The sequence below is a fragment of the Mauremys mutica genome, chromosome 6, assembly GCF_020497125.1.
Source record: "Mauremys mutica isolate MM-2020 ecotype Southern chromosome 6, ASM2049712v1, whole genome shotgun sequence".
In the NCBI taxonomy this organism is placed as follows: domain Eukaryota; kingdom Metazoa; phylum Chordata; order Testudines; family Geoemydidae; genus Mauremys; species Mauremys mutica.
Window position 1 is genome coordinate 111,569,199 of NC_059077.1, and position 72,089 is coordinate 111,641,287.

Below are 72,089 nucleotides of genomic sequence, written 5' to 3' on the forward strand. Positions count from 1 at the left end.
TTTCACACACTATGAAAATCAAAATGAATTGGTTCCTAAATTTTCACTGTATCACATTAAAATGTACAGTATTATTCATAACTACAGGTTACCATTATGAATTTAGAGTTTACAGATAGCTATCTGGCACTGATAATCTTCTCCAATACTTTGTATTTCATCACCTCCCCTTCCTACTGCACAGGAAAACATTTCCACCTAGAGCCCTTTTATAGAATGTCTAAGAAAAAAATGCAGCACAATATCTGCTATCATATCAAAACACACAGCTCACATGTGGCCCTATCACACATTGCTATGTCTTCGTGTTTGTTAGTCTTAACGAGTGACCAGATCTCAAAGAAGTTAAATATAGTGTTCAGTTTCCTCTGTTCATTTCATATTAGAGACATAACAGACCTGCACAGTTTAGCCAATTTCAGAATGTTTAGCTTTTAAATAAGTAAGAAGTTGAGATGGTTGAGAATCATTTCTGAATTAATATTTAACGACCAGTAAGAATCAGAACATTCATAGACATATCACCTACACATACTGTCTATCAGAGTAGACCATGCAGCAGCCACTCATTGCCAGGGATGCCCATTCCTGGAATGGGTGTTGTCTCTAATACAATCCTGTGTTTTGATTTTGGGGAGCAGTCAGTTCCTTTTAAATTGTCTAAATTTATTGGCATATGATAGCTTTGCAAAATATTTACTTCTTTCTGCTCCAACTTTGCTATGGTGTTTTTTGTATGTGCATGACCATTGAGTACCACCACATCTAGTGTACATATAGTGCACATAACATAGTTACCACATAACGGTTACCCTGTTAAAAATATTTCACACTGTGGTTCTCTCCATCTGCGGAGCACAGTTGTACAAAGCAGGGTGAGGCTTAAGCACTACAGTATATATGTGCTGTACAAGTCCTGGTTTACTTTTCTCAATGACTAAGTGATTTTCATGTTTGTAGCTTGGTATTGTAGTTTTAACGTAATGAATCATGCACAGCTTTTTAGTTTTCGTGTCAAAGCCACAAACCTCTACTGTACCTCCCTCCCCCCAATTTACAATTGTATGTATTTTTAAAAGATTTGACCTTTTACTTTTAAAAAAAATAAAATAAAAAGGGTTGTCTTATTTTTGACATGACAATGATTTGGAATAGTATGGCAAATATGACAGTCACATATGATAATGGTGAGAGCACACGGATTCCTCTGTCCTGTCCTATAGAAAGCTAGGGAAAGAAATGTTTAAGACCATTTGATGTGTATTATTACTCCAGACAGTATTTCCCAAATGTTGACATTTAAACTTTGCACTCAGCAAGACTAATAGATGGTATAATGGCTCCTGGGTTGGTTATTTGCTTGTCTTATTAACATCCTGTTTCATGCAAGATCTCGGCTCCAGCACTTCTATTTGGAGAGGTCCTCCTTAAAATACCACACAGGCAAAATCTGCAGTGTTGTGTCAGATCACCACAGGCTCTCAGAAGTAATTAAACATGCAGACTCCGAGAGGCACATTTCCCATCATACTTGGCACAGGTGTGGCAGTTACAAAAGAAATTAACAAACCAAAACACACCTGTATCAGATCAAAGTCCAAGCAGGGGGCTGGCTCCTGCTCCCATTGAAATAGGAGCGGGATCCAGCTCCATTTGCCTTAGTTATTCCTACAGTTAAAGGAATCCTTTAATTCCTTTCCGCCTCCCCACAATGGGTGGGGGTTACCCGTTCACATTTCTTTCAACCTGCACCACCCACTAGCCTCCAGGATGGAGTGCCTAGGTGGTTTTGGGCAATAATACCTGGCAATGGAGGTTTCCTCAGGCCCAGGTTACAACCGACGACCCCATCTCCCCTTCCTCACCTCCAGACACCTGCATCCCGTCAGGCAAAGGGCAGGGCTCCCTCCTCCTCATTACAGCACAGGACGATCCCAGCTATGGGCCACACAGAAGCTCAGACTAGGGGAATGTCTGAAGGGGGCGAGGAGGGACAGGATAGGAAGGAGAATAGAACTGGGGGGGGAGCAGGGAACGAAGCCTCAGCCCTGGCTATGCTGTCCTGGAGGCAGAGCAGAGGGTTGAGACGCTCCCCCGGGCAGCGCCAGGTTCCCAAGTGCGGAGCGGGGCGGGACGCAGCGTCTCCGCGGTCCCAGCGGGCGCGGACCCCGCGGCACAGCTGTGTGTGGCCGCACGGCGGGAGATGGGAACCCGGCCGCGCCTTCCCCGCCCCAGCAGCAGGTGCCGGTGGCTGGCGACCCCGGGGCGCTCCGCAGCGTCTCGGTCTGTTCATTCTCCCCTCGGCCACAGCGCTCCCCAGGAGCCTCTAGCGGCAGCAAGGAGCAGAGCAACCCGGCGAGCTCCGGAGCTGAATCCCTCCGGACGGCTCTCGCGGCGCTGGCTGCCGGGTGGATGGGTGCAGGTGCACCCACTCTGCTCTGTGGGTTCTCCCCTGCCCTTTGCAGGGCTGCTCGGCGCGCATTGCAAGGACAGGGGGCCTCCATGCCAGCCACACATGCCGAGAGCCCAATACACAGCAGTGGGAGGGGTGGGGCAGGGGCAATCCTGGTATTAAGATTCCACTGTTGTCATTAAGCACCCAAAAGTGCAACGACAAGACCCTTCCCCGTCCCTCGTCGCCACCTGCAACATCCTTTCTAATTAGAATGACAATAACTTTGATTGCAGGAGCAGAGAGGAATCTGCCAACAGCCGGAGAGTGGATGAGAGCGGGGAGGGGCGATTTCATTTGATTGCGTTTATTTCTCCCCCCCCCCCCGCAAGTTATTTCTTCTCTAAATGACAAAAAAGGACCCCCCCCCTCCTTCGCTTACCTTGAGGCTGTCCTAATTATCCTTAATGTCCGTAAAACGCACGAGGTGGGAACCAGCGCCAGCGAGACCGCAGACTTGCTTCTGAGTCCACAGTTCCCCTCTCTAGGTGAAAGAAACCAGGACCCAACCCAGCTGAGAAATCTTGGCAGGTCCGAGCGCTCCCAGGGCTGCGCCAACCCACAGCACCGACGGGTCCCTCTCGCCTCCTTCACAACTTGCCTTGCATTTAAAATTCCCGTCTCTCCCTTCGCAGAAAATCAAGAGCAACTGCCTAGATCAGACAGGACGGAATAGAGTGGTGGGGGGGGGACCACCCCCAGCCTTGCCTTCTCCTCTCCTTTAATTGAGAAATTCTCTCTCCCTGCCTCTCCGCCCAGCCCCGGTGGGGCGAGGGGCTCACCCAATGCCCTTCCACGGGAGCCCTTCCACGGGGGAAACTTTCCGGCGCTGCTGAAGCCGGAGCAGCAATAGCAGAGGCAGCGCCAGCCCGGGGTGAGGCTGGGAGGGGGGGTGAGAGGGAGAGCTGCTCCTTCCAGGGATGTAACGCGCACACCGGCAAGTCCCGCAGCAGCAAAGGGGGCGGGGGGGAAATAAATGAAAAATAAAATAAACGCGCGGCAAAAAAAAAAGCCAGCGAGCAACCAAGGACTCCTCGGGAATTAGCAGACTCTGCAACGAGGCACCCGAAGTCCTTCCCCCGCGAGCCCCGCCGGCTTCTCTCAGACTGCTGCCTGGGCTGGCAATTACCGCCCGCTACACTGGAGGAAGGCAGGCAGCTATTAACCCCTTCCGCCCCACCCTACCCACTTCTGCGGGAAGGAACCGCGGCGCCGGCTGCGGCCGCTGCTGCTCCTCCCGCGGCGGGTGCAGTTTGCATTGGAGTCCAAGGCAACCCCGCATCCCTTAGAATAGCGGCGCCAAGGCATCCCCAGCTCGGCCTCCCGCAGGTTCTCCCCGTTTAAAGGCAGCCGGGACACATCTGCCTCTGCCTTCGCCCGCCGTGCCGTGTACAGTCGGTTGGGATTGGCCTGTGGCAAGCCGCCTGCATGTGCCTAACATTTTTTCGCAGGCGGTTCTATAGCGGGTTAGACGGTAGCAGGTGGACGGCTCAGCTGGCAAAGAGGAGGGCTGAGGCGAGGGAAAGACCCGGCCACTTTAGCAGCCATTTCCAAGCCGGGCACGGGGCAGAGCTGCCGGGCGCAGGGGAGCTCGCGGCTGGCACCTCCCTGAGTTCAGCCTCCCCGTCCCCCCGCCCCGGGCGCTGCGGCCGGGAGGAGGGGAGCGGTTGAGCCAGCCCGGGGCCGGAGGAGGCAGAGGGGCGATTGCCAAGTAGCACCGCACACAGCTCCTTTGCCTCCCCGGGCCGGAGCGGGGGTGCGGTCCCGTTGCCCCGGCGTAGAGTCTCTCAGGGAATGGGGGGGTCCCCCCCCGCCCCCGAGTGAAGGCTGCAAGGTTCGGCGGGCAGTGATTAGGGTAAAACTTCTGGTGACTATGGCACAGGGAGAGAGGGGCGTGTGCGTGTGCGTGGACAGCGCGTGTCCTTGCAATGTGACGGCCCTAGCGCTGGCAGCCGAATGGAGTGACTAGCTTTAGCCAGGAGGCCCACCCGCCAGGCTCCCCGCTGCCCCCCTTCCTTCCCTGGGAGCCGGGAGGGCACCCCCAGCCCCATCGCGGTCAGGTGCCCTGCAGGGAGCTGACAGCGCCGCTGGCCGGAGGGATAGGAGAGGCGGATCGCGCTGCCCTCTCGCCCTCCTGTGTCTAACTCCGCCAGGAAGTCAGAGGAAGTGGGGCTGCTTTGGAAGCAAGAGGAGGAGGATAAAGAACCTCGTCCTTGCTCAGGTGGGAATGAACGTGCCAAGGGAAGCCGCCAGGCAGAGGAGCTGCAGCCGGGGGAGCGGGAGAAAAGCTGCTCTCCGAGGTGCTTGGCTCGCACGTGGGGGGAAGGATGCTGTCACGGGCATGGAGCCAAGCCCGCCACGAGGGGCAAGGTGGGTGGGCAAGACGAACAAGCGGTGCTAGCAGGAAGCGCAATTGATGCCGACTGCATTAGTTCCCTGTCTGAGTTCCTATGAGCAGCGCAGGCAGGGAATTGTGTGCGCAAGATATGACGCCAGCGTCTGTCTCTTTCCAACCTCATCCGGAACATTTTGGACAAAGACCCGAGCAAGCCCTTGATGAGTGAATGCTGTCAGAGACAGCCTCCAACGAGCGAAATCTGAAACTCTCTCAGGCGCAGCTGAGAAAGTAGGAAGTAAGCATCAAGTTTCTTTGCGGCTTCTTAAAATCCTGGATAGCTGCTCGTGAAGAACTCGAGTGAAAACATTTGGAAGGTGATTTTTTCCAAGGTCCAGCACTGGACTGGGATCATTCTACCAACAGAGGGTTCATAAGAGTATCCTTAACCTGGGTCTGGTCATTTTTAACAGCCCTGCCCCATCTCCATTTTGAATAGGGAAATGCTTACAAAATATTTTTAATGTTAATAAGTTGTATGCAAATCACAACCTAAAAAACTGTAGATAAGATAATATTTTATTTATCAACACCCAGAGGACCATTGTGAGCCCTGGGAACGGTTATTCTTCCTTGGGGAGTGAACAGGGACATCACATATATCATCAAGATCCAGCAGGGACCACTTCCTCCTCTGACACTTGTGACAAAATAAGAGGCACTCCCCGTGGAATTCTCATTTGCAAAACTGTTTAACTTTTTGTTTGAGTTGCAAGACTAGAATACTGTGTTTTTGCCACTTCCTCTTGTGCAGATTCTAACATAATACTTACAATCTACATTTACATAAACATTTCTCTAAAGCGAACTAGAGCAATAATGTTATTCCTTCATGAGAATAACTAAACAACTGCTCTTCTTGGAAGTGAACACTTAAAATTATATGCTGAATGATTAGGACTGCATATCTAGCACTTTTACAGCTATTTCTAGGAAAGATTCTTCAACCATTAGTGAAAGGGACAGGTTTCCCTTTGACACCGGGGTACTTTACTCACAAAGTGAAAGGACCACAGACATTGGCAGACGCTATCTTTAGGGAAAAGAGGTACATTTCAGGAGTTTTCTACTCAGTAACAGGAACACTGAGTGTACTGTATATCCTTTACACACACATATGTCAAGTAGTTGAGTAATAAAGGTCAACTGCTCTCTCCTTTACTCTGGAGTCTTTTTTTTTTTTAAAGAAGCAGCAGCTCTCCCCCTTCCGCCCCCCAAACCATTCATGACACATCATGGGCCCTTCGATATAATAGTGCCTACAGCTCTGAAAGTTGGATGGAGGGTGCATCTGTGTCTTTCAACACAACACACCAGTACAATAGGCTTCTCTGAAAAGCAACACTTATGCATTTTTATACATTATATAAATTCGTTTAGTTAAAGCAGTGAAAGTGATGTATGACAGTTAAGGCAGTTTACAATGGTTTATATCTCCTTAGCCAATTATACAAGTTAAAAAGGAAGCTGTCAGGAGAAAAATGTTTATTGCTGTTCAGAAGCCAAATGGCTGTTTTAGTGAAAAAAAGCAACAATACAATTGTGAGCTATAGTTTCCTTCACCAGCAGAGGTAAAGAGTACTTCTTTCTTCTTGTAGTGAAAAGTTTTTGCAAGGTAAGTAGTAATTATCAATTACTAATAAGGGCAACTTCAGTGACAAGAAACCACATTTCCTTTCCTTTCCTTGCAACAGAAGTTCCTCCTTCACCTGCTATAGTCAACACTACTGACAGTACTATATCTGATGTCTCCTCTCTCAACCTTTGGGTGTGAGTGACACATATTATACCTTGGGGGAGCGGCTGGTAACCCCCATATTTCTCATCTGTATATAATTGTGATATTGCATATAAAGCATGCCATGTGAGGTATCGGGAAAAAGGTTATGATCACCTGACAAATCTCTGCTCTATCTAAATATACATCTTTAGTGCATATGAAGTTGAGATAGTAACAACCATACAACACAAAAATATGCTACAAGTTGAGGAATCAGCCAGATATTAGCTTCCCAGAAGCAACAGGAATGAAAGTAACCAATGCTCAGGTAGGGTGTCAAACAACGCATCAACAGCCATTGGCCAGCAAGGGAGCTACAATTCAATAACTCACCCCCATGAGGCAACACCAGGGAAATTGCTCAAGCTTGCCTGGAGACTAAGCAATGCTCCCCAGATATGCCTGGACTTTTGTTCCCCAAGCACATGGGACTGAGGGTATAAAACAGAACAGAGCAGGCCCATGCTTTGCCTTTCTCCTGCCCCCACCCAGGCTGCAAGCAACAAGGACACTGAGAAGACTTAAAGCAGAGGAGACTGGCGCAATTTCCACAGTGAAATCTTTGTACTATGAACTGCAATAACCACTCATGAGAAAAACTGCTTAGCCTAGTTGTTGCCCAGTCTAATAGGGTTGAGAGTTTAGACTGCATGCTTATATTTTCTCTCTTTTGGTAACTGACTTTTTCCCTATCACTTAGTCACTTAAAAATCTATCTTTTGTAGTCAATAAATGTGTTTTACTGCTTATCTTTTCCAGTGAGTTTGAATGAAGTATGGGGTCAATCTGCTCAGGTTTTGCAAAGGCTGGTGTATATCCACTTCTCACTGATGAAGTGGTGAACCAATTAATAAATCTGGATTGCTCCTCTTGAGCAGTGCAAGGTGACATATTCCTGAGGTGCAAGGCTAGGAGCTGGGGGGATTGGGCTGGTGCCTTTCTCTGTGTGATTCATGAGTGGCTCTGGGAGCATTCATGCAATTTAGCTGGGTGTGGGAAGCCCACATGTTGTGCTGAGTGATAACAGCCCCTGGAGGGGTTTGCTGCTGGTCATGAGCAAGGCATTCTGAGAGAGAGAGCCCGGCCTGGAGAGAGTTCAGGGGGCACAATGTTCCCATAGTCCCAGGCTGCAGCCTGAGGATCCTGTCACAGTGAGGCCACAGACTAAGGTTTCCAACACAACCAACAATCGTTGGCATGTGATAAACAAGTAGCCAAAGGCCGGGCTTTGACTCTGGCTCCAGCTGTCTGTGCTTTCTTTTATAGATTACAGCAAAACTAATCCCAAAAGCAAATGTCTATACAATTTGTTCACATAGAAGAACAAAGCTTTTAAATGGTTTGGAAGTTGAGAACACAATGGGACTACACATTTATAATAAAAACCCTGAAGACTTATGTGGCAAACTCTGCAAAAGAAAAAAAGCCATGAATTCTACCAACATTTAATGGTGGCTGGTAGAATATTACTTGCAAAAAGGAAGGTTTTACTTGGCCTCCTACATCTTGTGGGCCTACATTTACAAGAGTGACTTGTAAATTTAGGTACCACAATTTTTGGCTGCCCCATTTGAGATACTTTAATGGGCCCTGATGTTCAAAGAGTGCTAAACATGCATCTTCTGAAATTATGGCCCCTTTCAAGGTATATCAAGTTGGGCACCTAAAATCATTAGTTAATTTTGAAAATTATGGGCACAGTTCCTAAGTTTATAATTTCTAGTTAAAGGAAATGCCTTAAAAAAAAAGTTGCTGCAGTTTTAGTCCAGTCCTGATAACAGAGATTACTGTTCTAAAGGACTGCACTGATGTTTTCAGACTGGCTGGAAATTGAGTACTGGATATGGGGGTGTGTACAATTTGCCAGTAAAATAATTTTTCTGAAGCTTTACAAACAGCAAGACAAAGTACTCCTCCTACTCCAAGAAGTACACTGACAACAAGATAAATGGAAGCCTCTTCTAGAGGCTGCCACCTCATGAATGTTCCTCTAAGCGGGAGATAAAGCAACATAACAATAGATAGACTGAGTTACCCAGTGCTAAAACAGAAATAGCAGAGTTATAACTAAGGCTATCATTTTGCCCAACGGGGTTTATTCTGTAAAGGAAACAAGTGGTACAATTGAGATTTTAAAAATAAATCTTTAAACTTCGCATTCACGTAGAGATTTCAAACCAAACCAAACCAGAAGTTGAAGGGTTAACCAAAGAAAACTGAATAATTTGTCTTATAAAGGAGTAGAAAAGCTGAAGCTTTACAGCTCTATTACATCTGATTAGCCAACACCTATAGATAAATCAGATTTTTATGTTTTTATATATATTCCACAGATCACAGGATGCATTATATATATTCCACAGATCACGAGAGAAGTTTTTGCAGTGCGGTACTACATGTCAAAACTTGAAATGTTTGGATTTCTTTATAAGTAGATGTTTGGCTTTCAAAGGAGGTGGGGCATTTGAAGAACAGCTGGTGTATGATCACTGCTCAATTTAATCATGTGGGTCTTGATGTAAAATCCATTAAAGTCAATGGGATTCTTTCCATTCACTTCATGGGGCTTCGGATCAGCCCTTCTGACACTCTTTTGAAAGGGCCCATCAGGCCCATTAGTGGAGGAGTTTCATTGCACCAATACACACATTAAAAGTAAAGTCCATTATGAGGAAACCCCCCTATACAGAGTTTCAATTCAAACTACGGAAGTATAGCTCCTTATAGAAATATAAGAAGCCCTATTTTGCATTTATCATTAAAAGCATACAAACCAATTTTCCCCTGGGGTCAGACTGGCAGAGACCCTGGGGATTTTTGCCTTCCCCTGCAGTATTGGTCACTTGCAGGGTTTAAGTAATGTGAATGGTGGATTCTCTGTAACTTGATGTCTTTACATCATGATTTGAGGACTTCAGTAACTCAGTCATAAGTTATGGATCTATTACAGGAATGGGTGAGGTTCTGTGGCCTGCAATGTGCAGGATATCAGACTAGATGAACATCATGGTCCCCACTTCTGGCCTTTAAATCTGAGTCAAACACAGGAAGTTAGGAAGTGATCCTTAAAACGCCATTCAATTACAAAGAAACTTTCATTTAGTGTATTCGAAGCACATTTACATTTGATATACTTATTTTCCCCATCTGTCTCTTATGGGTACCTTCCCCTTCACTCTCCATTCCAGCAGAGTGAGGCTATCCATACAGGTACTCAGAATTTTCATTTCTATTCTCCCCCACCTCCTTCAATACAAATCCTTTGAATTTCTACAATGCATAGTTTTATGTGACCTTTAAGGCACAGGCTGCACGCACAGTTCCTTTGTTTGCTTTCCACCAAACTGTCTGGGGGACAATATACATTTTTTTTGGTAGCTAGGAAGTATCAACATTAAACTGAACCACAATCTGAAAACTTAGAATTTTAGCATTCATTTTGCATGTAGCTGTTTAAAAAAATAAATTAATTAAAAAGCCACCAAATGACCAGAAGTTAAAAATGTATGTAGTATATACACAATAGAGGGGATTTTAAAAGTTATGGTTTTGGGGGAAAAAAAAAATTCAACTTGTCAATACATTTTGGCCAGCTATAGAAGTTGATTGAAAAAAAATGTCAACTTAACAAACCCCTCTTAAAATTTATGAAAAATGTGCCAAGAATTTAAAAAAAAATGTGCATCAATTCTAGACTATAGAACTATTTCTTGCCAGATATATTAACTGAAATAGAAGTTGGAGATCAGGGCTCATTTGGCCAGATAGTATTTTTTGACACTACTACTAATTTAGATTAGGAGTCCAATCTTCTCTTTACTCTTGGGTCACTATTTGAGTCATGCACTAAACCAACCAGATTAATTGGAAAGGGATTGGGAAGCAAGCAAAGGGCAGCACCTGTGACTTGTGTTTGAGTTAAGATAGTCAGTACTTTCTCTCAGATGAAGTCTATTCAATTTGGGTGAAAATCCACTCCACCCACATAGATCCCCACTATTATGCAAATAGACTCCTCAAACCCAGGGCCATGATGCAGCACAGACTGGAATAGCCATTATAAATAAGAGCTTGTCCTCCCTACCAGAGATGAAGCCCTGCATCAGCGGATGGTCTAATCAATATAAGGTGAAGGGGCACAAACAGTAAACAGTGTGGCTGCTGGCATATTTGCTGTAGAAACAGGGTGTGTGAAAGCATGCACACACAGACACTCACTTGAATGGCAGCAAGATAAATGTTATTTACCTCAGACCACTACATTAGATCATGATGCTCAGCAAGGAAGTCATCATACTACACTATGTATGGTTATGCAGATTCTGAAAATCACCAATAAGAAATAGGAGTAAGTCTATTAGTTGGAATCATATGTTTAAGTGGAACAGTTAAACACTGAAAACTGCCATTATAAAGGGAATGGAAAGGTAGATTTCATGAAAAGAAGAAAAAAAAAAAGCCATCCAACTCCCTATTACTGAACTCAAGAAAAGGTATTTGTTTATATGATCTAACATGTGAACCTTACAACACACTTCATTTGGATCACCTCCGAGTTAAAACAGAAGTATATCCGTCATTTTCTTTAGTGCAAAAATAAAGTTTTGTTTGTCTGCTTGTTTTGGTTATGTTTGATTTTAACTGGAAACAAATGAAATGATTCTTTCCTAGAATTTTAAACAATTGCCTAGAAAGAAGAGCTAATGAAAGAACTTCTGTTCATGTATTAATCAATTTGAATTTATTATATAGAAGGATTAATCCAGTTACCTAGGTTTTCAAAGCATCTCTTGATGCACATCCTTTTTTCTTTTAAAAAGACAAAGGTCTATCTTTTACATGCAGTTGGTTCACCAGCTATTTGAATAAGTCATCTTCTCTGCTTGTTTAATTACTTAGGTGTTTATTTCTAGCCCTCTCTTTGATTGACACCCAAATATCCCTACAAACCTCTTATGGCTTTGTCTAGAATATTCAAAATACTGACCATAGTTTATTATTTCATTCCCACAGGCCACATGGGTAAGAATCAATAAAAATCTGGACATAGGTGAAAAATATCTTCAGAGGACAAACAAATGTGTGGCTTAAGGTCATTATCTACATTCATTCCACTGGAGGTGCAAACATAGATGGTAGAATATGGTCCTCTAGAGAGCACTCAGTTACTATAAGTGACAGATACAGTCATGAAATTTAGCTGTAAGAAAGTGAACCTAATATTTTTAAATTAGCATTTTCAGGGCTTGACTCACCACTGCATTTCTCCAAATATATGCAGAATAACTCCACTGAAATCAATAGAGTCACTCCAGTGTAAAAATGGAATAAGTTGCAAGTCACGCCTTAAGTTTTTCCAATTACCATTTTCTCCCCTATGATTACAGATTGTTTGCACTATCCTAAATCACAGTATGTAAATCACTACAGTGATTCAAAAGTTGATATAGTTTACAGCTAATTTTGGAACAAAATGTTATTAAACTTCTTATAGTGCATCTAAAACAATTATTATTTTTACAGATTAAGGGAACAGCAAGTTTATTCCCCACAAGTAATATAACCACTCTTCAAAATAATGGGTAAGGCTAAGAAACAGTATGACAGATATCGGAAGGAAGATAGGATGGAGGTTTGAGATGGGCACTGGGAGTCAAAATTTGGAGTGTTTCCATTGGGAGTCAATACTTGTATTCCCATTCTCTACTAACTTGCTACATGACCTTGGGGAAAAAAATAATGGTTTAGCTTCTCTGTGCCTTGGTTTACCAACCTGTAAAATGGGAAGAATCCCAACTATCTCACAAGTAAGGGAAACATGAAGCTTAATTATACACTTGCAGCCTTCTTATGAACACTGATTTATAGTCAGAAGAAATAAATTTCAGTAATTAGAAAACGCCATGACAAAAAACCCCAATTAACTGATCTTCACTGATGGCTTACTACCTGAACTTATATTCAATTATTTAAGATATTCCAGAGAACTGTAAACTAAGACATGATCTAGACAATATACTCTTTCCAACTTAGAGTGTAGTCTATTGAAATTCATAACATAGGCTTTGTGCTGAACTATTCATATGAAAGCATCTGCATCAAGGTCTTCCACAGAGATACAAAAGAGTTGTGAAGTATGTTGAAGGCCAAAATTACGCATCACGTGGCAATGGAAGACAATATATGGATTTCACCGAATATATCAGGGTGGCAACATCCCAAAACTACAAAAACTACTTGAGTTAGAGAATCCCCATCCTGTGAATCCCCTTGATGTGATAGAATCATTAACCAAATTTGACAAGTCACTCTGTGTTTCTACCAGGAGATAAGAGAAATTAGTTTTGTTTTTGCAGTTCCTTAAGTAGAAGCCAGAAGGTGTTACTAAGGCTGATAAAAGATGAATGACAACATATCCCTGCCCCTATTCTGCTTCCATATTTCCAGCTATTGCTCTGGAAGTGAAAGCCCATCTGTTCACATACTACCCACCATATACAGTACAGTTTTTTGGACACAAGTTTGATGAAAAACAGCAGCTGAAAATTGTATCAAACGTGCATCTGACAACAGTGATAAACACAACAATACACTTAGACAATGAGAGTTTGTAGTGCCAAATGTCAATGGCCACGCTGAACACCTGAAATAAAGCCATACAAAAAGCTCCACATGATTATTACTGATCTGCTGCAGCCAGGTTAATTGTGGGTGATCATGTAGCCACCAGCAGTCCATGGTGAGGTAGTGTCCCCTCCTGACATCAAGTCCAATCTTCAGGGCTTGATATGCAGGGACTTTATCTCCAAAGTGGGCTATGTGACCAGAAAGCCAGTCAGTGACCATGATAACTTCACTCCTCGAGGCCAGTTTTCAATAATACATCCCTATTAGGGCTGTTGAATAATGTCAGTTTAAAGGTGATTAATGTTTTGAGTTAATCACCTTTAATCACACTGCTAAACAATAGAATACCAATTGAAATTTATTATTATGTATTTTGGATGTTTTTCTAGATTTTAAAATATATTGATTTCAATTACACAGAATACAATGTGTACAGTACTCTATATTGTTATTTTTATGACAAAGAGAGTATTTCAGTTCACCTAACACAAGTACTTTACTGCAATCTCTGTCGTGAAAGTTGACCTTACAAATGTAGAATTATGTACAAAAATAACTGCACTCAAAAACAAAACAATGTAAAATGTTAGTACCTACCAGTCCACTCAGTCCTACTTCTCGTTCAGCCAATTGCTAAGAGAAACAAGTTTGTTTATATTTCCGGGAGAGAATGCTGCCCGCTTCTTATTTACAATGTCACAAGAAAGTGAGAACAGGCATTTATATGGCACTGTTGTAGCTGGCACTGCAAGATATTTATGTGCGAGATGCGCTAAACGTTCATATGCCCCTTTATGCTTTGGCCACTATTCCAGAGGACATGCTTCTATGCTGATACTTGTTAAAAATATATATAATGTGTTAATGAACTGTGACTGAATTCCTTGGGGAAGAACTGTATGTCCCCTGCTCTGTTTTACCCACATTCTGCCATATATTTCATGTAATAGCAGTCTCAGATGATGACACAGCACATGCTCATTTTAAGAACACTTTCATTGCAGATTTCACAAAATGCAAAGAAGGTACCAATGTGAGATTTCTAAAGATAGCTACAGCACTCGATCCATGATTTAAGAATCTGAAGTGCCTTCCAAAATTCTGAGATGGACAAGGTGTGGGGCATGCTTTCAGAAGCCTTAGAAGAGCAACTCTCTGATGCGGAAACTACAGAACCTGAACCGCCAAAAATGAAAATCAACCTTCTGCTGGCAGCATCTGACTCAGATGATGAAAATGAACATACATCCGTCTGCTCTGCTTTGGATTGTTGTCGAACAGAAATCATCAGCAGCATGGACGCGTGTCCTCTGGAATGAAGGTTGATGCATGAAGGGACATATAAATCTTTAGCACATCTGGCACGTAAATATCTTGCAATCCTGGCTACAACAGTGCCATGTGAATGCCTGTTCCTCACTTTCAGGTGACATTATGAACAAGAAGCAGGCAGCATTATCTCCTGCCAATATAAAGAAACTTGTTCAGCCAATCACTCAAACAAAAGGTAGGACTGAGTGGACTTGTAGGTGCTAACAATTTATATTGTTTTGTTTTTGAGTGCAGTTATTTTTGTACATAATTCTACATTTGTAAGTTCAACTTTCATGACAGATTGCACTACAGTACTTGTATTAGGTGAACTGAAAAAAAACACTTTAAAGTGCTCACTTTTTTATTCTAGAAATTTGAACTGTACACTTGGTATTCTGTGTTGTAATTGAATTCAGTATATTTGCAAATGTAGAAAACATCCAAAAATATGTATCTAAATAGTATCCTATTATTGTTTAGCGGCACAATTAAATTGATAAGTTTTTTTTAATCGCTTGACAGCCCTAATCCCGATCACTCATGTAAAAAAACAAAAAACAAAAAAAACCAGAAGTATGCCTCTAGCCTCCACATGTCTTGTTTAAACAATGTCTATATTTCAAACCTGTATTAGAAGATTTCAGACAGATTAGAAGTACACAGGTCTGATACATCTGTACTTTGGTATCTATTTCACCTTCTTTTGGTTCCAAAGTATGCAGGTTCTTCATGGCTAAGGCTGCTAAACCAATTCTCTTTAGTAATTGTCATCCAATAGGTGCAGCTAGCCCGACAAACCATCTAGATAGATAAATCATCTACTACCGCCTTGGTTTGTCCAGCAGCACAGATGTCTTGTACCATCATTTTTTGCGCCAAACACTTTGTATTTGTTTTTGCCCAAGAAACTGTAGCCCAAGGGCAGCTGTCACATGCTGGAAGCTCCCTGGTGAGTCTATAATGTCATTTGCATCCCAGCTGAAGAGGATGAAATCATCCACATAATCCAGGTTGGTGAAAAGTTGGACCGATACTTTTACCAGTATTTGAGGCGATAGGACCTTATTTAGGGTTAGTACATTCCAGAAGGCAAAACTGGTGAATTCTCACAAATCAGTAATGGATGCCATTGGGACTATGGCATTCAGCCTAAAGAGTGTACCCTGTTTTATTGGATGACCCTTGATGCATGCTATCTCATTGGGACAGGGGAGATGTAGCGTGTTCATTTGTTTTGGGGACATCAGCCCTTTTCCCAGAATCACTTCTGCATAAAGCAAATGGTTCAGAGATTGTAGCTCATCCATCACCATTTGGAGAATATTTTTCCTTCTCCACTAAGTCCCCCATTGGCCTTCACTTATAGCCCTGGCCCCACAGAACATGTGCATGCCCAATCTTACTAATGAGCTAATCACATTTAAAACCCATGAGTTTTATCCCGCTTTTTGGATCTTACCGACATTAAATAACTTTCGAAGTCATATTATTCAGAAGTAACGTGTCTGAGCTCTGGTTGATGAAAAATAAAACTGCTAGAGCAATTTTGGGAATGAGCACACCATCATGCCTTCAGATAAATGTAATACATTACAATACTATAGAGTGCAGTGTGATGATTTATTTCCAACCCAAATGTCTTCCAAGATGCCTCATATAAAACTGATTTGACCTTCAATTTGAACAAAAACAGAACACACATTTCTGAATTATCCCAGTTCAAAGAAAAGATCTGAAAGATCTCTTATCTGGTACAAGTATTATTTTGAATTTAAATTGATTTCTAAATATATAAATCACAAATGGAAGCCACCATTTTGTGGTTAGATCACTTATTGTCAAGACTTTGTGTCCAACTTTCTAAGAAAATTTACCTTTGGGAGCTGACTGCACAAGGAAGTAAAAATTATCCTCACACATAATTACAGTCTACCTTGAACTTCCCCCATGAGAAGCACACTGGTTCTATAGATACTGTATACCATACACACCCTCTCATTTCTCTGTTATCTCTTGTTCTGTATAGATTAATGGATGATTTCTCAGCTAGATCATAAGACTGGCATTTACTATATACGTTGGGACTTGAAATAGTTAGCGTTCAATAAGACATAATAGGTAACCTGCGGTGGATAGGGTCAATTTCATGTTTCATAAGGTAATAAAGCACTCTCAAAGAATTATGAAAGGCAATCAATAATACAGTATGTGGACTACTAAAGATCAGTTTTTAGGTTTACATCTGTAAGTTAAATCCTATTTTCAAATGTAAGTGCTTTTGAAAACATTACCCTAAGTGACTTGCCCAGCACTCTACAGGAACCTTTTGAGCAGGAAATTGAACCCGGATCTCCTGAGTCTCATGGAAGCACACTAGTCACCGGACCATCCTCCCTCCAGGCTGAACAGGAAAGGAAAGGAAAATTTCTTTGTACGTGTCATTAGGTAAATGTTGAAATCTGCCAGGGGGGGAAATGAAAAGCTGGTATAAAACAGCACAAGGACACCTACATTAAATACAAGTTTAAGTTAACAAATTTTGCTGTATAACAGGAAGAGAGACAGAGAGATTATTTGTTCTGTCAACAATTAAAGCTAATAGACAATCCAGGAATAAACAGAAAAAGAATGAGAGAGGGAGAAAGATAGAGTTCTGTAGTAGTGTCTCTGTTCACAATTCTTTCATTTTGTAACCATTATACACATTATATTCTGTCAGTAGAAGCTGCTGTTATTTAAGGTACTTGAAACTGGATATGGAAACTTTAAAGCAGGGTTAAATAGGGTTGAGAGACTTGCAAAGAAGGAACCTAATTCTCAACTCAAAAGCACAGTCAGAAGTGGAGTAACAGCTTGGGCCACCAATTTACAGCCAAAGAAAATGCAAGTTCATCCCCCAGGAGTAATGCTTCAGACAGACTGGAAAAGGCCAACAGGGGTAGAACCATTGATCAGAAGAGGACTAAGTTTGATTACAGATGTCCATTAGTTAGGACTAACTTTCAATTACAATTTAAACAAATACTAGTACTGAGAGACACAAGGAGATCTTAGCACTACAGTGATAGCAAGTCCATAGGGCCTAAGCATTATTAAAGAATCAAGCCTTATCATTATCAGAGGACCATGCAGCCTGAACTACAATACAGGAGTCAATTTCACTTACAGTAGGATATTAAAACAGCAAGCCAGTCTCTGTCTTCAGTAGTAGATTACTGTGACATGATACCCCAAAACACCCTGGCACCCCAATATTTACCATGGTGATATGATTAGGATATGTTTTGGACAAAGTATGCCTTGTGAGGTATCATTCTAAAAGTCTTGATCTGTTGAACATTAACATCCTGTTGGATTGTATATGTTGTCATTGTATGGGAAGTTATGAAGTTTGCTCTGTGTGTTACTGAAATATGTTGTGAGGTTGGGAACACCCACAACCAGCCTTTCAAGTATGACAATGGTCTATTAAAGGGAATACACCCCCACCCCACACTGGAACTGTATACAATGGAGACTTCTCAGGGAGCGCACACAGACAATGGAGACTGCTTGACTCACATCATAGCAAGAGACCTTTCAGCAAGCTGGAAGAACCTATGAAGGAGGGGAAGTAACATCATTTGTCCACACTCCCCTCAACTTAACACCTGGAAACATGTCTGGAGAACAAAGACTTGGAACAGGGGAGGTAGTCCAGGCTGAAAAGAGGAATCCCAGCCTATGTATGAAGGAACCAAACCACCAGGGTAAGACACTGCTTGATTCAAATCCTGTCTAGTTTATAGAACTCAGATTGCAATTTTACTTTTATTTCTTAGTTAACCAGCTTTGATCTGTACACTTACTACTTATAATCACTTAAAAATCTACCTTTCTGTAGCTGATAAATCTGAAACAGATTTTACCTAAAAACCATGCGTCTTGCTTGAAGTGCTTGGGGAATCTGCTCAGGAACGACAGCTGGTGCATGTCCTCTCCACATTGAGGGAGGAGTGGACTGGGTAATAACCATTGTCAGGTTTCTGATCAGGGCAGACAACTCTGGGGTCCTAGGCAGGGAAACGGTGGGGAATTGGCTGGAGCCTCTCTATTGTTGGTTCATGAGTGGCTGGCAAAAGCATTCATGTAATTCAGTTGGGTGTTCCCATGCCTGTGGAAGTCTGTACAAGTGCAGTACCTGGAGCAGTTTGCAGCTTGCCACAGCATCACAGTACGAGAGGGAGCCCAGGTTGCTAAGACAGAGGGCGCAGCAGTACCCCAGTTCCAGGTTGCACCCCAGGGAACCCGTCACCATTACCACATTCGTTATGCTCACTTTTCCTGGATTTAAACAATTTTCAGTTTTAGCTAGGTACTGGAGACTGGCCATGTGGATTTGAGAGAAACATATCTGAAAGGTGGGTGCAGGTAATGATCTGTTTGTCCTTTGCCAGACCTGTAGAAAGAGGGACAGTCCAGTGGGAATCCAGTTATCCATGTAAAGGATTGAAGGGTACTGTACTGAGATGATAATTGAATGTTTAACACTGGTGGAGAGAACTAGGATCCAGATCTTCAAAGATATTTAGATACTTAACTGCCATTGAACTCCATGATAGGGCCCTAAATATCTTTGAGGATCTGGCCCTCTGTGCTCCTAATGTGGACTCCATACTTCATCTATGCCCAGTGCTCTAGAAAAAGAGACTCTCCTTCTTCCTCCAAGGTCACACCAGTGTTGTACTGCTATTGGAGGCCAGGATGTTCCTGTGACTCAGGACATTGTGGAATCACCACCCTTGTGACATCCACAGAGGTTTTGAAATGATCCTCACATATGATGCTTGCATCAAGTCTGGCAATTACACTATTTGCTACAAAGCACACAGGCCATGAAAGACATGTCATCTAATAGACTGCAACTCACCCACTCACCAAGCACTTTGTTTCACAGGAATGAAACAGTGCAGGGCTGCGTCAGCATCAATAATGTTAACAGACAGAAATGACACACATGCATTCATATTGATAAGTCCATGGTTAGGGCAAAGGAAGACTCATTTTCCCCAAATGAATTACCACTCAGTGACACTGACTAATGTAATCTAATGAGTCTGTTAGTACTCATTTTTCAATTACTCATACTTCCCAGTCTCAATAGGATATGGTTGCAAGTCCTTATGAATGATGTCAGCAGAAAGCAAGCCACAATTTTTTTTGACACCTACATTGTGCTTGTTTACAAAGAAGCTCACCTCCATCAAACAAATATGGTTTTTTCAGAGCCCCCTTGGGGGAAAAAATGGTGTGTCTTAGATCAGTACATTTTGTGCCTTTGATCTCATTTCCAGCATAATGTGGTCAAGTGATATTTGTGACAGATCTACAAGTTCATCATGATCAGGTATTTGAATTTCAATATCTGACAGTCAGTCATAGGTTGGATAGAATAATGGTAAACGGACAGATGAGATAAGCTAGAGTATTCAAGCTATTGATACTTCTAAAGAATAGGAGTGTACATAATGGAAAAAAGCATTTTTGGTCATACAATTTACATTAATCAGGAAACTCAGGTGTCAGTAAAAAGACTAAAGAACAAGTATAAAGATTGAGAAACACTAATATTGCTGCTGAGGCAAAAAGAACGAGTTATGGAGAAAATGTGATTATTTCCGCATATTTAGTAGTCTTTACATGGATGACATTTTTAAATGGTCTAGTATTTGAGCCCAAACTATTTTCTGATACTGTCTTACTAGAACTGCAAAATACAAATGGTATTAAACATGGGATTGGACTTCATTCAAGATCTATTCCTGAGAAATCATTGAACACAGCATTGTTAGTGATACACAGCAGAAGAAAATCTATTAACACATTGAAGAGAACAATGGTGAATGGATTCTACTAATTGACGAGTCATAGTTAAGGTAAAGAATGAAAGCTGTTTATCACTTCAATCAGTCTCATTATCAAAACAGAAAGCCTTCTACCGTATACATTTTTAGATCTAATTAAAGTTGAGAGAGAAGTAAATCAATACTTCAACAACTACTTGAGTACTCCAGCGTTATGTATTTCATGACCCATACATGAAAGAAAATCATGTCCTATTCATGAATAATATAGCTAACGTTATGCTCCATTACACTTGGCTGAACAAAACAGGTATTAGTCAGTGTCTATAGATGTACCCAAACATAATTTGTACTTTCTAAATCAAAGTTAGCAGTTGATGAATTAATATTGAAAACAATTGTAGTCAAATTACTTTTATGGATGAAATTGTAGTTGATTTACAATCGATCTCTGCTAAATCTACACCAGTTCTGGATGTGCACTGAAAAAAACTCAGAGGAATTGACGATATTTTACACCCATGATGGATGCAACGAGCAACAACAACAGATGATAATTTCATAGGGCACTGTACAGTGGATTCTTAAAACAATTGTTAAAGCAATTTCTGCTGGACCTTGCAGCTATGTACACCACTTTGTAAGCCAACGTTAAGTTCAGAAATGCTTCAGTGAAAAGCTACAGTTATCGTTTGTGTTGACAACTCATTCATCACTTTCACATTTATTGAGAAAATGTGAGAGTGGCCTGGAAAAAACCACACACAAAAAAAACCCCACACATGAGCAGTGAAGTTACTTCACCACTCATGAGTACTGCAGCCTTCTGAAACTCAAAAAGCATAAAGTTCAACAGAACAACGTACCACTCCACCAGGTATTCTCTTTTACATATATATGGATTCATTTTTCAAAAAAAGGACTAATAATTTGAGGCTCCTCAATTTTGGAGGATGGCCTTGAGACACCCTTAAGACACCTTATTTACACTAACTGAACTCCAGGCCTCTGAAAACAATATGTCCTGTTGAAAGTTGTCTTTTGGGCACCCAACTTGAGACAAGTCACCCAAGATCATAGCCAATTTTCAAACATTGACCACACATGTTATATGTGGTGGGAATTGTGTCACAGGAAATACATGGCATGGAACACAAGTTTTATCATCTCAATAGTCACACCACATACAGGTGTCAGCATTGTGAGTTATACAAAATCATCCCAAATACACGATGCTGAAGTCTCAATTTCACACCACATCATTAGGCATTCTATAAATGTCATGTATGTTGCAGGAAAAATAAACTACTGGGGAATTTAAGAATTTCATCTAGACTATTTCTTGTCTCTACCTGTAAAACCAGTTTTACAAGGAAGAATGATTAGAACTATACTTAAAAATGAAGCTGAAATTAACCTTTACTTATCTACTTGTTCTAAATTATGAGGGGCAGGATAGAAGCACTAATCACAAGGGACCCACCAACTGGTTCTACCACACTGGAAAAAAAACCCAAAACAGCCTGTTGTGATCCAACTGTGGCCCTGCTTTGAGCAGGGGGTTGGACTAGATGACCTCCTGAAGTCTCTTCCAACCCTAATCTTCTATGGTTCTAAGACAAACGTAGGCATGACTATAACCATCCCTGAGAATAATAAGCAAAAACCTAACTATCTACAGCAATGGAGACAAAAAAAATAAGGATCAGTTAATAGATTTAAAAAAAAAACATTTCTGCATGACAATATTCATGTTTTAATCAAATCAGATCGCATGTCAGTCCATGTTTATTCTATTTAAAAAAAACTCATTTACTATAAATTGCCACTAGATCACCAATATATGGACACTATTTCTGGGGTGTGGACAGTGTTACAGTCCCCTCTCACCTCCAATAGTTGAGGCTTATTCCTAGTAACAAAATCAAAAGTTGAAAATATGGTTCTTTGCTGTGGTGCAGAGCATGGAATTATTGACGTCTGCTGGGTAAGAACGGGTTTCTGGTACATGGATTTTCCCATGGGGGCTACTGAAATAATCTGTCTCATGACTCTGGCTTGAAGATTTCTCAGGAAAGACACACTGAATGATAGAAGGCAGCCCTAGTTATTCCTGTGCTGTAAATCTATTGGAGGGAGGCAATCATAGGATGGAAGAGGATGTGCCACCTTAAACAGCCTGGCATGGCCCCACCCACATGCTGACCCCCACCAACTCCCTCCTGCAGTTCCCCACGCTTTGCCCTAGCCCAGGCTGACTGGGAGTGGCCAACCTGCCACAAGGACTCAAGGCGGCTGGCACTGGGGCCATGGTGCAGGACTGGCACTTAGACCGCACCTCCAAGCTGCCTGGCGCTATGGAGCTGCTGCGACCAAGCCACTCAGTGCACCATGGCTGGGGCCCACAATGGGGGTGCTCTGCACTCCTGCAAAGGATGAGGGGCAGAAGGGGAGGAGCTGGGGGGATGGATAGCCTCTCCCAACGGCCGGGTCATCCGCCACCCATGGAGACAACACTAGTACACTCAAGTGGGAATTATGAATACAAGGTATCATTTAGGCTGTTTCTCAATTAAAAAGGTGGGAGGAAAGAGACAGCAAAACCACTGCTTAATTGTTCACTAAAGAGCATCAGTAGGAGAAAGGGAGATTAATTAGATCATGGCAAAGGAGATTCAGCCCTCTTCCATACATACCCACTGTGCAACTATATTTTATAAAAAAATAAGATGAACTCAAGTGTAATTGTGTCACCTGCAGTCTCACTTTATGAGAGATGGAAAATCGTGTAAAAATTCACAAGCAGTTCAATATTTAACAGGAACTGAGAATGCAGTTAATTTAGCCAATTAAAACAGTTTTGGATCACGATCCATAGGCTTAAGAAATAAGTTCCACCCCCCCCCACACACACAGCTTCAATTCAGCTTGCTGACTTACTCTTACAAAGCCTGACCATTTTACAGTGTAATTGTACAGAATCCTATTGTCCTTAGTCTTTACACTAACTTCCCACTGAACTTTAATAAGAGTTCTGCCTGAGTAAAGATTGCAGGATCTGGCCCTCATAAAACCTCACCAGTTTTCAAGAAAACTCATTAAGACCCCAGTCCTACAAAATGATCTACCTGGCAAATAGACTCAGTGACTAATGCATCCGAAGAAGTGAGCTGCAGCTCACGAAAGCTCATGCTAAAATAAATTTGTTAGTCTTTAAGGTGCCACAAGTACTCCTGTTCTTTTTGCGGATACAGACTAACATGGCTGCTACTCTGAAACCTGTCATAATTGACGTCAGTGAGACTTTGCATTGATATGAAGGAATAGACAGGCAGACCCCTTTGCAGTATCAGATCCCTAAAGACATCCCTATTTCAGATCAAGGTTTTCTCCATAGTCAGAAGAGCTAGAAATTGATTAGTCCACGCTGCTGTTACCAAACAGGAGTACAACTGAAGTCCAGATTCGGTTAACTCTATACACAGCAAATATCCAAACTTATATTGTGAGAGATTCCTTCTGTACAGCAAATCCTGATGCAGATTCCCCCCCGCCCCTTCAAATGACTATAGTGGCTAGCTCTTGCTTCCCCTTTAATAGCCTTTAGGTCAGCCATTATTACATAAACAGTAACTGAGAGATGAAAAACCACAGTAAGCCTAGCGTGAAGGTCAGATCAAAGGACCAACTCCTTGAAGCTAACTGCTGAATTTCTTTCTGACAAACTGCAGCTTTCCTCTTACAGTACTCTCCATACCTTTTGTTCAAATAAAAGGAAAGTTATACTTCTGTAACTGGGCGTATATCGTCTTTGCAGAACAACATTTTGGGATCATTCACTCAGCACACGCTACAACACAGGAACCATCTAGAAAACCATTGCCATTGGTACTGTTCCCAATCCGTCTTACAGATCCAGAAGTTCAGTAAGAGGTTTCTATGAGGGGCTGAAATTCAAACTGCCCTTAGCTCCTTCTTGCTATTCGAAGTGTCCTTTTCAGGTTCTGAGGACATGGAGAAGAGAGAAGTTTAAGTATATACTACCTCTGCAGATACACAAGGTCATCACCAGTTACAGTTAAATGTTCTTTCACTATTAAGTGTCTGGGCAGATCCCCACTCTTGGTAGACCAACCATCATTAATAACCGCCTGGCAGAGGACTGAAGAACATTATAGCAGAGATAGTAGCACTGCCTAGCACTGAGCAGCCTTAAGTATAAGGCCCTGAATTTATTTGCTTATAACTTCAGACTAATAGCTTGGGCTGAAAATTTCCATGCTGGGTGCCTGCTTCAGGTTGATCAGTTGAAGAGTTTCACAAAAAAAAAAAAAAAAATTGACCCGTTTCAGAAAATGAGAACTTGAGCGTTCGCCTTCAAAGCTTAGTGTCCTGTTGACTTTTTTTTTTTTTAAATAGAGAATTGTTTCTGGGTGGAGAAAAGTGGGATGGTGTGCCAGTGCCACAGATATGAGAGAAAAAGCAACAGAAAAGGAACTAGACTCTTACTGGCTGACAAGGAGGGAGTTGCAACCTGCAGCAGTCAGAAGCAAAGTGAGGGATTTAGCACTGAAGCTGGTTCTTGTTTCCAGGTTCAAAAAGGGACAAATACAGAGGCAGTAAAGATTAAGCACAAATTCCAGAGTTCAGTGATCACCAAGCAGTCTAGAAGCAGGTAGCTCTTAGAAAAAGGAACCTAAATTTTGATACAGCCTTCTGTCTGTATGAAAGATGCCTGGAGAGGGTGTAGGAGCCTCGCATTCTAAATAGTTGAACTAGATCTAGATTCAGGTTCCAAAGCCAGAAGGGATTACTGTATTCACCTTGTCTCACCTCCTGTGAGATGGGCCATAGAACTTCCCCAAAATAATTCCTTTTGAACTACATCTCTTGGAAAAATCATTGGAAAAATCCAATCTTGATTTAAAGATAACCAGAGAGAGAATCAACCAGAATACTTGGCAATTTTTTTCAGTGATTAATTGTCCTCACGGTGAAAAAAATTATACCTTATTTGCAGTATGAATTTGTCTAGCTTCAACTGCTGGGCACTGGATCTTGTTTATATATCTATCTATGTCTGTTAGGTGGAACAGCCCATCAAATACTTGTCCCCCAAGTAGGTACATATAGACTGATCCAATCATCCCTTAACTTGCTCTTTATAAAAATGAATGTGTCCCCCTATGTTATGAACTCACAGTCATCTAAGAAATAGCTAATTCCCTTTTGGCCATCAGTTACTGCCTCAGCTGAAGATTTACCACAAGTAGTGTTGAGCAAAACACTATTCAGAAGTTTCACATACTTGAAGAAAAATATTCATCTTTGAACATGTTATAGCTGTAACCTTAGATTAGTAGCATTGGCTGTTATGAGGCACTTGTTTGTTTATAATAGGACTGAACACAGTCTAATCTATTTAGAAAAATCTTTAAATAGACACTGGTTCCCGCTGTCACTGTCTATTCTACTATTGGCTTCTCTTCAGCACCTCCTCTGTCTTCAGACTAAAGAGACCAGGCTTTTCCAGCAAGTTGTCCTGAAACTCTTCAGATAGGCTGGAGGTCCAAAGCCATAATGAGCTTTAGGCATAGTACCTACAGAATGTCAGGATGCATAGAGGACCTTGAAGACATTCCATCCTTCCTCTGGAAAGATTTAGCATCTCCAATTTCCTTATACTGATTTGGGTGGTGGAAAATTGCACCGGACATGGGACCTCTAGATCATGGAAACAGAGAAGCTAATAAATTGGTAAATCCAGCTCTTTCTGTGCTGAAGATCGGAAGGGCCTGCCAACTTTGTATCTGTCATTGTCCAGCATACCAACTGGAGTCCTCAGTGCAAGGTGGATTTAAAAAAAACACCCACAACAAATCCCTGTTGCAAAACAAAGTAAAAGCGGTGAGCTCTGTGTCATAGCAAAGGCTAGAACAGGAATGATCTAACTTTGAAATAATGTCAAATCTTTCAATCTTTACTAATCTCATACTTTTGGGAATTTCCCTCTGAGTTCTTTTGCAGTAAACTCAATGGCCGTTTTCCATGAATAAGGAATGATTAAAGGGTTTTGGATTTGGCCCAATAGAATCCTGTACTTATCCTTATTTCATTTGCAAAGAGAAAGGATTGTTAGATTACTCTTCAAAACAGTACATAAAATGATCTCCACACCTATATCAAGTTGCTCCTCAAAATAGTAAAGAATATACATTATGTTTTCCCTCCCCAAACCTAATCCAGTTACCAAAAAAAAAGAGCTCCTCAAATTTTGGGGGGAAAAAAACAATAAAAAAAGACAAGCTACTGAGATTTTTTTTCCCTTCTAAGTTGAAGTGTAGCAGGGCATGGTCTGTTCCTGCCTTGTTTCACCACTCAAGCCTGCTCAGACTCCATTAGGTGGGTATTCACACCATGCTGTTTATCTGTGTTCTCTCCATCAACACCTTTGCAGTATTACAAAAAAAGAGCTCTGAGCAGCATCCTCAGCCCTTCTCCCAGGGCCCAAGAGGAGAAGTGTTCTCCTGTCCTGGAGAGCTCAGAGGCTTGGTCTACACTAGAAAATTAGGTTGGCATAACTAAATCACCCGGGGGGATGGAAAATTCATACTAAGCAGCATAGTCAAGCCAGTCTAAGTCCTTTATAAACAGCACTAGGTTGGAGGAAGAATTTTTCCAATCAGCATAGCTACCACCTCCTAGAGAGGTGAATTGCCTGTGCCAATGGGAGGACCCATCCCATCAACTTCGGTAGGGGTTGAAGTGCTGCTGTAGTATTTTAGAGAAGCTTTGACTCTGGGCTGAGCTAGCCCTGCTCCTAACCCTTGCACTTCCTTCCTGTGCCTTTCAATTAGTCCTCAGCTAATGAGGTAATTCATCCTTTAGCTCACCTAGCCTGCTATCCTAGTTAATTAATGGCAGTTACCCATCTAACTGGTGGCAGAGTGATCAGAGTGCAAGTTCACTTGTTAGCTCCCTGCACTCCGTCAGAGGAAGGTTGTCTTTGCATTACTCAGTCTTCAGGAATGCCTGATCCATTCATTGTGGTGGTGTCCCAAAATGTAGTTCAAAGCCTGTCAGATTTTTCCACTAAAATCCCAGTATTCAGTGGTTTGTAACTGGGCTATTTCAAACCTCATTGGGCTGTAACCTCGCAGCTACTGCTGTCATTCCCAAAAGTACCAACTCCTAAAATGGCTCAGAGCTTAGTAATATTTTGTTTGTTTTCAATTAAGATTATTCTCTGTTATGTTCCCTGCTGATGAATTCTCACCTACTACAGTGCTGTACCTGAACAACTTCAGCAATCAACTCCAGACAATTACACACATCTAAAACAGCAAGAGCCCTTGTTCAAAGCTTTTAAAAAAACAAGTTATTTCTGTTTTACAATTTTTATCTTTGTTACTTGTCACTGAAGGCAGCCAGTTGACTGGAAGTGACCAAAAAGGAAAGTATGGATTTCCATTTTCTATCTCAAACTGAAGCATAAATGCCAGTGTAAATGCAGTTATACTTCTGTGTTTTGTGGAAAATGCAGGAAGTTTGCATGTTTTAATAGAAGAGAGTATGAAAATTATGAAGTATGCGTTAGAGCTATATACTTGTGCAGTGTTTAAATAAAATAAAAGGTAAGCTATCACTACATTAAATAAAAACATCCTATAACAACTAAAGCCCATCGCATATTGTTAATCGATCATTCATTAATATCGGGTTCCTTTTTTAGATCGCTGCTGCACAAAACAATTTCATAGAATCCAAGGCCAGAAGGGACCAACCATATATGAAGTCAGACTACATGATCACAATAACAGGCCATAAGACTTCCTCAAAATAGTTTTTAGAGCACCTCTTGCTTTAAAATTGCTAGTGATGTAGAATCCACCATACCACTTAGCAAATTGTTCCATTGATTAATTACTCTCATTATTGAAAATGTACACCTTATTTCCCCATCTGATTTTGTCTAGCTACAACTTCCAGCCATTGGATTGGTCTAGACCTTTCTCTGCTAGATTGAAAGCCTATTATTAAATATTCGTTTGTCTATAATAGTGTTACCCTTTAACCTTTTATTAAAATAACTAGATTGAGCTCAAGGAGCCCATTACTATCAGGCATGTGTTCTAATCTTTTAATCATGCTTGTGGCTCTTCTCTGAACCCTCTCCAATTTACCAACATCCTTTTTGAATTGTTGGCACCAGAACGGGACATAGTATTCAGCAGCCATCACACCTGTGTCAATCAAATGGAGCACAGAATTCTGTGCCCCCTTTGATGAGAGGGCGTACCCCGATAGTTACCACGCTTTTGATTAGTCAGAATGGTGGCATGTCTGGCCTTTGTTCCCCCCAATGTGACATGCAAGTTTGAAGTACATCATAACTACACTTAGGTAAGTGATCATTTTCTGGAGAACTGGGAGGATACGTTAGCACCTGAGCACATCATCTCCTAGAATGTGAAATGTGTCACTACCATACTTTGAGCCATCTGATAGCAGGAATATTCAACACCAGGGTAAGGACAGATTTAAAACAAACAAACAAAAAACATTCCGTTGAACACACTAGTAACGTTTTCAGAAAGTTGTGGATGTTGTTGTGATGAAAAATTGCCTAACAATTATGCACATAGGCCTAAAAGCTGCGACCTCACTCTGAGAAATTCAGGTGGGCAATGGACAAACATGCAGGGAGAGAGAGCCTTCCCCACAGGAAGGGGAATGCAGATGATCTGCTGCTGTAACATCAGTCCAAAGGACAGAGAAGGATATGACGCCCTAATGCCCCTTTTCCTCTATTGTGTAAGCAAGAGTGTCTGGCAGTGGTGGATCTGCCAGCCCAGCCAACAAAGAGCCATTATGGATGACCATACTGAGAGCCACTCAAGAGCCAGTAAGGATACCTACATGGGCTCTTGCCATCACTTTGGGTAATAAATAATCATAGGAGATATACCAATCTCCTAGAACTGGAAGGGACCTTGAAAGGTCATTGAGTCCAGCCCCCTGCCTTCACTAGCAGGACCAATTTTTGCCCCAGATCCCTAAGTGGCCCCCTCAAGGATTGAACTCACAACCCTGAGTTTAACAAGCCAATGCTCACACCACTGAGCTATTCCTCCCCACCTCCATAATGATGTTGCTGTGTCAGAACTCCTCCATACCTGAAAAAGGGTCACCTACAGAGGGCTGGATTTTTAGGGATCCTGAGCACCCAAAACTCCAGCTGGAACCAATAGGAACTGTGGGTGCTCATCACCTAAGAAAAAAAATTAGGCAAGAGATCTATTGTACACCTATTATGTGGATGACAGGAGCATGACAACCTATTTAGGTGTCTTCTCATCCCAAAGCATCTTTGCAGGCACCCAGCGGTTTCCCTGTATGTGCTCAGACCAGCTAAGCTGTGCCACCACTCCTGTATTACTGCAGCTACCCTGCTGTTTCTACTTGCATGAAGTTGATGAGAGTTAGCATGAGAATGTGTATGTGAGCTGGGAATCACACCTAGCTTGTAGTATAGATTTCTTATGGGAATGCCATGCCATAGCCTGTTGGCCTTCTAAGAACAGGTATCAGTGGTCCCATCCAAGTCCACTTACCTGCCCAGGCTAATGAGCTTGGATAACTCTGATTTCAAATCTGAGTTTTCCTTTTCCTAAGCAAACTTGCCTGATAAGGCTAAGTGAGCCTGGTCTGCCCCCGTTTGAAATTAAGAGTTTCTCTTCTCCCACATTCAGTTATGTCAGGGATCCTTATTTGGTATATTTGGTGCAAGCCTTCTGCGTTTCCTGAGAACAGGCTACCCCCATCTACCAGTCAAGGGCATGCACCTCTACACCATTATATTCCAGCCTGTTTGAGCACACAATTATCTTTTTAGCATATAGTAATGCTGGTTGCAAAGTCCTACATTTAGTTGGCATATTTCTACATGTAAGCAATGATGAAATCATTCTGTGATGGATTATCAAATGCCAAACAGCAATGGATGGTTTCTAAAAAGTGTGTAATTACACATTTAGGTGTGCAAAACTGTATGTACAAAACATCTCATTTTCACTAGATGCAGAAACTTGAAATTATTTTCAGAAGAGAAATCAAAGCATGTGCCATATTGTGCTCTCTCTCTCTAAGGCTGAAATTCAATCATGTGCATAGGAAGATCACAAGATCCACCCATCACTTCAGTGACACACAGATCTTATACCCACCTTCTTTGTGAAGGTGATTTTTACCTTAAATTCACATTCTTAAAAGGTACTCTGAAAAAACCCTCTGCTCTTCAAGGAGTAACATTCCATGGTCTTAAGTGTTTTGATCTAGCATGGACTGGAGGAATAGGAATTGAGGAAGATGTAAGGATTAAGGAATAAACTTTCAGTAAGGACCGCAGAGACCATCCTAGATAATATAGTAAAGGACAACATCTTTCTCTCTCTGACTAAACCAAAGTATTATTGCCAAGAAAAGGTTATATAAAACAATGTACGGTACTTGACAAAATATGATTTTTGTAGGAAAAGAAAATCACTGTATTTGAATTTGCTAGCCTTATGTTTCAGTTGTATTAGAAGTCAGTAATACAGTACATAAGTAGTTTGTGATCAACAATTCAGTGGAAAAGAGTCAGGAAAAGCTACAGGGAGCAAGTAGATCAAAAAACTGTTAAATGTCACAAGCAGAGAAACAGTTTCATTTTATGTAGCATGTGGCTCAATAAGGTTACTCCAGGTTTTATTTGATTTAAAATTCCCAAATGCCATGAAAAAAGAAAACTTGTAGACTAACGTTAATATAGGCTTAATAGAAGATATAATCAGTGTAGGATCTTAATTAATAGTCTAAATGCCGTAAGGTTCATAATCTATTACAAATTAACCAGTTAAGGTGTTTGTCTGTTTTAAGAAAAATTGTAAGGGTTCTTCCTCCAATTACTTGCTATAATTAGACCTGCCCTTCTCCAGAAGGTCATGACCAGGAAATCCTGGTGAATTTATACTCGTGCATATAAAATTTCCTTCAATACATTTAAATCTTTGAATGGATATGCCTTTTAGTGCAGCTTTTCGATATCTATAACCATTACATTATTATTAATTCCTTACATTGTTTGATTCAGTGAACAATACCTGATGTGAGTCGTAAAAACGTTGCCTACTGTCAACTGTGCAATATCACTGTCTGGAGATGGGATATTTACCCTTCCAGCCTCAGGTATACAGCTGAATCTCAGTTTCCCTAACTGCTGCTATGCCATCACACAACTAGAGTTCCAAAATGGAGCCTCCCCTCCTGCTGTCTGGATTATTACAAAATACAGCCTTGTACTGGCAGAGAAATGCACTCTTAATTTCACCTTGCTCTATGGCAGGGGTGGCCAACCTGTGGCTCTGGAGCATGCATCTCTTCAGAGGTTGATATGCAGCTCCCTGCCTAGGCCTAACTCCCGGGCTGGAGCTACAGATGCTAACTTTCCAATGTGCCGGGTGGTGCTCACTGCTCTGCCCCAAGCCCTTCCCCCACGCCATCCCTTCCCCCAAGCCTGCCATTACCCTCACTCTTCCCTCCCTCCCGAGCCTCCTGCGCATGCAAAACAGCTGATTGCAGGAGGTGCTGATTGGCGGGACTGCCAGTGGGCAGGAGGCGCTGGGGGACAGGAGGGCGGGAGCTGTTGGGGGGCTGCTGATGTATTACTGTGACTCTTGGTAAATTCTGGCTCCTTCTCAGGCGCAGGCTGGCCACCCGTGCCCTATGGCTTCCAAAGTGCTATCAGTAAGATCTGGGAATAATCCTCCTTCCTTCATCTCAGGCTTCATGACATCACTTTTATGATGTGCCATTCAAAGACATTCATAAATTTTAAGGACAGAAAGAACAGGTCTGATAATCTAGTCTGGGTTCTTCCATAACACGGGCCAAACAATTTCACTCAGTGATTCCTGCATCAAGCCCATGACTTCTGGTTAAACTAGAGGTAGAGAGACATCAAGTCTTGTTTCTTCCTTGGTACCGGGGCTTGCGGCAGCCTTTGCATGCCGGATTTACAGGTCAGAACTGTTCCAGCAGACCCCTGGCCCGTCTCACCAGCTTCTTGCCACCGTCCCTCAGAGCTGTCCATTTGGCTCAAGCAAACCCTACCCACTCCCCTTGCCTGTGAGGACATTGCAGCAGCTGTCTGTGCGCTACCCAGGAGCTACTTATTCACAGGCTCCCCTCCTTACTGAGAAAGCAATTGAGTCTCCTCATCCTGCTTGCTCTCCTAGGAGGCTTTGCTCTCAGTCACAAGCTTCCAAAAGGAGCTAGCACCCCCGGAGTGCCTGACCTTAAAGAGGCAGAGAACATGCTCCAGGAGCACTGACCGATGTTGAGCCCTGTTACACTGCCATATTAGGAGCCAATGCAACTCCCATTAGATTGAATGGAAAAGCTCTCACTGAATTTAATGGGAATTGGATCAGGCCTATAGAAGACTTCTATATTATATAGGTTTCCATAGTAGATAAGTAGAATTACCTAGAATTAATTTGCAACACTTCCTGTAAGCATAATGTATAGTTATACTCAAGCAGTAAAGTATACCCTTCAGGGTATATTTGAACTGCATGATGCATAGTAAATTCTCTTCACAAATTACTGCTGTAAATGTTACCAGTTCTTTTATTGGCAAAACACTTTCTTTCTGTGCAAGAATAACTCTTGAGTTTGCAGATTAACACTTGCCTCTACCTCTGATGTAAATTCATGTTATGAATGGATATTTCTGCAGTTGTCCTAAATCCTTTTACCATTTAAAAAATATAATATGTATATAAAAATCCTTAAAGGAACAAGTTTTTTTTTTACATTAAATCTACCTTAAAAACACAGGCTCAGATTCTCAGATGGCGTTCATAAGCTACAGTGGAGCTACACGGATTTATACCAACTGAGAAACAGGCCTATGAAATTCAGCACTTAGTAACTAATTAAAAAACAAACAAACAAACAAAAAACCCACAGTATCCTTTCATCTCCACACACACAAAATGACATTATAAACTATTAGAGTCTAAGATGATTTTGTGCACTTCGGTCCAGATCCTGGACATCTGGTTCATCTGAGAACATGCTTTCTTAATCCTGGGACTGGATAATCACTTGGACATTCCCCAGCATAAATTAGAGGACACTCATGGCTGCCCTCATTTATCTGAGCTGTTAACACCCCTGGCCCACCAACAGCCTCACTGGACCTGGGGGAAGGCAATCAAGACACAAGGGGAACCCAGACCCTACTCTGCCCCTTAGCCATGCTACCAGTTACAGGAGCGCTACGTCACCAGGGGATTCTCCTATCAGAAGACCCATGAAGTTGGCTTTGTGGCTACTTTCTACCACAACAGTGGGCACAAAGCAGTCAGGGTGGGGAAGAGATCCTGTCTCTCTACCTCTGTTTAAACTGAAATAATGGCACTTCCTTTCCCAGTTTCCAACAGCTGTTGCAATATGCAAGACTGAGGAGGTGTTGGTGCCATCCATATTTTGGAAATTGAGTGTCCAAGTGTAAAAAGTTATTCCATAGGAGTGAACACAAAGCATGGTGCATGGGAATTAAATACATTATTCTCTCCCCCCCACACACAGCGCTGAAAAGTTGTCCCATAAAGTGTCTTTGCAGTGATGTTCTAATATCTACTATTCATCTAGCCAGCTGAAGCTCTGAAGTTATCTCAGGGCTGATCTGGGCACAGTTGACAAATATCTTTTCGTGTACAGATGGAGCATTCCAGTGGGAAATGTAGGTTATGGGGTAATTGAAATGCAATGAATGTCACAAATCACCGAAGGCCAGCGGTATTACGTTGTTAGCTCTGCAACAGCTGAAGAACTCCTGTTATGCTCTCTACCTCAACTATTCATATACTGTGACATAAAGCATGTCGTTCTATCTAGGTGTTCTTCCACTTATCCAAGTCTCTCAAACACACACACACGAAATAGCAGGGCTCTGTGATCTACCAGTAAGGTCAAGGAAATGAAAACCGGGCACTCCTGAATTCTAAACCAGACTTTTACCCAAGACCACACAGCATGTCAGTGTCAAATCACTGAGGCCTAAATTGTCAAGAGTGTCCACTAATCTTGGATGCTTCAGATTCTGAATTTGAACCACCTGGGACCTGATTTACAGAGATGCTGAGCATCCATTTTCCACATCAGCTAGAGTTGTGATCAGCACTTGTAAAAAGAAAGGAAAAAAACAGGCTCTAGATGTCTTTCAACCTGAGCACCCGAAGATTGAGTCACTGAAGATTCATAGCCACTTTTGAAAATGAATGCATTAACCTCATCCTATGTAACTCATTACTCATCTGTAAGATAATAGTAACTTACCCACAGTACCTCACAGTGGTGATGGGAAGATGAACTTGTTAATGATCTGTAAAGCATTTAGTTATTCTCTCTCCATCGTTATACCTTAACTGTAATAAAAAGAGGAAACGAAAAGCAAAGATTAAGTCCTATTCTTATGAAAATTAACCTCTGGAAGCTTGGGGCAAACACTACTGCAGTTCAGAAGGCGATGGCTATCTACTGGGATGCAGATGGGGAGCAGAGTCCGATGGGGACAGGTATGGTAGGATGGCTGATGAAGGGAAAGCTGCTCTTTGTGGGTAATAGCCTATGAAATTGTGAGGAAGCTGCTATTTGGTGAGAGAAGTCTTAGTATTTTACAAAGAGGGATTCTGTTTGGCTGAGGACCTCTTGTTTTGGGAAGAGCGGATTCTCTCATGATACCTTGTGGTCTCACAGTAGAGGAGCTGTTACTTCTTGGTGATGTGGAGGGTGGGGGCATATGCAGCATTTGAGGGAGGAACTATGCTTCTGGCAGTCTGTTTGTTGCCCTCCCATGACTCTCCTGTTTCCATGTGGGTGGAAAGAGCCTCCTTACATCCTTCCCCATATAGTCTATTTTACATCTGAGCCTGCTTGCATACACCACCTCCTGTGACTGGTTTCCTTATTGCAGTTGCATATATATATTTTGCCCAGCTACTTTCCCTTGATTAATCCAGTTAGTTGAACCAGCAATAGTATACACTCATGCCTGAAGCAGTCCAAGTTTTAGTGGATGCACTGGACTTCATCTTTTCCTGTTTAAGTCATGACTTAATTTGTGCATCTCCTCTCCCTCTGCCCACGAGAATTTTATTAAAATCTGAGAACCATCTAGCTTGCTAGGATTTTTGAAGTATTTTTGTAAAAAAAATAATTTGTTAAAAATGTGGTGGTTGTATCCAGGAATTAGGCAGTTGTGGGAAGAAATTATTAAAGAGATTAATCTTATGACAAAATGCCAGCTTAAGGGAGATCCCATGGACCTGCTCTCTTAATGCTCTAGTGGAAGATTGGCATTTTAAAACAGAACCACAAATTGCTTTTTCTTTTGTTAGCAACTAGATTCAATATTGCACACCATCAGAAAAATGGGACTGCTCTTCCCATAGAATTGTGGTTAAGTAAAGTACAGCTGGTTCTTGCACTGGAAAGGCTTTCAGATCAAGTACATACACAAGAGAAGCACCAAGCGGAGGATATGTAATTAGAAATGTCATCTCCCCTTTTAGACTACTCAGTGGAGGTGGGGTCCCTCAGCGGGCAAACCAGAACTTTTAACCAGGTTCTTTGAATATTAACCTGTTCCTAAACATGTAGGATGTCAACAACATCTTACTGTGACTGCTCTCTGCCTTAGCTCATGTTTTTAATTTTTTTATTATCATTGAATATTTTGAGCATGCACATTTTATCTTTTTTTAAACAGGGTGCGCTCAGATCCTGAAAGATCTTTAGGCTTTGGGAGTTAGACACCTAAAGACCTTTGAGGATCTGGGTGTAAGGGGCAGAATTTTACAAGAGCGTACCACCTACAATTGGAGCCAGAATTTTAAAATTCAGCTCCCATTGAGAAGCGGCCAGATTTTTTGAAAAGATTTATTGTGGTGGGGTCTGATATTTTTTGAAAAATCTGGCTGTCTTTCAATGGGGACGGCTGGATGTTGAAAATCTGGCCTTTATTTAGGTGCCTAAATGGGAGCTGAGAAACTTTTTTTGGGGGATGGGGGGTGGAGGGATCTAGTTCTAATTGTGGGTCCTAAGCACTTTAAAAACTGGTCCTAAGTGGGTTCCCTGAAGCTTGAACAGAATAGATGTAGTCCAAATTCACATGCTCAAATTTGCACAGCTTACCATCTTTCAAATGCTTTGATCTTAATCACTTCAGCACCATGGCCACTATTAATGCTACATTCTCAGACGACTGTGTTGTGCTGAACTCACTCTTTGGAGACAGAGCTCCCTATTAAAGGGGCAAAAAACAAACAAACAATCAAACAAAGCCTAGGAGCTGAATTCACAATCTTAGGGAGAAAAAGTCACCTAGATGAAAAGTAACTGGCTCGAACTCAGCTAATGGAGGTGATATGAGTAGGAAGGGAAAAATACTGTCATTAAGTAGCTGAAGCTATGACTCATCCTGTATTGAAGCTACAGGGTTGCCAACCCTCCAGGATTGCCCTCCAGTCTTCAGGAATTAATCTTTAAAGATTGTCATTATGAAACCTCCAGGAATAAGTCCAACCAAAATTGGCAACCCTGCATATGCACTACACTTTTTACAGCAGCACATTTTGATTCTATCAGATACATAAGAACATAAATATCCTAATGGACAGTATCTGTTCCACATTACACAGGTTATGGCTAAATCCTGCATTAGGATACACGTACCACCCAATTCACTTCAATAGAGTTGAAAATAAAAAGCAGAACTTGGCTCACTGTGTTCAACACGTATTACAGCTGTACATTTACCGAAGTGTCTAAAATATTGCCATTATCAATGCAAAGAAAAGGCAAATAAAGAACTGATACTAAACACCACTGTACTTAAAAAAATTGAATTAGCTGAAGAACCAGACCGATATTTAAAAAGAAGGGATAAATAGAGCTATTTTAGAACTGTATCAACCTCTAGTTGTGAAAGAGTAAACAGTGGAACTAAATGACAGAGAGAGAAACTTTGTGTGTGTCAGTTCAGAACTCCTGTTCATTAATCTTTAGCAAGGGGACTAAGTAGGTGGCATTCCAGTCTATTATCAATGGTCAGCCAGACAGGATATTGTCCCAACTTTCCCCTTCCTGAAGTTTGCTTTTATATTTAGACTAAATCTAAATAAAACTAAAAGTTCCCAAACGCTGAACACCCTGCCCATAGTTTAAAATTACAAAAACAAATGCTTCAAACACACGTGCAGCGCTTCCCCCTGCATTTGGCACTGCATTCTCCCAGTGGTCTTTCTGTCCCCCTACCCCATTCCTTCTGTCTTAGATAGGAGTATTTCAAGCTTTTACATTTTTTAGGGTGGTGTTCAAAGGACCCATCTGGTGCGGCTGTCAGAATGAGTCAGCAAAACAACTCTTAATTCTGCATCTCCGTGCATGGCCCTAGCATCTAATGTCCTGTCACCAGGATCTCTTATGCTCAAATTGACTCTTCGCCTGACCTTTAAACACCTCAGCCTTTTCTAACAGTTTAATATGTATATTCTTTATATTTGGAGGCTAAAAAAAGAAAAAGACCTATATTCATTGTCCTCCCAGGGCAGCATCCTTCAGAGGACACATTAAAATGATAAAAGTCAAAAGAAAGCTGAACCGTTGTTTTTCAAACGTTGACTATTTTCGTATGTGAAATATTTTCACCCAGATACAACATTCCAGAGGAATACGAGTGCTTCTCTAAGGAATGAGACAGAACCTTTCATATGATTTGCTACTTTGTGGTGGCACAAATAAATAAAACATCCTTAAGGTTGTTTAGTTTGAAAGCTGTAATATTGAAATGTATCACTGTAAATTACTTCTAGCCACTAAAGATACATAATAGTATTTTTAAGTGCCTCGCACAACCTTACCAAAGGAGCTTAGGGCAAGGTACAACATAAAAATGAATAGAAGAACAGTGGAACTTGCTTTGGAAATTCACAGCTTTTGCATGTCTCCCACTCAGTTCTACCCACATGAGTTATGAAGCTCACGTACTAGATATAAACTCAATTAACCTACAGCAATCAGTACAGTGTTGTCTTCTAGACTCACTAAAGGTGAGACCTATGCTTTTTTGTCAACTGACTAATGGGGCCATCTGGTTCAGTTCCAGTCATTGTATTAGCCAGATATATAGTTTTTCCTCAGACTGTATTCTTACAGGCCAAGAAAACATTGTTGCTAAGTGCCTCTTGTTCTGTCCATTTATGTATGGTGAAAAAGTCAGAAATGAGCATGGCAACTCTGAAACCTACTGTTATGGTTACAGGGTTACCTGCATCTCTGACCCCTTCTCTTGTGACCATCTCTCCCCATCCCCAGATTTCAGACCCCATGCCTTTACCTTCCTTAAAGAGGAATACCATGATTCTCGCACTCAGATTCGGTCCTGGACTACAGTACCCTGTGGCTCAACCATGCTTACCCAAAAGCAGCAAAGAGTCTTGTGGCACCTTATAGACTAACAGACGTTTTGGAGCATGAGCTTTCATGGGTGAATACCCACTTCGTCGGATGCATGTGCTCATGCTCCAAAACGTCTGTTAGTCTATAAGGTGCCACAAGACTCTTTGCTGCTTTTACAGATCCAGACTAACACAGCTACCCCTCTGATACATGCTTACCCAGCAGATCTGATAGGGTTTGAGAGCTGCAGTTCTTCCCTTTGGGAGCATATGACCAGTGAATTACAGTGACCAAAACCAGCCTTCTTAAACTAAAGAATTGGTTCATCTTAAAACTCCTTTGCTCTGGAGATAAAAGACAACAGGAGGTCTACATGCATATCTTACCTAGAGTCCTGTCTCTCATGCCTGGGTCTCAGTCTCTTCCCCTTAACTCTCACCTATGTCCTGTGCGACTCCATCTGAATCCACCAAAACTTTCCTTCTTTCAGCTCATATGCTTGGGCTTGCTGCCCAAAATTACGGTAGTTTGGTGAGCTTCCTAAGGGAACCAACTAGAGCATCAAAGCTAAAGGCCTTCACGTTGTCTTTCAAGTGTTTTTGCAACAATCTCCTTGCCCTTGAGTGTTTGTTGAAGGATGTCTTCTCTCAGGTTTGGGCGTTGCCTTCCTGTTTGTTTCCCCAGCAACTGTTCCCATTATTAAACTAAACCAACATATTCATACAGTAAATATCCTTTACAAAAGTCAAATATACAGAACAAAGCATTCAAAAATTTCACACCTACATCACATTGAAGTCATTTATCAGGGTTTTTTTTTTTTATACAGGACAAGGAAAGCAAGTGCCAAAACAAAAACAAACAAACAAAGGGGCACACTCTACCACTCTTACTCATGGTGGGTAGTACATTACTCCAAGGAGTTTCATTGATTTCATTTGGACTGCTCGTGGATTAAGGTACTACTCATGGTGAGCAAGGGTAGCAGAAGCTGTCCCAGAGGTGTTTATTTTTGCATATGACCATCCTAGTAGGCAGTTCTGTTAGTTGTATTTTTTTCCTTCATTGGAAATAAGGATCTTGCTACTCAAAAATGAATTCTTATGATGTCTAAGTTCAATAGTAAAAAAAGAATGAAGAGAGTCTGAAATGGAAATAGTTCAGAAAGTTGCTGACACCTCGGAAGATCCTGAGGATAAAACAGTACAAATATACTTACAAAAGAATAATGGAAAAACTAAATGTTTGGATCAAGTATGTAACCACAAAGTTAATTTGAACTATTCGGGGAGCTGTCTCCCTGGCATGGCAAGTTAACCTGCAGTTTAGTTTTGAACTTTTGAAGGGAAAAACCCTCTATATAAATCATCCAAACCTTGTTGGGGATTAAGAAAAAGAATGATCTGAATCTATTATATGATTGTAAAGTTTACTAGGACAGGAGACTATCAGTTAGTCCAAAGTCTGTCAGATCAGAGGGGAAAAAAATGTTTCATTTTCTTTGGAAAGTAAATTCTATGGATATTGCATTTGAAGTTAAAATGCAAATATGCTACATTGGGTACAGTGCCCACAAGCTACTGTATGTGGCAAAATGTACATAATCTTATTATGAGACTGGTAGGCATTAGGGAGAGAATGTCAATGGGTTTTAGAAAGAAGTGGAAAATTCTGTACAAAATATTCATCCCAAAGGAGTAAAAGAGCATATCTTGCTCTTAAAGGAAGTCTTTTAGGAAATACTATTCTGACCTAAATGTAGATGACAAGATCTTCAATTACTGAAGACTGGTGTACCTAATCACTGGTGTCAACGAAGCTAGTGTGCAACAGTGGAGAATCTGGTCTAGTAAGATTTAGAGTCCACCAAATCATGTGTGTATTCTGTTGGCTTACAATGGTTTAGATTTGCAAGCTGGATCTGGGTTTCTAAAAAAAGCCCCCTCAAATCCATGGCATTTATTTAGGCCATTTCCGGTCTATTTGTCATTCTCAAATCTTAAAGAGCAGATTTGCCTCTGGGAGGAAAAATAAAATGGTTTCTTGTGTTAGCTATCATTATTTACACAGGTTTTCCATAATGCTTTGCAGACAAAAAAAATGACACAGCCCTTCCATTGATAGGAGTTTTATTGTTTGTGTTCTTACACACATTTGCATTCAACTGCTCCATTGAGAACAAGTGTGATCAAAAGGTCACAAGAACCTATACAAGCAATATGATGAATTTGTAATTATTGTTATTTAACTGCATCACAGATGTACAAAGAAAGATACATAAACACATACACACACACAAAAACCCAAGGTTCCTTGGCCTAGAGAGCTTATTCCCTAAACTCACTAGAACTGTATACACTAGACAGACAATCCAAGTAGATTTAGGATCTCATACAAATGAAGTGATGGCTATTTGAATTTTTAACCCTAGCTGATTTCCCTGCTATGCTGCAACTGCTCTGTCTTCAAAGGCATTTGGTAATGAATCATTGTACCTAGATATTCCAGTCCTACCTCTGCCAGTAGATACCAGTGAAGAGAAAGGAAATAATTCCTTAGAATCAATAGTCCCCAAGCTATTGGAGTGATTAACTTCCTGCAGTACCGTCTATAGGATAGCATTGCAAGTGAAGCTGATCAAATTCCAACATCTCAATATCAACGAACAGGCTTTGATTTGTTATTTGTTGAAAGGGGAAGGTAGTAGGCTGATATACTGCTAAAACACTAACAATTTGTCAAGTGCTTTTAGCTTCTGCTATTCTCATTATGAGCAATTACAAAATCATCATAATGAAGAGATCAATCTTCTTGATCGTAAAAGGGGTAATGTGGGAAAACCAGATAGGAATAATAAGAAACAAAAAGAGCTGATGCTTAAAAGCATCTGCTTAGACAGGAAGTGTTATCTGTTAGAGAAAGTGCCTGGGACTCCTGTCCTGGACTGGTGACTTGATAACAGTCTACAAGTAAGGGGAAGAGATTTCTGGTAGTAGAGGCTCTTTAATCTACAAGGGTGGCGGGGGAGAGAGAGATACAACAAAATCACAATAGTTAGAAGCTGAAACCTAGACAAAATTCAGACTAGAAATAAGTTGCACATTTTTACGTGAATGTAATCAACTACTGGAACAACTTGCATAAAGATGTGGTGGATTCACCATCACTTGAAGCTTAAGTCAAGACTGGATGTCTTTCTGAAACATCTGTTATAGCGCAAACAGAAGTTACGGCCTTGATCCAGAAGTTAAGTGGGTGATGTTCTATACCCTGTGTTATGCAGGAAGTCAGACTAGAGGATTGTAATAAGCCCTTCTGGTCTTAAATTCTAATCTACCGGTATTTCCAGTCTGTCTGCCACTTGCTGTCTGACCTAGCCAAGTTAATTAACCACTCTTTGTCTCAATCTCCCATCTTCACAGTGAGATAATACCCAGTTTTCAAAAGTGCTTTGAGGTCCTCACATGAAAGACAGCTGGTAGGATTCAGTTTTGTTATGAACCCTCAGTGTCTGAATGTGATTGGGCGTATATAGCTGAGCATTGGGTGGCCTCAACTTTCTAGTTACTCTTCTGTTTCCTACTTCAACATTTGTTCCTCAGGAAAAAAACAGAAGGAGAATTTTCTACAAGTAAGGGCATTTCATAAACAAAACATGTCCAAAACATTTGGAAGCACCTCAACACATATATTTATTATGTGTGACCCCACAACAGGGACCAGTTAAATGGAGTTACTGTATTAACATCACTCTGCACAGAAGAGGCAGCTTCTTGACACAGAGTCAGGCCACAACTTAGATGCATCAACCCAAACCTAAGGCAAAGCTCTTGGAAAGGAGGGAACAGAAAGGCAGATAACGTGCATGAGTGTGCCTATGACATTGTCTTTGAATTTCATACAAAAATATCATTGGCAGGTGGTTTACCCCTGTCATGGTCTGCACCCTCACTTGAAACTGGGGGGTTTCAAAGTGAGGACCAGCATGTATTCCCCCACCCTAAAATCCTAGGGTAGGTCTCCTTCGCTGCCACCAGTCAGGTTAAAGTGTCTGACACACTGCCTGTCCCCCAAGCTTCCCCTGGGGAACCCAGATTCAAACCCCTTGAATCTCTACACACAGGGAAGCAGCCCACTTCCCCCCTCTCTCTCTCCTAGCCACTTTGGAGAGATATACACCGAGTCAAATCCTTGACTCAACACAAAGAGGGACTCACTTCCCCCCTCCCCTTCCCTAGTCCTGGAAAGAGATACCTGATTCAAACTGCTTGAATCAAACCCAGGAGGAACTGTCTCTTCCCCCCTCCCCTTCCCCTGAATTTCCACAAGAGAAGGAATTAACCAAGTCCAAAGAAAAGAAAAGAATTTATTCAGAGAACAAAAAGAAAATACAGAATCTCTATGAGCCCAAGCTGGACACTCATAGGGGATAACCTTATCAATCTCTGGAGAGAATTCCCCCTCCCCCCTTTCTCAGTAAAAGCAATATCAGCAAACAGGAATAAAGAATTTCCTTTAGCAAACACACAATTGCAAATATAGAAATCAAATCATAAGACTAATTCGCCTTTCTAATTAATACTCACTATTAATTAGTAGAAACTACTCCAGGAGAACTTGGAGACATGACTGGTCTCTTTTAGATCCAAAAAGAGAACCTGAGACAAACAAAGAAAACACAGACAAAAGCTTCCCTCCACAGAGATTTGAAAAAATCTTATTTCTGATTGGTCCTCTGGTCAGGTGGTCATCAGGTACTGCATGTTAACCCTTTACAGGTAAAAGAGACCTTAACCCTTAACTATCTGTTTATGACAACCCCTTTGTAACTTTAGTGGTCCCATGTGAAGAAGATCGCAAGGTCTAAGTTCTGCCACCTTTGTAGTGACTAGCACCTTGCTGCATGAATAGACCCACTGAAATAAGAAGGACTAAAGGTAGAGTGAAGTACTACACAAGAGGTGGAATCCTGGCTCCACAGAAGTCAAAGGCAAGACATCCACTGACTTCAGTGGAGCCAGGATTTCACAAAATGCAGGTAAGGGTGAGCAACTCTTGACCTAAGGCTGCCTGGTTAAAAGACTCAAATCAGGACAGGAGCATAGTAAGCGTGCATGTACCACCTTACGGTTGTTTGGTCAAAACCAAATTTCATTGGAATGTCAAAAGGCACTTCCATATTTCTATAATAGGTGTCAGCTTTCTATTCCAACACTTGAATTCTAGAGATTTTTTTTAAAAAGAGGCAGTGTGTGTGTGTGTGTGTGTGTGTGGTGTGGTGTGGTATGGTGGGGGTAACAGTTACAAGATTTTTCTCTTCACTCTACAGATTTTCAGAAATGGCTAAATTTCTTTAAAAAAATATTAGTAAAAACTAATCATCTTTAGGCAGTGTCCAAGGCTGGAAAATTTTCACCAGGTTTGAGTAAAGCTGAGTCAATAATTGATTTTTTTGGTTCACTGACTGGTAAAAGAAAAAAAAAGCCACTAGAAGAACTCAGTTTCTTTTGAGCCAAAACAGATATCTGCCCTACCCATTAACTTGCCAGAAAAAATAGACCCTGAAAGAGTTTCATTCGGGTTGAGCAGAGCATTTTGAATCACTGTTTCTAAAAGTGTTTCAGAACAAAATATGTTGAAATGGTTGGTTTAAAAAAAGTTCAAAGAAAACATCTTAACATCTCCAATGGTTTCTTCATTTTTGTCTTTGGCCAAACTATTCACCAAATTCAAATATTTTTGGTGCCCCCAAAATTCATTTTTTCTTTGCCGAATTTACTATTCATGGGGGTAAAGGGGAGAAGGAGAGAGAATCACCCAAGTCTACTTATGGGCATCAGAAAAGAGGTTACTGTTCCTGAAGATTACTGGAAGAATAGTAAACACTAGGTAAGCCAGCCATACACTTCAAAGATAGTTTTTAAACTTTTCTAACTCCATTCAAAGTAATGTGAAAATACTAGTAGGGAAGCAAATGACAAGAAACTTATTTTTAACTTTTCCAAGATGAAACAATTTCAGGTGTTACAGAATTACCCCTTTTCTTAATACTCTGTGTGTCCATCAGAGCAAGCAAGCAAACAAATTAAATTGCTGTCTTAATTAGTTTAACCACTACAAAAACGTGTTTGAGTGGCACCTATTATTAACATCCTTTTTTCCTGTCACAGACCTGAATGTCAGTTTTACATCTCCCATCTTTCTGTAAATAAGTTTGGATCAGAGTTCTGTGCATTGGGATTTTTATGAGACTCTTTCAATCAGAACAAGTAGAAGAAAAAACAAGAACTTGTGCAGATTGTATGAACATTCTATTACTTGCAAATCCTTTGGCATAAACATTTATAAGATACTAGTAAAGCTACTTAGTAGGTCCCAAGCCCATGGAAAAGTGGACAAGGCTGAGTTCTGGTTATTGCCACATTTTCATATATGAGTAACAAGCACCCTTTATTGAACAAATAGCAGTGTTTCTTTCTAGCCGCACATAATTTAATGGAAAATAAGCCATTAGGTAACAGAAAATGATCTGTTTTTTATATCATGTTTTGCCATCAGTTCAGCTGAGCCTGTTATTCTGTTGGTGAGAGCCAGGGCCGGTGCAACCATTTAGGTGACCTAGGCGGTCACCTGGGGCACTGGCATTTGGGGGGCACCATTTTCTTCGGCAGTGACCGCGGCGGCCAGATCTTCGGCTGCCCTGGTCGCCACCGGCGTTTAGGTGGAGGGAGCTGGGCAGGGGAGCACGAGGAGGGCCGCCTGCAGCAAGTAAGGAGGGGGCAGCACGCAGGGGAACTCCCCGCCGCAGCTCACCGCTGCCCCGCCTCCTCCCTGAGCACGCTGTGGCCGCTTCACTTCTCCCACCTCCCAGGCTTGCGGCGCCAATCAGCTTAGAGAGGCGGGAGAAGTGAAGCAGCCACAGCATGTTCGGGGAGGAGGTGGAGCAGGAGTGAGCTGGGGCAGGGGGGATGCCTCAGGGCAGAGGGTGGGGAGCTGCCGCAATGGGGGTGCCTCAGGCCGGGGGGGAGCTGGCGTGGGGTGGGGCTCAGGGCGGTGAGGCGCAAGGTGGAAGTTTCGCCTAGGGCGCGAAACATCCTTGCACCGGCCCTGGTGAGAGCCCCAAGGTAAGTGTATCCCCATTTTGGTATGTAAAGCCCTATGGGCAGTGGAACTGGTGCAGTTGTGCTGTTCAGAGAGGGGTCTGTATATCAGGATGTACATGTCACCTGCAAGACATTAAGCACTGATCTGTGACCACTCCCTCCACAGCAGAACACCAGCAGTAGGGTGGGGGGAAGAGTTGGGGGTGTAGGCAGTCAATCTACTCCTCTGTTGATCCTGCTATCCTTTTTAGGGGAAGGTGCTTACAGATCACAGAAGCTGTTGCAACCCACTGACAGATTGAGGAAAGACACCCAAGAGAAAAATCTTGGCTCCACTGAAGCCAATGGGAGTTTTGCAATTGACTTCATGGAGCAAGGATTTCATCAGCAATCTTAATATACCGTGCAATAATGTGACAGTCATTAATATTAGGCATTAATGATCATCGGGATGGTTACACAGGTTGCCCAAACTGAGAAGGCTTAAGAACTATTGTACATAGAAACTATTTGTGACCTGGGAATTAAAGTAGTATTTAGTTTTGTTAATATTTTAATAAAAAATCTTGGCAGTTCCCATTTAAAATGTTTTCTATAAGGTCAAGTGTTTAAAAAGGAAAAAAAATGGACTGTAGAAATGCGTGTAGGTTTGCTTTTTATAAGCCTGATCCAAAGGCCATTAAAGAAAAGTAGAAACCATCCCCATTGACTTTAGTGAGTTTTGAATCAAGCCGTACATGCTCCAGACGACTGGCTGCAAACCAGCTGTGTAATGGCTCATTGCAGATGCACAAGCTTGGCATGCAATTAAGGTTGAGGCCAAAAACTAAAGCTTCACAGACCTTCTGGTTCCTCCCCACCTCTCCCATGAGGAAGATCACTAAGAGCAAGAAGGTCACTCTAGCCTTTAGGCCCTGAATCTATGAACAGATTCAGGCCATCAGACATGTACGCCCATGTGCCAGCCTAATGAAATCAGTGGGTATCTACACAGATAAAGGTCTGCCTGCATAGATTCAACTGCAAGACTGGGGTCAGTTGGATTATTCTTCATGGACTGGTTCCATTTCTAATCCATTCTCTGGGAGCAGGATTTCTTTATGGAACGCCCAGACAAGTTACTCAGGCAGGCTGGGTACATGATAGATTTGAACTACACTCCAGTGATAACGTTATCCAAAAGATACCATCTAACTGGCATTATATCACCAAGTTACCTAATAGTATCTATGTACACAAGCTACTGAGTGCTATGGAGCCTTTGATCTTATAGAACCATACATATATTGCCCAGGATGATAGCAATATTTTTTCATAAGATCGTGGGGGGAGGGAATGCTGTATAATTCTGAGTTATTTCCCAATCAAAAAATGTTGCTTTTTGGCAAACTGTCATAATATAGCAGTTTTCATATAGAAAATCTCCCCTCCCAATCCAAAATTGCAAGTTTTGGTATTAAAAACAAAGCTTAGTCAAAATAAAAAAATTTTGGAAAAAAAAGATTTTAATTTTCCCTCTAAATGGATTTTTGAAAAAAAAAGCCACCCCCCAAAATAAACCCTCAAACTTGCCTATTTTCATTTCCTCCTCTCCATATCCCAGAGATTGCTCAAAAATGGGACATCCTCAGATTTCCAAGTTTTCTATTTTCATTGCTTGTGCCCAGTCTTATTAGTCCAGGCATTGGGCAGCAATTTCATTTGAGCACATCACATTGAGCTACAAATTGTCATGCTTTGTCTCAGCGCAGTCACCTTATTTTCTCATGCTGTTGCCAGGGTCTAATAAACTGTAACAAAACTTTGTCTCCTACATATAGAACAGGGGAAATTACTAAAGAGGAAATTGGCCACAGCTACTGCTCACTCACCCAAGTTCCATGCTATTATTGAAACTGTGACCACTGTCAGAAAAGTGCCTACCTTATATCAAAATGGCACTTTCTGATTCAGTGATTCTGCTCCCACTGTATATTCAAGTTCAGTCATCTAGAGCCAAAGTAATTCACATGGCAAGTACACAGTAAATCACACTTATACAACATACTCCCTGTTTAAAATGAAATAGATAATAGGGATAATTGGCTGTCATGTATGGACCAAATTTTGTATCTATGTTAGTTTTGTAGTTAAGCACTTCAACCTTTTAATTACACCTGTGCTGCTGGTTGAAAAGAGAACCTATGGACACTTCTTGATTTAAGTACTGATCCTTTAGTTTGCTCTGCATGCTGGTCCCCTGAGGGAGATCCTTTTAAGTCTTGTCAATGAAGTTAGTGTAGATATAGTCCAGAAAGAAAGACACCAAGGTATATTATGCACAAATAGTTTGGGGTGTAGAAATAATTGTATGGTATGTTGTAGAAGGGTGCAATCTAATAATTGAAGACTGTACTGTAAGGTGCAGATGCAAAAGTGAAGAGGTAAGCACACAACCTTAGCTTTGGGCTTATTCCGAGTTTTGAATGCTCACCCATACAAAGTTAATTTTTTTCACATTGTTTTTTGATGGAACACCCTTGGATTTTTGTTGAGAAAAAGGAAATCCTACACTGTGAGCTATTTGGCTAACATGACTAGTGTGCCCTATCCCACACACCTTATGAGATCTTCTAGAGAAGGTGCCTGTCTTTTGCACCTTAGAAATAGCAGAAAGTTTGACTCACTGTTAGCACACTCCCTCATGGCTGGACAGAGCAGATCAGCTCTTTCCTCACATAGCACCTCCTGCTGATAGCTGCTTTGGCCCTGGCATGGTCTCTCATACTGCAGCCAGGTCATTTTAAAGTCTCTCCACTTCTAAGGTAAACAAGGAGTCCAATAAACTAAAAATACAACAGACATAACTCTTCACCCTACCCAGGCTCACTCCTGTTGTCCTCCCTCTATTGCATAGAGCAACACTTCCTAGGGCTTCCTCACTGGAGAGCGAGAGAGAGAGGTCCAAACTCAATTAATACTTCTTTTCCTTGTACAAAGGGTGTTTCCACATCACCTTTCCCAATGGCTCGTAGAAGAACACAGGCCTTCCTTCTCCTTTGAGAACCAGTCCAGGGACCTTGTGGTGAGCAGCTAAAGTCTGCTCCCTTAGGCTCCTTCTTAGATTTCTTTCTAACTTGGTCTCTGTTCAGACCCTTTCCTACAGCCCTCCCTGGGCTTACTATACAGCTCCTATATCTAGACCTTTGCTCTACTCCATAACAACCAGAAAACCACTGGAAAATTCTTTTCTCTCCCTGCAATCTCTTTTTCCTTTGGGCTTCCTCTTTTTATGATCACCTCCCAGCTGTGTTTCATCTTCAATTGAGCCTGACCCAGCCTCCCACTGCAAGCAGGTGTTTTAAATTGATCTCTCTAGCTCCTATTAACCTTTTGTGAGAGGGAGGCTATATACCCTCTTCTCCCTCCCTCCCCATCACAGGAACACTGACATTCCATCCATAGTTTAATATTCTTTCAGTCTATGATAAACCCCTGAGTCTCAGGAGTACAAATATTTGCAAAGAAAAAAAATGAGGGACTATCAATCTTTTCCTTTGCTTTCCCATTTAAAACACACTTTCTCATATCCAGCATCAAAGAAGCAACACCACTTGGCAAGCCAAGTATTTTAAGTGCAGTAGCTGGAAATGTTTATACTTGGGTCCTGAAAAAAATACTGAGTAAGTTGATATATCAGCACAGTTTTCAATCTGCATCATTTGAAATGTTGATGTTTGTAGGGGGAGAGGGGGATATTTTGTTAACAATCCAAGGCTATGCTCTTCTATCAAACTGGAGAGAGGGGGTATCATGTACCAGATATGGACTGGTTACAGAGCTTCCATCCCAGAGAGACAGAAGAAAAATATCCAACACTTGGTGCAATATTATCCATTCCAGTATTTGAAAAAAACCCAACAACATTGTGCTTCTCAAAAGTATTTTTGATGAGTCCTGGGGCTAAGTCACCTCTGGCAGGCATGATTTAGCACTATCCACAGAGGGAGTGATATTTTCAGAGGCACAGAAATCACCCAGATAAGCCTTTCAATTTAGTTGTGGGATTTCAACAAGAGGCTCTTGGGAATTCCCTCTTGAATAATCACTTCCTTTCACCATGAGAACCCTAGGGGCTGTGTAGCTTTTGTGGTACAAATATACTGTGCAGTCAGGAGTCCTGTCTCTGCTGCAGTGCATCTTCACTAAATTTTTCAAAGCACAGCTACATTAAAGAAGCTTATATGCAGTGTAACATTATTGGACGATTATTTGCATGCCAGAAAGGTGAAACCATGGAATATTAAGTGAATCAGATCAGAAACTTTTATGAAATCTTAACAAGAGTGGGTGCAATACCTGCAGCTGCTCCCAAATATCCCTTGAAAAGAGGTACACCACTCCTTTTTACATTAACAATTACCTTCCAAACAAAGTTGGTGGATCCTCTCCTTTATTGTTGAAAATGATTTATATCAGAAGTAAAGAATCATGAAACATACTATAAGAGGAGTTATTTATATTAAAGGGAGCATGTTAAGTTTTCATCATGAATAATTTTTTCATGTCCCTCATTTTGGATCTGTCACACATTGCATTTCGCATTTCACATTCGAGCGTCGGCAGGTTAAAAAGTGTGGTACACACTATAACACTTTGCATTGGTATTTTCACTATTTCTGTTACAACACAACTATCTGGAACAATGTGCTGGATTCCATTCTGGCTACGCATCATCATCGGAATTGTCACCTAACTTACAAGTATGAATATCTTTGTTACTGATAATGTTTGAGTCAGAAAGAAGAACATCACAGTTTTACTTGTAATCTGAACAATACTGAGATGGACTATAGCTACTAAGACACAAACATGGAACCCCACTACATCACCTTTACTGAGTCACCTATCAGATAATTCACACATTTTGCACTACCAAGTAGAGATTGTCCCTGCCTTCTCTGCTGAACAAAATGCTAAAAACAATGTTTAACTTAGCACTAACTCTCATAATGTGACACGTTGCAGTCAGAGGTGTCAATGGCACCAACTAATTAAAATAGTCTTCTTACCTAGCTGTTACTTGTCGGAATCTCTTATTGAATCAGTGTTGAGGAGACTATTCAAGATTAAAGACCCTGGTTCAAGATTAGAGGTCTTGATTTTCCACCTTGCAAGGTAGTGCAGATTAGGTGGAATAGTATCAGAGCAGAATGGGTGCATTTTATACCCACTTTTCAGTGTTTTCAAAGGTGTAAGTGAGCAATGAAGATGTAAGGCAGTGGAAAAGATGGAGTAAGTTTCTCTTTTGTTTATGACCATTTTATAGCCTTTGAGAGATGTGTATTTCTTAGTAGACAGGGGTTTGTGTAATAAAACCACCATTATATTTTCCATTAGATGACTTTCTTCTTGCCAGCCTCAGACATATTTAGTACAACACATGAAGGCAAACAATTGAATATTGAAAAAATGTACAAAATGCTTATATATACTTCCTAGAAATCTAAACACTAAGATGACTGAACTAGAGTGCCTGACTTTAAATGAGGTTATTGATATAATAGGTATCACAGAAACTTGGTGGAATGAGGATAATCAATGTGACATGATAACAACAGGTATAAAATATACGGGAATGACAGAGTAGGTTGCACTGGTGGGGGAGTGGCATTATATGTGAAAGAAAGCATAGAATCAAAGAAGGTAAAAATCTTACATGAAACAGTTGTACCATAGAATCTCTCTAGAAAGAAATTCCGTATGTGAATAAAAAGAGTATAGCAGCAGGAATGCACTACTGACCGCCTGACCAGGATGGTTGCAATGACTGCTAAACGCTGAGAGAGGTTAGGGAGGCTACAAAAGCAGAAAGCACAACAATAATGGACGATTTCAACTATCCTCAGATTGACTGGGTAAATATCACCTCAGGGCATGATGCAGAGCTAAAATTGCTAACCACCATAAGTGACTGCTTCTTGGAGCAGCTAGTCCTGGAACTCAGAAAGGAAGAGGCAATTCTTGATGTAGCCCTGAGTGGAGCACAGGATTTGGTCCAAGAGGTAATTATAGCTGAACTGTTCAGTAATAGTGACCATAATGTAATTAAATTTAACAAGCTTATAGGGGGAAATAATTCAAAAAAACAAAACACCCCCCCAACCCATCATAGTAACATTCAAGTTTAAGCAGCGGAACTACACAAAAATTAGGATGCTTCTTAGAAATTAAAAGAAGCTGTCACAAGAGTTAAATGCCTGCAAGGAGCCTAGGGTCTATTTAAAAACACCATAACAGAAGCTTCAGCCTAAATGTATGCCCCAAATTAGAAAAGCCAATAAAGAGGTCCAAAAGAATGTCACCAATGCTAAAGAGCAGACCAACGAAGGTCCTCAGAGGCAGAAAGGCATCCTTTAACATCTGGAAGTCAAATCCAAGTGAAAACAACGAAGAGTCCTTGTAAGCTGTGGCACCTTAGAGACTAACAAATTTATTTGGGCATAAGCTTTTGCGGGCTAGAACCCACTCATCTGATAAAGTGGGTTCTAGCCCACAAAAGCTTATGCCCAGATAAATTTGTTAGTCTCTAAAGTGCCACAAGGACTCCTCGTTGTTTTTGCTGATACAGACTAACACGGCTACCACTCTGAAATCCAAGTGAAGTAACAGGAAGGTGCATAAACTCTGGCAGGTTAAGTAGGGAAATATAAAGCAAGCCAAGAAAGAATTTGAGAAGCAAATAGCTACAGATGAAAAAAAACAACAACAAGAATTTTTTTTAATGTACATCAGCAGCAGGAAGCCTGCCGAACAGGCAGTGAGGCCACTAGATGATCAAGGTGTTAAAGGAGCACTCAAGGAAGACAAGGCCATAGAAGAAAAAATCAAATGAATTATTTGCATCAGTCTTCACTGCCAGTCACCAGGACCAGATGGAATTCACCTAAGAGTTCTGAAGGAACTCAAATGTGAAATTGCTGAACTGCTAACTGTTGTATATATCCTATTGCTGAAACAAGCCTCTGTACTAGATGACAGGAAAGTAGCTAATGATTAAAAAAAAAAAGGGGGGGGGGTGTCCAGAGGTGAGCCTGGCAATTACAGGCCAGTAAGCCTAACTTCAGTATTGGGCAAATTGGTAGAAAATATAATAGAGAACAGAATTATCAGACACTGAGATAAACACGATACATTGGGGAAGAGTTAACACAGCTTTTATAAAGAGAAGTCAGGCGTCACCAATCATAATGCCACTATATAAATTCATAGAGCACCCACACCTTGAATACTGTGGGCCATTTCTGATTGCCCCATCTCAAAAAATATATAGTGGAACTCGAAAAGGTTCTGTAGAGGGCAACAAAGGTGATTCAGGGTACGGAGTGGCTTCTATACGGAGAGACTAAAAAGATTAGGGCTGTTCACCTTAGAGTGGTGATGACTGGGGCGGGGAGGAAGAGGATAAGAATAGAGGTCTATAAAATCCTGAATGGTGTGGAAAAGTGTTAGTTACCCTTTCCCACAGTACAAAAACCTGGAGTCACCTGACTAAATTAATAGGTGGCAGATTTAATACAAACAATAGGAAGTACTTTTTTTTTCTCGCCACACAGTTAACCAGTGGAACTCATTGCCATAGGATGTTATGATGTACAAATGTATATCATAACAGAACTAGGTAATTTCATGGAGAATAGGTCCATCCATGGCTGTGGTTAGTGATGTAACCCCATGCTTGTGGTGCCCCTAAATGTCTGGAGGGAAAAAGAGGGATGGAGCACTCCAAAAGCCCTTTTGTGTACCCTCCCCCTGAATCTCTGGCAATGGCCACTGTCGGAAGACAGGATACTGGGCTAGATGGACCATTGGTCTGACTCAGTATGGCCATTCTTGTTTATTTTATTAATTTAGATATAAATAATAGTTAAATATGCTGATCCAAGACTCCAAGTGCCTTGATTTTGACAGAAAAAGTCAAAACATCAACCATCATGCAAGCTCCTCACTGAATGACCTGCAGTGCTTCATGGGACTCATATGACTACATTGCCTTATGAGAGACATAGTCTGCCCAGGGAACCCAGGCCATAGGGGACAATGGTGGCACAAAACTACATCTCCCATAAAGTATTATGAAGCTACCAGGAACTGTAGTTTAATGTTAAACTGATTCAAAATAAGGCATTTTGACATTTCTGAGGTAAGAAATTTTCATTCTGTAGAAAATTCTGATATTTTAGCTGTTCAGCCCAACGAGAGAGAAAAAAATGTCAAAATATCATCATTTTCCATGAGGCAGAAATTCCAATTTTCATTCACCTCTACCCACCAGAAAACCCACATATGCTTGGGCGAATCCTTTCCCCACCCAGTGAATGGTAGAATAGAACAGATAGGGTAGAAATTATGAATCTTACTTCCGTACTGTGTAAGAGCCCTAGTCACAGACTAGGTCTGCATTGTGCTAGATGCTGTATAAATATGGAAGAAAAAGAAAGTCCCAGTTCCACACAGTTTGAAGTATAAGACAAGAGAAAGATGCTGGATATAGACAGACAAGCACCAGGAAAACAATGTGACAATATAGGTGAGTATGACAGACTGGTTTCAGCACATGAACTGCCTGTTGGTTTGGGGAGTTTTTTGGTTTGTTTTTTAGCAGGCTGCACGGAAAAGGACATGTGGTACTAAAATGTCTTCTGGTTTGCATTTAATTTTCAGTAATGCCTTTTTAAAAAGAATGCTGTTAGGATAATATTTGCAACACAGTTCGATGTCTTAGCGTCAAATTCTGCTATGAGTTACATTGATGTGAATTGGCGTTGACTCCAGATTCATTTTTGGCGTAACAGAGCAGCATTTGGCACTTTTATCCAAAGCATTGTGTGCTGAAATTAATATTAAAGCAAGCTGATTTAGCTGCTAAATGTTTTATAAATACTAGAAAGGACCAGCAGGTAGATGTTTTCTTTTGTTAAACATAAGCAATCAAATTCAAAGGGGTCAGAGAATTCCCCTCTTCTCTCCTGCATTATAAATACTATTTGTGGTGCAACAATATGGAAAGATTCCTTCTTTAATACTTGCCAAACCAAAACTGTTCCAAATCAGCACAATGCCACAAGACATGAAATACATTAATTATTGGAGGGCAAGTTTGGCAAATTCTTATACCCTGGCAGAGCACTCCTAAGTTAATACATATGTATGTTAGTGTATTTTAATGTATATTATATATATATATATATATATTTTAATATATATTTTTAAATTTTGTGTTGTTTCCAAACTCGCTGAAATGCCAGGTTTTACTTCACTCTGTCCTTTTAAGGATTGGCATTCTACTGAACGGTCAAAAGGGGCACGCTCTTGAATTTGAGTAGGGTGTGGTCCCTTGAGAGATGGCGTGCTCCTAAAAGTCTGTCCAGCAGTGGCACTTGTGCAAACTGTATTTTTTTTAAAAGTCTAGGTTTAATAAAAGTCCAGTTTTACCAAACTAGAGTTAGAAGCTGGCCCTAGGAAATCTCACACATTTTTGCTAGGCATATTCTTTAAAGGGCTGTGTGACCATTATTCATGTGACATAGTATCTCATTCTGCAAATAGCCCCACTGAAGCTATAAATTACTGTTGGCCAGCACCAAGAAGGCACAAGAAGCTTCACTACCTTGTGTGCCTCTGAACTGGAATCCTGCTGGAATCCTTGCTTTCCCCTGTTCTCTTGGTGGGGGTCTAGGTATCTGAATAAGAATGGAGTAAGGGTCAGGTCATGGCTCCACTGGTTCTCTACCCACAACAGATAGCTCAGCTAGCTATTATAGAGGGGGCAGCATGTTTCACATTCTTCAAGACTGGTGCAGCAAGCATGCTGGTGTATGGTGAGATTCTGGAAGACATTCTGGCTGTCAGCCAGCATTCCTATTCCTCCTGTATTTTCCAACTGCTGCATAGCCCTTCTCCACTCCCTAATGGTGCAGAAGGCAGAGTTTACCCCCTGTAAAAATCAGCATTTCTTGCCTTACTCAACTTTTTGGAAAATAAGTTTATATGCCACATAATATATTGTGGTAGGAATATCCTTCTTGTACTTTATCTGCATATATATAGAAGGGATGTAGATTAATCACAGTTAACTCACAGGATTAAAAAAAATAGTCACGATTAATTGCACTGTTAATACCAATACAAATTTATTATTTTTTGCATGTTTTTCTACATTTTCAAATATATTGATTTCTATTACAACTCAGAATACAAAGTGCACACTGCTCACTTATTATTTTTTATCAAGTATTTGCACTGTAAAAATGATAAACAAAAGAAATAGTATTTTTCAATCCACCTCATACAAGTACTGTCATGCAATCTCTTTATCATGAAAGTGTAACTTACAAATATACATTGTTTTGTTACATAACTGCTCTCAAAAACAAAACAATGTAAAACTTTAGAGCCTGCAAGCACTCAGTCCTACTTCTTGTTCAGTCAATCGCTAAGACAAACACGTTTGTTTTCATTTATGGGAGATACTGCTGACTGCTTCTTATTTACAATGTCACCTGAAAGTGAGAACAGGCATTCGCATGACACTTTTGTAGCCGGCGTTGCAAGGTATTTACATGCCAGTTATGCTGAACATTCATATGTCCCTACATGCTTTGGCCACCATTCTGGAGGACATGCCTCCATGCTGATGATGCTCATTAAGAAGATAATGTGTTAATTAAATTTGTGACTGAACTCCTTGGGGGAGAATTGTATATCTCCTGTTCTGTTTTACTTGCATTCTGCAATATATGTCATGTTATAGCAGTCTCGGGTGATGACCCAGCACATGTAGGTTTTCAGAACACTTTCACTGCAGATTTGACAAAATGCACAGAAGGTTCCAAGGTGAGATTTCTAAAAATAGGTGCAGCACTCGACCCAAGATTTAAGAATCTTAAGTGCCACCCATCAGAGGAGTAGCCATGTTAGTCTCGATCTGTAAAAGCAGCAAAGAGTCCTGTGGCACCTTATAGACTAACAGATGTTTTGGAGCATGAGCTTTCGTGGGTGAATACCCACTTCGTCGGATGCAAGTGCCACCCAAAATCTCAGAGGGATGAGGTGTGGAGCATGCTTTCAGAAGTCTTAAGAGAGTAACACTCACATGTGGAAACTACAGAACACGAACCACCAAAAAAGAAAACCAGTTTTTTGCTGGTGGCATCTGACTCAGATAATGAAAATGAATATGCATCGGTCCACTCTGCTTTGGATCGTTATCAAGCAGAACCCGTCATCAAGCATGGACGCATGACCTCTGGAACGGTGGTTGAAGCATGAAGGGACATATGAATCTTTAGTACATCTGGCACATAAATATCATGCAACGCTGGCTACAACAGTGCCATGCAAATGTCTGTTCTCACTTTCAGGTAACATTGTAAACAAGAAATGGGCAGCATTATCTCCTACAAATTGTAACCAAACTTGTTTGTCTGAGCCATTGGCTGAAGTAGGACTGAGTGGACTTGTAGGCACTAAAGTTTTACATTGTTTTATTTTTGAATGCAGTTATGTTTTGTACATAATTCTACATTTGTAAGTTTTATTTTTTACAATGCAAATATTTGTAATAAAAAATATAAAGTGAGCACTGTATACTATTATTGTTTAACAGTGTGATTAATTGTGATTAATTTTTTTAATCGCGTGATTAATCGCAATAATTTTTTTTTAATTACTGGAAAGACCTAATACCCACCCACCCACAGTTGAGTTTTCAAGGAAACCCCTTTCAACATTTTGAAATAGAATTGTGATAAAAATCAATTTTGCAATGAATCTTGGAAAATTTGAAATTTCACATATTTCAGTAAGAACATTTTTTGGGGGGATGGGGAATCATGGAAATTTGATTTTGAGGTAACATGATGGTAGCATCATATACACATGTTAAATTGCAAAGCTTGCCATTTCCAAGCCTTTGTAGACATTCAAGGACATATTTTATTCATTTGTTTCATTTAGTGTGTGTGTTTCTAGGGTGCCCACAACACTACTAGCTGAGATTCACATACATTAATAGATTAATCCTAGCACTCCCATGAAGCAAAGAAAAGCATTATTTTCATCCTTACATTACAAATGGGGAACTGAGGCAGCAAGAAATTAAATGACTTGTCCAAGGTCACAGAGAAGTCTGTGGTAGAATCAAGAACAGAATCTAGTTCTCCTGAGTCTTAGTCTAGTGCTTTAATCACAAGACTATCAGTCCTCTCTATACTTTGGCCATGTAAACTGATTTGTGAATAAAAAAACTGATTGAGGGAAAACTGATAGCAACATATCACCAGTTACATGGTGGAAACTTTATTTAGAAAGCCATTTCTCTACAGCTCGCAGACCATCTGGTGTATGTAGGCTTCAGTGGCACTTTACAGGATATCACACTTTCAGGTTTGCAGCTCTTGATCCTGTCCGATTTCACAGCTGGTTGATCCATCTGCTTAAATGACAAACAAACAGACACCGATAATTATATTAAGCTTTCACAACTCTAAAAATGACATCAATAGCTGAATAAACAAATACAATAACAGAAGGAAATACAAGATTTTCTGAATGTTTATAATATATGAAGGAAACCCCCACACTAAGGCGATAATTCTGACTTCACTGGGACTCTGTCTAGGCACTGCTCATATGGTTCTCTTTGCAGGATCAGGGCCTCACATGCGGATATAGAAAGCAGACATGCCCCATTTAGTGGCTATTACTTGACTCCTAACCTGGAGAAAATACATGACTGCCACCTCTATAGATTTTGATTTAAATGGGTAATTTGTTTCATTAATTTATATGGACAAAGCATTTTTTACAACCTGTGTACTTTATTGCATCAGTACAATTTTCACTACATGTATATGCTACCACAAGCTCCACTAATCATTAGCTGAGACTAGTGTTTTCTCTCCTTTTAAAATAAGGATTTAATTGGTTTGAATTGCCCCATTTCCTAAAAACAAAAAAACAAACAAAGAAACAAACAAAAAAAAACTGGACATGAGCTGAACATTAAGCCCATTAGTAATCCTGTTAATTTCAAATGGAATTAAAATAAAACCTATGCATAACGATTTGCAGGACTGTTTGGATTATTTTAAAATAATGTTTTAAATGCTTCAGACAACTCTAGATTTTCATTATACTCTTAATTTATGGAATATGTGAGAAAACTATTTAATCTTAGGCACATCCTGATCCCAAGCAAACAGCTTGAGTAAACAGCTGAGAAAAAGATCCCAAGCTAACATACCCACCTCCAAGAGTACTTTCCCTCATCTTCCATGCTCAACAGCAATTACACACGGTTGGTATGACAGCGTAGATTGGACAGTGGAGGGAAAGTAAATGATGAATGGATGCATAAGAGTTGCTGGATGTGTGAAAGAGATACAGACACAGATACACTGTGGATTTGAGGGAAATGAATGAGTATGAGTGTGTGGAAAAGAATGGATGAGTGTGTATGTGGGGAGAGAGGACAGATATGGTATGAAAATGAGTGGACACGTATGGGGGATGAGTGATGGATGGGGAAATAGGGTTTTATTGAGTAGAAAGCACAGATGAAATAGGAAGATACAGAGAGAAATACTGAGATTGAAAGGATGCAGGAGTATAAGATGGAAGGAGAGCAGCTGGCGATGACACAATACAAGAGAGTGAGCAAAGATAGGTGAGAATGCAGAACAGGAAAAGAAAGACAAAGAAATGAAAGGGTCATTGGAGCAAAAAATCTCTGAAAGAGACGAATAGGTACTATAGAAAGATAGAAAATGTGGAGTGAATGGAAAAAAGAGAACAAAACCAACAGAGAGATATGAATTATGTTTAAATAAAACAGATCACCTAATTTTAAAGTTGAATATCAAAACATTGAAACCAAATATGCACACAGGGCTATGAACCCCACTTTATTCTTTGTGACAAGACACATGAAGAGCAGTATTTTTGTTTCTGGAATGTATGAGATTGGGCTATCACAAGTTTCCACACAGAGAGACACAGAATAAGAGAAAAAGCCCCTTATTCAGAATGTTTCTTTGATCATTTTCCTAGCAATCTTTTATTTAAAAAAAAAAGGTGTCAGAAAAATCATCCTGCTTAGTGTTTTCTCACAGCACTTGTGATTTACATAGGTTTTTAAACCTTAGCCAATTTATGTTCACAATCTGCTTCTCTGGTGTGCAGTTGAGATCTAGAATGTGGTATTATTTACAGGAAAGGGAAAAAAAATCCAGGAAATAACAATTAAATTAAACTTTTCTTAATGTCCTGAAGTAGTAGCTCCTTATTTCCTTAAAATAAAATAATACCTAACAAGTGAGAGGGACTAGCTGATGGGGGGCCTACAGCCTTGAAAGGGCGTCAGGAAATGTAGCTATTGGCTATACCACAGCCTCTGGCACTAGCAATACTGATGGTAAGGCCAGAGGTTTTTGCTCAGAGACCATGTCGATCTTGTGGGTTCAAGAATCAGCTGAAGGGTAAAAAGTGTTCCAACTGCATCAAATGGTTTCACCAAGGACAAGGGGTATGAATCCAAGCCGACAATGAGGACTTCATGGCCACCTCAGAAGACCAGGTACAATCCGGCTACGTTGCATAACATATATCCGCAGTTGCCATCCCCCTACAACTGTCCTTAACAATCAAATAACCTTCAGAGCTTGTCAGAAAATGGGATATTTTTCCCCACGGAAATTCCTGATTTTTCAGAAAAAAAAATAATAAAAAGTTGAAAAATGTACATTGTAAATGTGTAACTCAAAATTGAAAATTGAAAAATGTTATGGTTGGGTCTCACAGGAGCTGTAGTTTGTATGTCCTCATTGTCCTCTGTGGGCTGGCAGCACATAAAGCCTACCCTGCCTGAGAGAAAGGAATGCCTATTTGCTTATCTGACCAGATTGATCACAGAAGACAATGAAAAGTACATCTTCACATAAGGCCAACAAAGCCATCAAGTTAGCAAGTGGGGGAGATGACTGCTTAATGATCCTGATGGGGGAATGGAGTCTGCACAACCAGGAAGCCTTCCTGGCTCTTGAAACAGAAAGAATGAATTCTGGGGTAATATAAGGGGAGCAAAGAGACATTCAAGTCATCCATCACCTGAGAGAACCAAGAAGAACAGTGCTTTGTGTCTGTGAAAGATTGGTCCTCCTGCCAAAACAGGCTGGAACATGCTGACAACTTGATGTGAATAAGAAACTATGCTAGGAAAGTATCAGAGGGGTAGCCATGTTAGTCTGGATCTGTAAAAGCAGCAAAGAGTCCTGTGGCACCTTATAGACTAACAGAAGTTTTGGAGCATGAGCTTTCGTGGGTGAATACTCACTTCGTCGGATGCATGTGGGAAAAGCTAGGAAAAGCTACATTTTCTAGAATTAAGTTCTAGACACTAGCAAGCATGCTATTTTTGTTTTGTTGATAACCCTTTCATATCTCTTTCCCTCTTGCTTGAAATCACGTGAATCTATTTTCTTTGTTAATAAACATTCTTAGTGTTACTACAAAGCATTTCAGTGCTGTATATTTAGGTGAAATATATAACCCCTGCTGAGCTAACAAGTGGTTGTGCGTACTGACTCTTTGGAAGCAGTGAACTTGGTGTTACCTCTATGAGCGTCCAGTAGGAGGGATGGAAAATGCAGGGGAGATGATTTTGAGGAGGCTCAGTACCCAAGGTGTTGTTGGGGGTCATCTGCAAGGTGTAACTGGAGCGGTGGAAGCCATGATGAGACCATTGTGCTGTGAGCTGGTGTCAGCACTCTGAACCAAATCTGCTCAGCATAGGGAAACCCAGGGACACAAGGCAGGTGGTGACAGAACCCTATACCGATGTTTTGGGGGTTCATCTAGATTACAGTAGTATCTTTAGGGAGTAAGTTCCTTACAATCTAAAGGTCCAATCATGCTCCCACTTAAATAGCAGAATTCAAGTGGGAGCAGTATAAAACTATACCAAACTATTCTGAAAGTCACCATTTGAATGAATGGGACTGCAGTTGGGATTCAATATCGACTGACTCTGTAGCCAGGACAGGATTATAATCCACAGATGTTGCAGTGGTATTTTATTCTAACTGCTTTGGGATCAGGTTCCCCTCTAATGATCCTTTAAAAATTACTCTTCACTTTTTCAAACATGGTTTTATAAAGGCTCAAGTGTTCAGATAAAGATGCTAATTATTTTATCTCTTGCTTTAGCGATGATGTAGTTTTGGAACACTGCCAAATGCATGCTGTCACACCAGATAACTAGTTTTGTCTCCGCCACCGAACAAGAAGATCTTAGTACAATCAGAGTTCTCAGAGACAAGTTGCAATTCATCTTAAAATTCCAATATTAAATCTCTAGTGCACTTTTTAGATGACCTTTGGCTCAAGAGATATCAGCACAAAATGATTCCAAAACACAGGTGACTGCCATTCTTTAACTGTAGCTTTAAGAACTAGAATTGCAATAGATTCTTTAGGGAAAAAATTAAATAGAAAGAAAGTCTTTAAATATAACTCTCTCTGGTGACTGGGCTGGAGTTTAATGGATTTCATTTAGAAAGTAGTGAATATTTTTCTCTCCCTTTATTATTATACAGCTCTCAAAAATGTTCTGGGGCCTTCAAAGGCATGCATGACAACAATCTGCCCCAGAGAGCTTGAAACTGCTTACACAGGTATGTAACGTCAAGGAAACTATTCAAATGAGCAGTCACACGCATGGCCTCGTCTATGCAAAAAGTGGCGCCCAACAAGAGACATGGAGATTTTTTTTTATAGGAAGTTGTTGAAATTTTATAACACAGCGTGTATGGTGCGCTGAGATCACCAAACAGAAGCACAATCAATAATGAATTAACCCTTAGCAATGCCACTGGGGAGGTATGGCCCAAGTTCTCAAAGGAATTTTGGTGCCTAAGTCCACCACTGACATTCTCAAAACCAATGCTTAGCGGTTGCTGAACCCCAAAGGTGCCTAAAACCACTCAAGCACTGACCCCAACCTATAGCTAACAAGTTACTTGAAGTCCTAGCTGAAGCCCCAGGCGCCCAAAAGTGGAATTTTCTAACTAGACATTCCCCCCCATCTATCTCGGTAGAGGGGGACTCAGACCGTAGGCATGTCTAAGAACTGATACCTGTCAGAACCCATTGCAGGAGGGCCAGATGCAGGCTACCGATAGGTGACAGAGCAGCAGAATACCCTCACAAAAGACAGCCAGAGACGAGCAGGTTGGGAATGTTAAGGGAAGAATTACCATGCCAGTCTGCTAGCAGACAATTAAAAGGGATGCAATCCATTTGTAACAAACTATATCTTTTACACTGATTTGTTTAAAAGTATTTATAGTTTCAGTAATAGTGTAGATTTAGGCAAAGACTAAAATTTTAGCAAACAAAACAAAATATGCACACACTTCCTGTGCTTTGTTAATTAAGCATTATATGGTGAAAAATTGCAGTGGGAAAGAATGCATTTTATAGGTTTAAAAAAAAAATGATCCACTTGTGAGATACACAAGAATCTGAAAGCAAAAGTAATAGACATGCAAATGAGCTATTTAACATACAGTAGCTAATTAAAAAATTAACTGAGTTCTATTGACGTTGAGGAAGAGATTAGCCTATAAGCAATTCAGGCAGCATTTCTTTACACAAAGTGTAATTAAATTAGAACTTTAGAAGATACTTAACTTTTATAGGAGTTTTTTTGGGCAACAGCTCAAATGAGCACAAATCCGCTACTTTTATTGCCATCAGGTATTTTGCAGTGACAGCCAAATACTACACCGTTGCTTTCAAGTAAACAGTTGATGTGGAACTGAATTGGAAAATAATTATATACTGTTATTTTCCATTTCATGTAGTAATGGAGAAAAAGTTTTAGTGAGAGCATAATTGCAGACTGAAATCTAACCCCTGGTACAGGAGAGCAAGATGTAGGACTTGAGAGTGCTCTTGTTAGCTCACGGCTAAATACTCACAGGTCGCCTCTCATGCCCACGGCTAGAACTTGCTCTGTGCTGTATTTCGGACTTTATAGCAGCTGATGGCATCACTCCTATTTCAGGGATCAGGGGAAACATCTGTATTATATGTTTGTGCAATGCCTACCACAATGGGACTGAGGCTGCTAGACACTATTGCAATATATTGTGGTAGAGTCTACAAGCACCAGTTATTGAGCAGGACCCCGTTGTGAGAGGCACTGCACAGCTACAGAGGAAAGAGCTTACAATCTAGGCCTATACTTTAGTTTTGGCAGGCAAAGGACAAATGAAATTAATGCATTGTATGTAAAATAAAAATGAAATGTATTTGTAATATTTAAATCTATGCGCATTTGATTAATCATTTAGAACTTTAAATCATTTTTAAAGACATTCTTTTTTTGGCTGTCTTTCACATGACTTCTGATTACTTTGCATCACTCCACTAACACATACTTTTGTAACTTTCACCTTGTAGGAGTATTCAAAATGTGTAGTTCCTAACAGAGTCCTTCAAGAGAAGCTGTGTTCTAATCGTAGGTGTCAAATATAGCAACAGAACGGTTAGATGCTGAGGGCTTCCAATTCGTCTTTCATTTACACAAGTGTAAATCAGCAGTAGTGCCATTGAACTAAAGAGTCAAAATAGTCCCTGTGTTTTTAGGATGCAGATATCTCAGGCTTAAAAAAAAATATATATGAAATACTACAAAAACAAACAAAAAACCCCCCCACCACCCTGTTTAATGGGGCCAATTTCACTAAGCTGAAAACAATTATGAGCCAAATAAACTAGGAAGAAGAATTTAGTCAGAAAAATGTAAATGATAATTAGGACTCATGTAATAATACCTTTCTAGATATTCAGAAAGTCACAGTCCCACAAATGAGGAAGAAGGAACAACACAACAATCTGGTTTAGTGGGATGTGAAGGAAGCTATATATATATATATATAAAACAAATGAAACAAAAGGAAAGCTGATAGTAACGAATATAAATTAAAATTTTGGGAAGGGAAGCAAAGAGAAACAAGGAGAAATCATTGGGCAACAGAGCTCAGGACAATAAGGACTTTTTAAAATACGTTGGGAACAAAAAGAATCCTGACAACAGTATTGGTCCATTTCTAGATGGAAATGGTGGAAGTATCATTAATAATGCAGAAAAGGCAGAAATATTCAATAAATATTTCTGTACTGTTTGTGGGGAAAAACAGATGATGTAATCTCATCATGTGATGTACATAACACTCATTCCATTCCACTAGTATCTCTGGAGCATCTTAAACAGAAGCTACTCAAGTTAGACATTTTAAAATCAGCAGGTCCAGATAACTTGCATCCAAGACTTTTAAAGGAGTTGGCTAAGGAGCTTGCTGACAGGGCCGGCTACAGGTTTTCTGCCGCCTTGAGGAGCAAAAAAAAAAAAAAAAAAAATGCGGCAGCGCGATCATGCCCCACTCTTTAGCGGCAATTCAGCGGCTAGTCCTTCGCTCTGAGAGGGAGTGAGGGACCCGCCACCGAAGACCTGGATGTGCCACCCCTATAGTGGGCGGAGTGCCGCCCTTTGGTATTGGCCGCCTCAAGCACCTGCTTCTTTAGCTGGTGCCTGGAGCCGGCCCTGCTTGCTGGACCATTAATGTTGATTTTCAAAAAGTCTTGGAGCACTGGGAAAGTTCCAGAAGACTAGAAGAAAGTTATCGTGTCCATTTTTAAACAACAAAATTATCCGGATAATTACTGGCCTGGGCGAGAGAACAGAGAAGCTGATATGGGACTCAATTAATAAAGAAGGACAATGTAATGAATGAAAATCAGCATGGGATTATGTAAGATAGATCCTGTCAAATTTACTTTTTGTTTTTTTTTTAAAATGAGATTACAAATTTGATAGATAAAGGTAATAGTGTTGACATAATAGACTTCTGTAAGGAGTTTCACTTGGTATTGCATGACATTTTGATTTAAAAATATATAAAATTAACATTGCACACCTGGATTAAAAACTGGTTAACTGGTAGGTCTCAAAATGTAACTGTAAATAGGGAATTATCATCGAGTGGGTCTGTTTCCAGTGAGAACCTGCCGGGGTGAGTTCTTGGCTGTAGGCTAGTTAACATTTTTATCAATGACCTGGAAGAAAACTGATAAAGTTTGTAGATGACCCAACATTTGGGGACTGGTAAACAATCACGATTCAGAGTGATCTGGATCACTTGGTAAACTGGGCGCAAGCAAACAGTATGCATTTCAGTACTGCTAAATGTAAATGTCTACATCTAGGAGCAAAGAATGTAGGCCATCTTTACAGGATGAGGGACTGTATCCTGGGAAGCAGTTACTCTGAAAATGATTAGGGGTTGTGGTGGATAATCAGCTGCTCTAGAAATTATTTTGGGGAACATTTTGTGTTATATGGGAAGTCAGACATGATAATCACATTGTTTCTTTATGGTCTAGGAATCCATACAGTATAGGTGCTAAAGTTTTAATTTTTGAAAAGGCAAACATTCTAATAAAAATTCTGATAAATCTAAGGTTTACCAGATAAAGTACCTTTGCTTTACTAATCCTTTGGATAAATGATTTCTTTTCACTCATTCTCTCTGTTTAGTCTGTGTAAAGAAGGAACCGTTCGGGACATTGAATATTTTTGCCTTTATGGAGGATTTGTTTACCAGCTTACTGAAAGAATTCTCTCTGCAGCACAGACATCAGAAACCTGGAACAGTATTATGTTGGCCTTTAACCTTTTTGTTTGTTTGGACAAGTATTCAGTAGATAATCTCCCTTAACAATTGATAGGTTTGGCAGAATTCATTAAAATAAATTCAACAGATATTATCAATGTTTATTTTATGCATCTTTTTCATTTTAGTATATTTAAATTGTCAGTGTTGCAGGAAATTGTCAGAGAGTCAGGGAATAGGGGGCTCAGACAATAATTAGTGAATTACAGTTGATGTTGAGGTTCAAAAAGTTAAAGCGTTACAACCATTAAAACACAAATTGTCAATATCACGTGCCAAATATACCAAGTACATATCCTTAAATCAAACTCTAGTAAGTTCTCAAGCAGCTTGTCTTTCTCTGCTTATCTGTAAATTTTGATTATTAGCAATGGAAATATTTTTTTTGGTCTGTGTGGGTTCAGTGAAATCAGTTTTTTTTTCCTGACAATTACCAATAACAATCTAATCCTTCCAAGTCTAACTATAGGTTTATCCTTTTGCTACAAGGAAACAAGTCTGGTAGCTACCTCAACAAAAAGGCTCAAAGTCCCACTCCTTGGTCTATTGGAAATCCAAGCAGTCCCTAGTTTTCACTATAGGTAAAACTTAGTTTGCTAAAATAATGTCTTTAATTTTTAATCATACAATTTATCCCAATGAAAAACTACAGATTTCTTAGCATTAGCACTTCCCTCTTTAAATCCTACATCTGTGCAGAAGTTTAGAAGGAGACAAGGAAAATCTTGGATAAAATGAGCCAAACAAGAGATACGTGTTCTGAAAACAGTTAAAGCGATTAGGACTGACAGCCTCATAGACTGAATTCATAGCATCAGGACTCTGGGAAGGCCAGTCTTCCAGCCCAATCTAGACTATCTCAGGAACACAAGCAAGATCAGCCTAGTTTATCCCATATGCTGTGGCAAGTTCTTTAAAGGACACCTGTGTCAAAGCCATACAAGTTTCAGCTGCATGAACATTGAATAAGACCCAATTAAAATGATTACCTGAACTGGCAAATGGAAGCTGGGCCTTTATTTCTTTTTATTTCCTCCAGCAAAACACATACAGGTAAATTATCCTCGTGTGCCGAAGAATTGCCAGGAAACTCACTCACAGCCACTTATTTCTAGGAAGCCTGACTATGGCAGTGGGGATAAATACACAGGAAAAATCCTTTTGTGCCATTTTGGTTTTGCCATTTTTCATTACCCTCATCTGCCACAGAAATAGTCAGTGTTTTACACAACAAGGGTGAATCCTCTTGGTAGCTTGGGGCCTTGTCCAAACTCATGGGAGTCAACAGAAAGATTCCATTGACATCCATGGGCTTTGAATTAGACCCTTAATTGGAATTTGAAACCATTTTGTAAATTTGCAATCAAAGGCCCAAGGAGGTGAGACTGCTTTCATCAATTGCCAGTTCCCATCCTGACACTGGCAGTAGCTGCTGTCTTGTGAGTTGATAAGGCTCAAACAATCTGTTGGAAATATTGTACTATTAACTCTGCAACCTTATGGCTTAGCAGGTTTCATGATGGCTTTATAGGAAACTGGTTTTGGAAAAAAAGCAAACTGTTTACCCTATTCATGGAAGTACCTCTAAAATCTTGTTTAGTATTAAAAAATGCTAATTTTATGGACATTTTAGTTATAAAAGAGAATAATGACTTGCTCAGTAGAAATAATTAGTTTGGTCAAGATTAACTTAAGTGCATATTCATCTAAGAATTCAAATGATATCTATGTTTTCTCTGTTAAAACAGATCTTAAATCTGTTGTGCAAAAGTCTTGCCAACAATAATGTGCCATTTTAACAAATGTTTGAATGGATTTTGGAACAAAGTAGCAAACAGTCTAATATGTATTTAATAAACCTGATTTGTAAATTCTAGCACTAACTGAAATCATTATGCATTTTGCTAGCCAAGTGTCTTATTCATAAAAGTGGATTGTACTATGGCTAGCTGCTCTATACCAAGAGATATTAGTAGCTACATAACCTCTTCTTGACATTTTCAACTACAGAATAGGTGCCCTACTTAAAGAAAAAACCCTTTATTTGATCTTTATAAGATCTTTATAAGTGAGCATATTGAAAATAATTTTGAATCAGTTTTATCAGGAATCAAAATGGAATTATTTTCCTGTGGCTTTTCATGGCCTTAATTTCTGGCAGATTGATTGAAGATTGGTTGCAATGCTTGATAAGATGGCAAACTCACTTCCAACATCTTCTATCTGATGTTCTAGTTGAGACGTTTATTAAATCATGGTACTTGCCTGCCTGCTCAGCATCTCTGGCACAGGATATATACAACCTTTCTGGGAAACAAACTATATTTTAGAACATGTTTTGCAGCAAGGAACTGAACTATTTTCCCTTTTCTAAGTGCAGTAGTTCTATTTATATCATCTCTGATTTTTTAAATCAATACCAGTTAGGTTAATTGGTCACATGACCAACATTAGATTTGTGCTATTGCTTTTGTGAGAGGTTGACAGTACACAATTAAAGACAAAAAAAACAGGAGTACTTGTGGCACCTTAAAGACTAACAAATTTATTGTAGCATGAGCTTTCGTGAGCTAAAGCTCACTTCTTCGGATGCATAGAATGGAACACACAGACAGGAGATATTTATACATACAGAGAACATGAAAAGGTGGAAGTATGCATACCAACAGGCAGAGTCTAATCAATTGAGATGAGCTATCGTTAGCAGGAGGAAAAAAAACTTTTTGAAGTGATAATTAAGATGGCCCATAGAAGGTGTGAGGAGAACTTAACATAGGGAAATAGATTCAATTGGTGTAATGACCCAACCATTCCCAGTCTTTATTTAGACCACAGTTAATGGTATCTAGTTTGCATATTAATTCAAGTTCAGCAGTCTCTCTTTGGAGTCTGTTTTTGAAGTTTTTTTGTTGCAAAATTGCCACCTTCAAGTCTGTCACTGAGTGGTTAGGAAGGTTGAAGTGTTCTCCCACTGGTTTTTGAATGTTATGATTCCTGATGTCAGATTTGTGTCCATTTATTCTTTTGCGTAGAGACTGTCCGGTTTGGCCAATGTACATGGCAGAGGGGCATTGCTGGCACATGATGGCATATATCACGTTGGTAGATGTGCAGGTGTACGAGCCCCTGATGGTGTGTCTGATGTGATTAGGTCCTGTGATGGTGTCACTTGAATGGATATGTGGACAGAGCTGGCATCGGGCTTTATTGCAAGGATAGGTTCCTGGGTTAGTGTTTATGTTGTATGGTGTGCGGTTGCTGGTGAGTATTTGCTTCAGGTTGGGAGGCTGTCTATAAGCAAGGACTGGCCTGTCTCCCAAGATCTTGACCCTAACCCTAACCCTAACCCTAACCCTGAAGCAAATACTCACCAGCAACCGCACACCATACAACATAAACACTAACCCAGGAACCTATCCTTGCAATAAAGCCCGATGCCAGCTCTGTCCACATATCCATTCAAGTGACACCATCACAGGACCTAATCACATCAGACACACCATCAGGGGCTCGTACACCTGCACATCTACCAACGTGATATATGCCATCATGTGCCAGCAATGCCCCTCTGCCATGTACATTGGCCAAACCGGACAGTCTCTACGCAAAAGAATAAATGGACACAAATCTGACATCAGGAATCATAACATTCAAAAACCAGTGGGAGAACACTTCAACCTTCCTAACCACTCAGTGACAGACTTGAAGGTGGCAATTTTGCAACAAAAAAACTTCAAAAACAGACTCCAAAGAGAGACTGCTGAACTTGAATTAATATGAAAACTAGATACCATTAACTGTGGTCTAAATAAAGACTGGGAATGGTTGGGTCATTACACCAATTGAATCTATTTCCCTATGTTAAGTTCTCCTCACACCTTCTATGGGCCATCTTAATTATCACTTCAAAAAGTTTTTTTTCCTCCTGCTAACGATAGCTCATCTCAATTGATTAGACTCTGCCTGTTGGTATGCATACTTCCACCTTTTCATGTTCTCTGTATGTATAAATATCTCCTGTCTGTGTGTTCCATTCTATGCATCCGAAGAAGTGAGCTTTAGCTCACGAAAGCTCATGCTACAATAAATTTGTTAGTCTTTAAGGTGCCACAAGTACTCCTGTTTTTTTTGCGGATACAGACTAACACGGCTGCTACTCTGAAACCTACAATTAAAGACAGTGATCCACACCCACTGTCTTCACTGCCATCCTATGGAGACCTCTGCAAAAAAAGTCATCTTTGTGTGCTGAAGTCCTTATGCCAATAAGTGTGTGAAATATGGCTTGAAAAGGCAGCCCATGCAAAACAGTGCATGAAGGTACAATGAGCCAGCAGGAGCTCCCCTAGGCTTTGTGCATGACTTGAGAGCTGAGCCTCCAGGAGTGATGAGTGTGTCCACTGCTTCATCATTTGAAAATATAATATTTGCTGCTTCTTATAATACCAGGTCAGCTCTGCTGGCCAGTGCTGGAGAGGTGGGATCTAGGGCTCTTTGCCTATAGTGTAGCTGGTACCACCATCAATGCTAGAAACCCCAGATCCTTGCTCTCTGAATTCACGTAAGAACAAATATTGTGTGTAACCTCTTTCAAGGGAGCAAATAGGAGGTGAAGCTCTTTGCAAATTCTCCTTTGTTGTGCACCCAAATCAGCTGTAACCTGGTCCAAAGGCATCAGTGCAGTCAGTGATCGAACAGGAGAATAAAATAAAGCACGGCTGTCTCCAGGGGCAATAGTATTTAAAATGCCCGTATAAATCATTCAATCAGTTGAGCGTAATGCCTCTGGCTTAGCTCTACCCTGAGCAAAATTCTATTGCTATTGGCATTGCACCCTTACACTATTTGCATGTTTGACTTTTACCCATTGTTTACTTACACCAAATTTATCAATCCATGTTTGTACTTATATATTTTTTTTCCTATTCCATGCAAATGATAGTAAGTTTCTAAGTAAGCAAAATCCTAAAACAAAAAAAAAATCAATGGAGTAGAAATATTGGCAATTAATTTTGAGGGACAGGTGAATGGTGGTGATTTGAGGTGTAAAACTACAATCTTGGATTTTCTTTTCTCTCTTATTTAGCAGTGGGAAATTATAGAGTTCTGATAGTAGGATAGCCCAGAATTTAAATTGCTTCACTCATAAGGGTGATTCGGGTTTCAGTGTGGGGAAAGGTATGTTAACCATTGTTAAGTCATTTACTCCCAGCCTTTACTAGCCTCACTTTATCAACTTTTGACTGACATCGGAGGTGAGGTAGAATATTGCCTGGTATAGTCAGAAG